The sequence below is a fragment of the Platalea leucorodia genome (genome assembly GCF_965183815.1).
Source record: "Platalea leucorodia genome assembly, chromosome: 10".
NCBI classification, from domain to species: domain Eukaryota; kingdom Metazoa; phylum Chordata; class Aves; order Pelecaniformes; family Threskiornithidae; genus Platalea; species Platalea leucorodia.
The window spans coordinates 10,454,869-10,526,957 of NC_138832.1; the positions used below are offsets into that span (position 1 = coordinate 10,454,869).

Genomic DNA, 72,089 nt, shown 5'->3' on the forward strand with positions numbered 1-72,089 from the left:
ATGGTGTTTTGAGTCCTCTGACAATTTGTCAGACCTATTTCTTACAAAGCGAGCTGAACCCCTTTCTCTGTCTAACATCGCAGAGATCAGTTAGGCTCTAAATAGCAAGCGGCTGTGTGATGTGGTTTAGAGGGAGGATAGAAAAGCTGCATCTCTGAGCTGGCCCTGCGCCAAGCCACCAGCTCTGCAAACTCAGAGCAACTATTTCTAACATTTAGTAACATTTAGTTACTGGGGCTGGTCCTGGCTGCTGCTCTGCTTCACTCCTGCCAGCTGCAGAGCTACTGTACCTCCCGCTCCACATCTGCAGGCAAAATCATCATACGCACTTGGCCCAACATCAGTCTGGGAGTTTATTCAACCTCCACCCTCTCTAGCTGGAAACTCGACCAAGGGTAGCAGTCAGCAGGGTTTATGCAGGTTTGTCTGATTTTCCTGCTGTGAATCCAGGGAACAATTAGCTTTTTCAGGGCAAGAGCAGAGGCTCTGGCCCAGGCAGACTGATCAGTAGATATTCATCTGTAAGCTTTAATCCCGCAGCCCTCAAAAGCATCCACAGCTATGGTTAAATGAAGCAGGCAGCCACAATATTTGCAGGTGACAATGGGAGCCCTTCCCCCACCACACATACATTTTGCACACAGGCCTCGTTTGCTGGAAAGCCAATCTATTTGCAATGGCACAGTGATCCCGAAGTCCATACAATACTGCACCAAAGGATTAAACCCTTCACTATTCGGTACCTTCTTACTGATCCTGGCTAATTTGGTTCTATTGAATTTCAGCCAGGTATCACCCACAGAATATTACAGAGCTGTTCCTCTTTTGACTAATGATGGCTCAGCTGTCTCTCACTGACATATTGCTGACTGAAGGCTAGCCTCTTCCATACTGCTAATAGAAGGAATTTCCCTTAGATCCCCAAATTAGTCATGATGCATGTATGCAAAAAAATTATCCATTTAAGGACCTTCAGGAGGATCAAAGCATAGAAGCAGATTCTGCTTATCAAACCCACAGCAATTGCATTAAAATGCGGGTCTATGAGCCTTTCTTTAGCATTTCCTAATTATGGCTCCAGAGTAATTTTTGACAGATAAATATGCAGCACCTAACGAGTACAGATTACACAGTAATAGAGGTAATTACTCATCCATACAGTATCCCAGCAATTGTGTAGCATTTTATTAATGTAACGGGGCCTCAGACATTGCAACCAGCTTCTGATTTATGCTTCACCACTCCCCTTTCACATTTTGAGTCAAGAGCATTAGTACCTTTGAGGCTTTTGTGAATGTTTCTTAACCCATTTTAGGGTGACAACCTTACTCCTGTTCCCCTTTGTTCTGCTATGGGAGATTCCTCACTGATTTCTTTTTTTTTTTTTTTTTCATGCCACTAACGAGGACCTGCAGTTATTGACAGGCACTACTCCCTATTAGCTTTCAACACAGAGGTGGTGCTCTGATGCATCTGGCTTAGGTGACTTTTTAACCTGAGGAGCAATCGATAATCTGCGTTGCCATAGATACGACAGTAAACCCGAACGGTGCCAAACGGCTCGCTGGAGTGAAAACGGCCTATTTGCCACGCCGCCGACAGGCGAGGCTGCTCCGCCAGCGGGAGGGGATGCCCGTCCGCCGGCGCTGCGGGTGCCGAGCGGTTGTTTCCGCGTCCCGCAGACGTCGCCCGTGTTGCGGGGCGGCCCCTGCCCCGAAGCCCCCCCGACCCGCGGGGCCCGCCCGGCCCCGCGCGCCACCTCGGCGGGACGTCCCGGGGCCGCTCATTGGCCAGCACCGCCTCGGGGAACCCCACCCCCTTGCCCCCCGCCGCCGCGGATTGGTGAGGGAGGCCGCCGGGGAGCGGCGGAGCCACGCCCCCCGGCTCCGCGCCGCCGCGGATTGGTGAGGGCGGCCGAGGGGCGCGCGGGAGCCACGCCCCCTCCGCCAGCGGCCCCGCCGCCTCGCTCCGCGGCCCCCCCCCCGCCCCCTGCGGGCCCGGCGGCGCCTGCGCAGTGGCGGCGGGGCGGCGGGGCGGCCCCGGCTGTTGTTATTGTGGGGCTGGTCTGCGCCGCGCGAAGATGGCGGCCGGGCAGGGGGGCGGTGGCGGCGGCAACGGCAACGGAGCGGGGGGGCTGGCGATCCCCGCTCACCTCACTCTCTCCTTCTCGGCCGGGCCGCACTGGGGCGCGGCGACTCTGCCGCAGCCGCACACGGTGCGCAGCCTGGACCGGGCCCTGGAGGAGGCGGGCAGCTCGGGCATCCTCTGCCTCAGCGGGAGGAAGCTGCGCGACTTCCCCGGCAGCGGCTACGACCTCAGCGACACCACGCAAGCAGGTGGGGGGGGCTCCGGCTGTGAGGGGTGACGGGGCCTCCGGCCGAGGGGGCCCGGCTGCGGGGGCAGTGCGGGGCGGGCGGGGGCCCGCTGTGGTGGTGGTTGGGGGCGAGCAGGGGGAAGGGGGGGCTGTGGTGGCGATGGGGGGTGCGGGGGCCCTGCTGCGGTGGCCGTGGAGGGGATGCAGCGAAGGGGTCTCCTGTGGGGACAGAGGAGGGCTGCGGGGGCCGGGGGCTGTGGTGGCGGCCGGGGGGGGTGGCATGGGAGCGGCCTGCTCTGGTGGCATTGGCGGGCCCGGGGGGGCAATGGAGAGGGTGCAGCGAGGGGATCCGCTGTGATTGGGGGGGGGCACATGCTGTAGTGGCAATGGGGAACGATGGGGGGCTGCTGTGGTGGCAGCGGGGAGAAGCACTAAGGAGCCCCCGCTGTGGCGGCAGTGGGGGTCTTGGAGTGGGGGGGGGCGGGCTGCCGTGGTGGCAGCGGGGAGGAGTGGAGGCCCTCGCTGCGTGAGGGCAGTGGGGGATAGTAGGGAGGCTCCACGTTTGGGGGGGGCCGGGACAATGAGGGGGCTGCCTCTGCTTTCAGTGGGACGGGGGGGCTGGAGGATCGGGGGGGCCCCCGCCTGCACTGGGGGGTCGCTTCTGCTGCGTGTGCTTACGGGGGGAGCGTTCCCGCTCTGTGGGTGTGCGGGGGCGGGCTGTGCACCGGGGGGGGACACCTTGTCTCTACCGTGTGCGTGCAACGGCGGGGTGCCCCTGCGGAGGTGGGGTGCAAGGGGCGAGGGTACCCCGGCAGCACGCGCCTGCGCGGAGCGCTGCCGCTGTGTGTGTGCAAAGGCAGGGCTCTGCGGGGAGAGGGGCTCCCGCTGAACCCCCTCCGTGCGTGGATGTGCGCGCACGCAGCGGGGTGGTGTGCCGAGCGCGTGTGTGCAGCGGGAGGGTTATTGTGCTCCCTCCGTGTGCGTGTGTGTGTGTGTCTGGGAGGGGAGGGGCGCCGGCGCCCTCCGTGTGCCCGCGCCTGTGCTGCGGGGGGAGCGGGGTTGCCGTGCGGGGAGGAGAGAGGTTCCCCTCTATGTGTGCTTGTGCAGCGAGGGAAAGATGGTGCTTTCTGTGCTTGTGCAAGGGGGGGGGGGGGGGCATTCACAGGGAATCAGGCGTTGTGTTCTGTGTGTCTGTCTATACGTGTCATAAGGATGAGGACTTGCAATTCGAGTGCATGCACACGGTGCCTGGAAGAGGGTGTGCAAGATGAGGGGAGCAATTTAGTTCGCGCTCTGGGGAATAAGAGCTCCATGCTGTGGTTGGTTTGTACCTTCAAGGGTGTCAGATCCCTTGCAGTGAAGCTTTATTACCTGGGGTATTCCAGTAGGTCCTTCTACCCAGCTCAGCAGTGCGGGTGAGAGGGATGTGTGCGCGTCTAGCAGAGTGCATGTCAGACCTTAATGCATTCACCGTGTTGGTAAATGCTTAGATATCATGAGTGTGAGTCTGGATTTACCCAGGCTTTTAGATGAAGTAAACTTGGAGAAATTTTTCTGTACAGTTCCCAGAAAACAAAACTACATTTTCCACGGGGGTTCTGTTATATTTTGGCTCATCTCTGATGTACTTCTGGATTTATTTACTGCTGGAGCAGCTGCTGAAAATGGATCATTTTGAGTAATGTGAACGAAATTTTAATGTGAGGTCTAGCATCTTTTGTTCACAAGTAGTAGTGGCTTTCCAAAATGTTGTTTGGGTGAATTAATTCCATGGGGTTTTGCCTTGTTTTGTTTTGGGGCTTTTCTTTCCCCATGGGTTATGAATAGCTAGCTTATTGTTTTGAATATGAGACTGCCCATTGTGGTACCTTATCCATCTCTGACAATCCTGTACTCCTGGTCTATCAAATAATCGTTCTGTTGCTCTTTGTTGTGGGCTGCATTTGTGCAGAGGGTTAAGTAATGATGTACTCATTCTTCTGTGATATATTAGGTTATGTAGGGTATAGAATTTGTGAAGGACTGATTTTAAAATCCAATTTCTGTATCCAGTACCAAGCCTGCTAATGATTTGTGGGTTATTAGCTTTTTTTTTCCCCTGACATGTGTGATGCATCCCTATGTGCAATGCAGAATAGGGATAGGTAGAAGTGTGCTATTTATTTCATAATGGAAGCACAAGATTAAAATAAAAACACGTTCCATGAAATAATAGCTCTTTTTCCTTCTAGTAGCATAAAACTGTATTCAGTAACATAGTAGGTCACTTCTGTGTATAAATATTCAATAACTAAAGCACTAAAAATGAAGCATTGTATCTAGGCAATCTATTATTAAAAAGACTTTTTCTGTTTCCTGAAGCAGGTGCATCAAGGATCCATATTTTGTGTTTGTTTCCATTGCATTTTGGGTTCAATCTTTTTGTTGTTTTATTTTGAATCTCAACACATTTGAGTAAAAGCTGTCTGCAGTGATCTTGTCTTTATCTTTTAAGATGTAGTAGAGCCCAGTCACTACCATCAGGATTGAATTTTCATCATGAAAGATTGTGTGAAAATGTTTAAGGGCAGTGTCTGACAAAAATAGCCATATTGCTTCCTGCTCTAAAAAAACTTGCTTAAACAGTTGATGTGGGTCTATGCAAGTACTGTCTTGTAACAAACCTGATTTAATGTAGCACTGATTTACAAATTAATCCTGTGAAATACAAATTTTAGATGTCTTTCAAAATACGCTTGTAAACAAAAGATTTGTAGTCTTTATTTTGGCTTAATCTGTAGAATTTTTGTGATAAGTAGGTAAATGGTATTCTGCTGGTGAATCACGGATATCCTTTAGAGAGTATCAGTATGGCATAGAGCTTGATGGAGGATCAGCAGCTGCCTCAGAGGCTATGGTCATTTACTGACTGGCATTTTTTGTAGCAGTTATCACTGTTTCACGTTACAGTATACCCATGAATTAGGTTATAGATTTAGGCTGAGGCATGGGAGATGGGGGAGTTGGGTCAAAAAGCTTTGCTGTGTTTCACTTTCTGTTCTAAGTCAGTGAGTCTCTGAAATTCAGTTCTGTCAGACTTGAAACAAACATTTAAAAAACCAGCCTCTAACAAATCTGGATGTAAATGATTTCTTTTCCATATCACAAACCCTTATGCAGTAGGATCTACAGTGTCACTGTAAGTCCAGAATATTCTGCCTTAACATCAATAAAATCAGCAACATAATATTATTTCTAGGATTGAAGTAAAACCACTACGGTTCTCGGTAAGGTTCAGATATGTATACATTAAAGCACAACTGCTGTCGATTTATCAAAAATACACTGGGATTTTTTGTTTAAGGTCTGGGCATATTTTACATCTAACTTATGTAATGGCTTGCCAGTACATAATTTGCAAATACTGTAGCATGTTTTGGGCATCTTAAATTATATGACAAAAATTGTTGCCGAGCTAAAAGCGTAATGATGGTATCTGGCTGTTTAGCTCTGACCTTGTTTGTCATATCTTTCTTTTTTTTTTTTTTAACCGTGAATTGTCATTGCAGCTCTTTGGCCAAAAAAACCTTATTTTATTATTTCCCTGAATTTGTCTTCTGGCTGTTCAACAGATCTTGTGCTGCTTTTAAATGAACTTCTGGAAAAAAAAATTGTAGGTCATGAGATATCAAGAGGTGCATCAAGAGGTATATTGAATATTCCAATCATTTTATTAATGTGTGTAATTTTGCTTCTCACCGCGTGAGCAACATTAGGCCCCCTGGCAGTTAAGTAATTGAGTATATCACATCAAATGTAATCACTGTCTGCTTAGCTGAAGAGTTGTATGTTTTCTGTTTTGTTTTTTTTAAAGATAGGTTCCTGTGCTGTATTGCCATGCTGAACTAAATCAATCTATGCCTTTAGCAATTTCCCATCTTTTTTGTGAATGCTTCTTAAAACATGAATTTAGTAAATATGAAAGGTACTATAGACTGACATCTCAAGAAACAATTTATTTGCTCTGGATAAATATAGTGGTGCCATCACGCTTACTTGTTTATGACTTCATCACAACAAACTTGATTCCCAACTTTTAATTCTGAGGGAACCTCCAAGCAATTGTAAGTAGGTGAATGATTGCCTGTAAATATATTGGCTTTGAAATTTCTCCTTTCTCACCACCTGCTACCTTCTTATATAGCTGAGAAGTAACACCAGTGTATTCCCAATGTGACTTCAGGATGAGCCCTCCTGTCATGGCCAGTAGCAATCTTGGCACCACAGGCAGAGTTCCCACATTGTGATTCCTGCATGTGTTGTCTGAGGGGACGGGAGGAGACATGCTTTGTTGATTTTTTTTTTTTTTTTTTTTTTACATCATATTTCTGGCCCTTTTAAGGTATTTAGTCATTCATGTGATCACAGATTAAACCCAACAAAACCTACAGCTTAATATTGAGTGTGAATTGCATGAGAATGTTAATTTATAATACTCTTCTTCTGCCTTTATAATATAGACATCTAAACAAATTATATTTTCATGTCTGAATAAGGTTGTTTTTGTTAGTGGTACTGACGTTGATTAAAGTGCTGGCGGATAGCTGAATAGCAACACCAAATCCAATTTTCAGCTTAAGAAAATAACATTCATAGATGATATATATCCTAAATCTAGATTACATTCTAGAAATCAAACGTTGAAAAACATGTGGTTCTTAAGTAACAGCTTCCTCAGATTTGAACAAAAAGAGAAACTCAGAAACTCAGATTATACGGGTTTTGGGGGGGGAGTAGTGTTTATGCTCAGAAATGCATCAGATGCAAAATCTGGAAGTGACACAGTTTATAAGCAAGTAATTGTGGAATTTCCTACAGTGGTTTCTTAGCATATCCAGTGTTTGGGCTAAGGGAAAATGAGTTGTGTATGTTGTCTGAGGCCTTCTTGCTGAAGGCCAGTAATAAGGGTACTTGTTAAGGATACTTGGTATTATAGACAAATTGGGAAAAGTCTCAGTTCAGTGAGTTGAAGTTAAAACAGCTGATTATGAGTTTACCTGCATGAAAGGATTGTATTATGAAGAATATTACTAATATCTTAATCTAATCTTAAAAAAAAAAAAATATCCATGTTACAGCCTTATCTGAAATACTGATCTACAAGAAATGTGCGATGTGTTTGACTTTTTGTATTCTCCATCCGTCAAAACTAAAGTTGCCATCATGTTGACTATTTTTGTGCTTTGGAATATCAAAAAGATTTAACCTCAGAGATATTTCTGCTTTTGATTGATCTAAAGAACTTTGTGATACATATTTCTGCTTTGTTACTTATTACTTGAGGAGGGGGAAAATGTATTTAGATCATGAATTGTGTTGCAACACCTTGTGCGATAAGAAAAATGGACTAGCCTTTGCTTTTTCAGATTTTTTTGTTTGTGAAAAGTATCTTCTCATTTGACTTGTGAAGCTTTGTTGGAGCTGATTCAAAAGTATATATTCGTTTTACTGGCAAGGCTGGCATTTAATGCCGAAACATGTCCTTAGCAAAAAGGTAACTGAGTCAGGACTGAAGGCTAGAATTCCACAGAAAATGCAAAGATACTTGCTAGATCTTTTTTGTGGTAGAAGTTCTACATGACAGTGTGGAGAGACTTCTGAATTCTCTCCTTTTCTGTGGCTGTCCAACAGTCCGATTTTCATCGTTCTTCCAACTAACCTGGGATTGTTTGCAGCTTGCTAGGAGAATCTACTACCAGGTCTGACAGATCTAGAGAAGGTATAGCATGTTAGGCGAGGGGGGGGGGGGGGGAGTCTTATTCCCTGTTATGGAACCAAAATATTTTTTGCTTGATAGACATGATTGTCACTAATGTGTTCCCAAATGTCAATGTACGATTTCTCAAAAAAGGTTTTTGTAGTTATAAGGCTTGAAGGAACCCTTCATCTCAGGCCTGTTTGTAGGCTGCTGACCAGCAGATGTAACTGCACAATGAGCAAATCCCTGACCATCTGTGTGTTAAAACAAACATCTACTTCAATTTGTCACTTTACCACTGTTTCAATAGGTGGAACCAGTATGTAGTGGACAAGAATTTGATATATTAAAGACTCACCTAGAACTAAAAAGTTTATGGAAGTGTTCACTTCAAATCATTACATGCAGTAATGAGTGATATTACATCCTTATTTTTAAGCTAATAGAAGTGGGTACAGCCATTCTTAAATGCTGCCATGAGGTCTGGCATGAGCAGGACAGAGTCAGCGGGAGGCACCAGCAAATAAGAACAGATGCTGAAGTTGCTACAGCAGCGGCCTTCGTGTCTCAAGAGAGCATGCTGTAGTTGTTGCTAGACCCTGTTCACTCTGTGCTCATGGACTGTTAGTTTACCCATTTTCTTCAGTTTTTTTCTGCTTCATTCTTACTTCACTTGCCTTGTTTTCCAGTGTTCTTTGTCTTCCAGCAGTCTAGCTTACTTTAAAAATGTTTCTGCTTAGTTTATCCAGCGTCAAGTAATTTTATCCATGCAAAAGATAAGTCATATAGTAAACACTGGTTACAGTTGATTGGTTGTAGCCTTTTGTCTCTGCCTCATGTCTATTTAGATTGTAAGCTCTTCAGGGCAAAGGCCTTGGATGTATACAACTGAGCATAGAGATGCTGACATAAGAAGCTTTTCTTGGGAGTTTTGTGTGCATTTTAGGTAACCCTTAACAAACCCTGACTTTGCTTCGTTTATGAATGATGATTACTTTCCCTTATATTACTTTTCTGTGAAAGAGTTAAAATAACTTGAAATTGAAACTTGGAATTTAAAAATTTCAAAACCAAAAAAGAAATTGGCATAATTAAACCAATAAGTAATGGCCAATTTAAGTGGGAAGAACGCTCCCTGTGCTATAATATACAAGCTTAAGTCTTGCTGACTTGTCAGGAAAACATGTTTCACTCTTTCTGGTAGTAAGCTGTTTTAAGAATTATAGTCTAGACTAAATACTAAAGTGCCATGTTGTTTACAGAAACAAATAAGATTCCTGTGGGATTTGCTGCTTACCATTTCAAACTACAAAAGATTTGTGGTAAGAAGATGCCTTCAGAAGTGGAGAAGAAGATAATCCTTGACTGTAGTAATGTCCTTTTGACTGTGTAGCCAACCGATGTGCCAATATGCCCCTTCATATGCCAATTTGAGGAGTAAATGATGTGCTCTTTATTTTTTGTTTTAATCATGCTATGCTAAAATAACTGAACACATATATTCAAGAGTTGGAGCAGTGTGCTGTCTTGTGTTGGAAATACCCAGATCCTCCTTCTGTGGTAACATGGTGAGGAATTCCCTGAATTCATCTGTTGGTTTCATCCCTGTATTGCTGTGCAGTGGGTCAGCACCGGCATGCCCCAGAGTCGTTCCAACCTTTAGATCAGAGCTTCTGGGTTTAGTTTTTTATGAGTGCAAATTTCAGGAAAAACCTCATGTACCTGAACCAACATGTGGCAAGTGGAGACGACTTACATGAAAAACAAGAATTTCTTGAACCGACCTGGCAATTTAGACATGTTCAGTGTAGATGTGTCCAGTGTAGACTAGGAGACTAGGTTCAATGAGGATGGGCCGGAATAGTGGGTTCCTCAAGGCTACCTTGATTTCAGAGCCAGTGTGCTGGATCTGAATCCTTCCTCCCTGAAGTCTGTGAGAGACACCTGTTGGTCTGTTCCAGTTGAAGAAACATGTGCTTCCCATGGAAGAGCTGTGGTTTGATCTGACGGGATGCTTTTTTTTGTTTGTCCCTAAAGTAATAAGAATTTTTTTTTTTTTTTTAAAAAAGGATTTTTTTCTGTAGTAGTGCTGTTTAGTTTGAAAAGCCAAGAACTTAGAATATGTAAAATACAGTTTCTGGATGCCTGTGCAAGCTTTCCTCTGTGCTTGATGAGAAACTTACTTACGTGGTTGTGCACACTTTCTTCGTTTGTCACTTTAACTGCACAGACTGCGTATGTAACTAAAATTAGTGACATGGATAACCATGAAGCAGGTATTTCCTAGCTCTTCAGTTGTTGGATTTAGAACCCAAACACCACTTTGTAATACCTCTTTGTAATATCTCTTTCACAAAAATAGAAGCTATTCTGTGCTCTGTCAAACATCCAGTAAAAAAAAAGTAAAAGCTGCTTGTAGCCACCTACAGTCTTGGGAGTGTTTTTCATTTTTTTAAACAGCTCGAAGAAGAAACACAAGCAGAGGAGTATGAAACTGAGAAGCAATGTGAAAAGATGGTTAGCTTCTCTCTAATATGGAGTAGGCCTGTGCTGAAATATTTGATGGTGTATTGCTGTGAGAAACGTGGTCACTCACATTAGCACAGTCCAGTACCCCATCTTTCACTTTAGTAGCATATAAGGAGACATTGCCTGTGTTAGAAGACTGAATAAATGATTGAACGTGCACTGGAAGCTGTTAAGCTGGCAAAAGTAATTAATTTTCCTGGAAGGTGGTTTCATCTCTCTCTAGCTATTAAACAGTGGTCATGTTGGTGGCAAAGAAACACCTGCTTTATACTTTTCCTGAACTTGCTCAGAAGTCCCAGGTTTCTTATCCATGAGTGTTTCAATTTTGTGACTGCATAAAAACTGCAACTGTGTATCAGTGCTCTTTCTCCTTTCAGTTTCAGAAACTTCTCCCTATTGTTTCCCTTACTGTCAAATTACTGTCACATCACTTGCAAAGGGTTCTTTTTATCTTTGCCACTGTCTCCTGCTATATTTGCTGGCCTTGTAGGTGCTTGGGAAGGGGTGCTGGTCCTTATTTATCTGCAGTGTCTCTGATCATGGTTATATGTAGAATTATATACTATGTCATCAGATAAAAATCATAGAAATTATATATATATACACACTATATATTAGAAAAATATTTTTCTAGTATATAAATTGGACATAACTGTATTGATACAAGAGGTGTATCTAGCTCAGGATGCTCTGTTAAAAACTGTTACCAATTGCTTTAACCTGTTACTTGATAACTTCCTTTGCAGCCCCATATTGTTGCTGAAAATAATGAAAATAGATTCTGTCCTCAGTTTTCTATTGCAGGCTGATGAAACCTGTTCTGTACAATCTCCTTTTAAGGTGAAAAATCCTCATGTGTGTGCACATGCTCTTTGTATATGTTGCACGGTATCTTTTTTGAGATAGGCCAGGAACTGTATGCAGTATCAAGATATGGGTATGCAATGAAATAACTCTCTATTCTCTGTTCCTAGCACTGTTTTGTGCCTTTGACTTGAGTTGCCATTATCAAAAAATCAAGAATTGAGTAATATGGCTGGATGAATCTCAGTTTTGAAACGTCAGCCTATTTGCTTATAAGTTACTAATTAAATACAATACATTAAAGCTAGAGAAGTATGTGAAAGTGAAATCATCACAAAATTGTGCCTAAGATAAATAGGAAGCAAAACTGGAAACACAGAAGTAGAACTAGCTGCACATGTAACATGGCTGAAAATGCAAAGTGTGTGTAAGACTTCTGCTTCAGTTTTTTTTTTTAGTCATAAGCTACTGCAATATTAATTGTCAAGTGAAGATGAAGTTCTGGTAACATCACTGAAGTTTATTTAAATGTGAAAATTCTAACCGTACAGTTTCTAAAGTAAGCCCTTCTGAGCAGGGGCACCAAAAAGCTTGTTTCTTAGAAGGATCTTTTGCTTCTGTAGAAATGTGAAGTGACTTGCTCTTTCTGCACATTGACTCCATGCTTAGATTAAAAAGTTTATGCTCTTCTAAAAGTTTCATTGGTTTGAGGGAGCTGTTCTAGCTATAGGTTTTACAGTTAATATTCCAGGTGATTTGGAATTAAATTTCAACTATGACAATGTTGTAATTTAAAAAAAAAAATATTTGGAGGATGATCTTTTACATGTCATTAAATACATTATGTATGAAATCTTATTTTTTACAAGTGCCTAATATTTTTTCAAAGTAAAACATCAGTGTTAAATGCTCAGGCGTAACTTTGTAACAAGTTGTGTCTGTGTCTTCTGTTAAAAAAGTTACTTCCCATTTGTGGGAAACCTGTGCTGCAGAGTGTGAATCCTGCTGTTTGTGATTCCATAATAAATGCTTATGGGGCTTATGAACCACTTCTGAGTTTTTTGTCTAATCTATGACATTTTGATATTTCAATTAAAATATATAGCAACCACAAGGATTAGATGAAGACAGACTACTATTTTACTTAGAGTATACACAACAGATAAAAATCAGTGTAAGTGTTACTACATAAACTTTTACCAATAGACTTTAAATGTATTTAACTTTCCTTGTGACAAGGAATGTACATTGGTCAGTTTAGTTTCCTGAGAGGTATAGGTGTCTGACAGGTATAGCAGAGTTTCCTTATTGTGCATAAGAGCTGATGAGTGCTCAGTTTGTTCTGTGTAGTCATCCACCGTAGCTTTTGTTGTTGGAGATCAAACATATATTTGATGTGAAATCGATAGTTACATGCAAAAATTATTTTGCTGTAATTCTTGAACAGTCTTTGCCAGTAAATTCTAAAGATTTTTTTGTCTGTTTTGCAGCTGAAGTGATTGCTATTTATATCAGTATGCACAATCATTCTACATCTGGACTTATTTTAATTGTTCAATGCATAATTTTGCAACCTAAGTAAATATTAAGAATTCTGATGTTACTTATTTAGTTAGCCAGGCTTCTTTTTTCCTTTTTCAAAGGAAAATTTAAAAACATTTCTATGTTTAACAACACTAGTCATGCATTAACATTAAGATTTGAACTCTGAACCTGCAAGTAGGATGTGTAGAGTTTGAGGGGAATGCTGGAGATGCTAGAGGACATCCCCTTTGACGTAAGCTTGGCAAGCTTAAGAATTCCTTTCTCCTGAGGTTCCTGAAAATCAGGATGAATCAGTAATTTCACAAACCTGCTTCTGTTTCAATTGTAATGGAAAGCACTAGGTAGCCTGTACAAAAGACTTGTGATGAGAATCTATGAGGAAAAAAAAATATCGAATAGTCTTCCTTCCTTGCACCAAATCTAGCTTTCAATTTTCTGGCTTAGTCTCTTGGTTTATTCCCCCCCCACCCCTCCCATGCCAGATAACAGCATAGGAGCAAGGTGCTTAAAACACACTGTAGTGTGGGTGCAAGGTACACAGTGGCTTTTTTTTTAGGTGAATGTAACTTGTTTGGGGAGGATTTTTGTGTGGTTCTCCCCCCTATAACTCTGTATTTGAAAGCTCCAAATGAAGATTTGTGTTTCATTAATACTGCCATCAAATTCATGGCTGGCAGAATTAAGACCCTTTATAGGAAGCAGATATGTATTTAGGCACACTTGGCTTTTTTCGGTGCATCTTTAGTTTTCCTCTTTACCATCAGAAGGAATTGGTAACTGAAATACCCAAACAGTGCTAAGATGATTATACTCCTGTAATACAACAAATTACGATTTTATATCCTATAATTACATAGGTTGAAAGATATCTTCATGGGTCATCTAGGACAATCTGCTGCTCAGAAGAGGTCCAGTTAGAGCAAGTTGCTCGGGGCCTTGTCGAGTTGAGTTTTGAGCATCTCCAGCGATATTTCTGTCTCTCTCTGAAATGTGTTTTCTGGATTCTCCTAGAGGCCTCAGTTAATTTCATTTTTCTGACTGAAGAAAGTATTGTTACATAAACAATGAAATTGGTTTGTTCCTGCTAAGTGCCATTTCTGTGGTTAGTAATGAAAGCCAGAGCTCTTATTTCCTTTCTTAGTTTCTTAACAAACTGGGCAAGGAACCTCAAGCTTTAGTAGACTTTGAAACATACCGTTTTCTTAATTTTTCTTTTTTTTTTTTTTAAATACATAATTTGTCACTTTAATGTTGGGTTTACAGACTTCAGCTTCAGATCAGTAAATTCAAATAGTACCTTTGAATACCTGCTGACTCATGAATCTATTTTCCCTGGTCTTAGAATGATCATGGCATTTGTATAGTACCTACGTGACACTTTTGAAGATTAAAGCAAGACAGAAAACAAGAATATTCTTAGTGATTACACTGAAGACCAATCATATTCTTAGATTACGTAGATATTCGCTGAATATTCACTGAAATATCACAACAGAAACTGGCGGCTTCAGTTTGCTAATAACTACTATATACTATTTCCATGGGTTTTGGTACTTTTTTACTTCTCAAAGCAGGATTGCTAAAACAAGGATGACAATGTAATACAAGTGGGTTTATTTTCTAAACTGTTTTGTTCAAACACTTGTAAGTTGTTAGCAGGTCTTCAAGGTCTTTGGAAGCTTGATACTGACAGAGTAGTAAAATGAAGGATGACGTTTTCAGATGTGGATAATTCAAGTTTAGTGTTAGCTCATCAGTGTTTCTTTTTAATAAAATTTCTGAGCGTCTATATTTAATTATTCCCAGTAAAGAAGATGTCAATACTAATGGTAATGCAAAAATACAGTTTTTGTAGCATTACAAACATACATGCTTGGAACATTCTCCTGAGGACTAAACTAGCATTTTTTCATGGTATGTCTATGCAGACTATGCTAGTATAACATAAAATAGGTTGGCAGCTAATGAACTTATGCAACTGCTGAGGAACTATTTGTTGAGCCACAATCACGAACAACTGAGAGATTTGGAGGGTCTTTTTCTACTTAGCTTTGAGTTTCTGTGACTCTAATTCTGCAGCCCTGTGTGTTGTTCATCTGCAGTAGGGGAGAGTTTCCCTCCGCTACATGTATTAAAGCTGTATAATAACATTGCAGAGCTCTGGAAGCTGACCCCAGCATGCCAGGAGTCCGGTGTGGGCATAGTGTAGATGAGGTGTTGGACTGCTTTGGCTGACCTGTTCTTAGTTTTGGATTAATGCTTTTCTTTCTGTGCTATGCTGGAATCTCCATTCCTGGTAGAAGGTGGGCAACTCATGCTCATAGGAGCTTAAGGTGTTAGACTTTTATAGTCTGACTTAGGTTTTTGTTTGCTTGTTTTTGTGTTTGTTTTTTTTTCTGAGACAAATTTCACTATATTTCATGCATGCATGTTTGCTTTATGGTTAATCTTAAATGCTTGGCAGCTTGGATTTAACTTTCCTTCCTCCTCCTTAGGGAGGTAGGGAAATGCATACATTTACTGGCTGATGCCTTAAGTTATTTTGATATTTCAGCATCTGGAATATCTTTGTGCTACAGAACTTAATTTCTTAAATTTTATATTCTGTCTCCTGTTCCTTGAATGCTGTGGTACAAATAATGCCCATCACTTACCATGGTCGATTGTGAAGTTAAGGGGTTTGAAGTCTAATGTCTTGTGGGAGAGGGTGGCACGTTAGTAAAGCCTTAGTCTTGTCTGCATTGCTGATATCAGTCTTCGAACTCCATCAGATAAAATGCAAATCTGATAATTTTCTCTTTATACGACCCTGCTCAAGGAGGGAGACTTGGCTTTCTGTTTGAGATGGGAGAAAAAGAAAGATGGGATATTTGTGTAACAGAAGATTAGTTGGTAGGACATGTGGTCATAAGGTGGTTTCGGAGGGTTACACTAAGTAAGAACATTTGCCTGCCTGTATTTCTTCAGTATCATCAGCCTGTCAAGTGAATTAATAATCACTGTGTGAATATAATTAAACTGAGGGGGTTTTTAATGCTATTATTGTTCAATATAAGTTTTAACCATCACAGGATTTGAATTATAAGGTGACTGAGTGTTTTGTGGACCTGGAAACCTTCTGCCTCCTGGAATCACCATATGCAGGTGTTTCTGCAGTGTTTGAGACTTTTTTTTTACTTCTCCAGAATCATCTTGCATCTGACAGACTAATAAATTTTACCTATGTTCTGTGTGTTGATCTCAGATTTGTGTTTAGATCAGCTAAAAATGTGTCTTTAGGGTCAGGTCTGAACAGTTTTAATTTTATACATTGATTGACTTCTGTAGGACTAATTATATAGTTACTTTTGTGCTTAGATGTTTTTTGGCTTAGACTTGTCTAAAGCATTACTAGAAAAACTGGCTAGGAAAATTATGTATTACGGGTTAGGAGAGCAGATCTGGGTTGGGGCGGCAGGTTGTTTTCTTTTTGATCTAGTTTCTAAATAAAATTTTTGAACGCTTTGAGCAAGCAAAAACCCAACACCAATATCATGGATCAGCGTATTTTTATGAAAAATGTTATAACATCAAGATGAGGTTCAAGTGTAAATTTCCCAATTAAGCCTTGTATTTCAAATTCAACATGTAGTGCCTGCAAATTGTGAATATAAAATGATTGTACTGGATCAAATAAAAGGCCGATCTGTTCTAGCAGCATGCCTCTGATAATAAGCAGTAATGAATGCTTAGGGGAAAGTGCAAAAACAAGGCAAACATGATGTTAATACTATTTGACTACCTTACTGCATACTGCTGTAACCTGACAGCTTGAGCTTTTTGTTTCTCCTTTTGATCGTGGTTTAAATGTATACAAGATACCTTCTCACTTCTAATAGCTTCCCCTCCAAACTCTGACTGATTTCCTAAAATTCCTTTTGAACTTTCAATATATTGTCTTTAATCGTTGTCTTACAGTCAGTAAAGACTTTACTCTTTCTGTTAAAAAGAAACTAAGCTGCAACCAACTTCATGCTTTTGTAGTTCCTCTTTTAAATTTAACCATAGTAATGGTGTACTTCTCACTTTTATTGTTTCTGCAGAGATAGTGAATTGGAAATCCCTGTGATTCATGAGCAGTCATGGATAGTGTCTTCTATTTAGTCTTCACATAACACCCCCAATTTAGGGTTTTCCAGTCTAAACTGGTTAAGCAAAGAATTCCTATAATCTCACTTCTAGAGGAGTTGTAATTTTAAATCATCTGTGGTTCTGCATTTAGCACTTTCCTTGCTTCTTCAGTCTATTAACCCTTACAAAACCATTCTTATTTTAAGTGTCAGCATTGTGCTTCCATTTTGATTGAGATGAAGTCTATCTTGTTTACAGAGGAACGCTCTATTCCAGAAGTTTCCTCCTGTTTTCTTACTTATTTCTCAGTCATACATTGCATTATTTGTCTTCAAAATGTACCTAAATTGCATAAGCTTCACATCTACATTTTATTTAGCATAATAGATGAACTCATAAAATTTTTTGCTTGTTGTGAAAACATTTCTGGAGTAGAAGTCATTTTTCAGTTTGGATAAATAGCATTACTTGTTTTTAAAAAGCTGTAAGTACATGTGATATTTGAATGTTGTAGAAAACCATATACACTTGAATCTTTCTCTTTAGAAAGATCTGGGGCTATTCTAGCTCTGGGGCTACTGTTTTGCAATGAATGAATGAAAAATTGCTTGGAAGAGAAGTCATGTTATCTTCCAACTATCTGTTTACCTTTTTATTTTATTATTGACAGATAATGGGTATCATTTCCTATTTTAAGAGGACTTCTAGCTTTCATAATGGAAAAGTGGAATCTTTGCCCCACAGTGTCTTAAGGCATTGTTTTCAGGGAAGTGTTTTCAACAGTAATATATACCAGTTTCACAATATTTGTGTATTTTCTTCTAATGTGAAATTGTATGGGTTTTGTACGAGGGTACACTAAGGGATTTCAACCAGACTGTGCTGATGTGATTTTTGTCAGGCCTGGCTAGAAACCACCGCTGGTTTTGTATTGCCTGTTGAGTACTGCCGTCCTGCTCCACTCATTGTCCAGAGCAGAGAGTTGGTGCACACTATAGTTTTCTGGCCCACCTTTGGGTTTTATTTCTGCGAAAGAAACGGCAAGGCTGTTTTTTAACCTGTGTCGTTCCAAGATGTGTGGTTGGGGTATGGCTGGGTGCGCACAGAGCTGCAGAATTTTCATGGTGCTCTTGAATCTTCCAGTTTAGATATAACCTGCAGTACTGCTCTTTGGATCAGTGGCAGTAGAGTGGAATTCCGTCATTTGTATTTTGTGGACTAGATCTTTGTACCGGTCTTAAGTTATCTTTCCAGCTGCTGATAAAACAAAATCAGGAAGAGCCCTAGAGCTGATTTCTTCAGAATGGGATTGTATCAAAGACTGACTGTTCATCACGTGGTGGAGGTTGTAGAACTGTGCCTGCCAGCAATAAAACTGTGTGCATCTTTCCTGCACACAGTTATCCCACTCTGCTGAATATTAGAATAAGAGAGCCTTTGTTTAACCTGAAAAGGGTTTTGCAGTAAATTCTTTCATGTGAAAGCTGCCATTTTTCTATGATGTTTTGAAAATTGATGTGGTGGAAAACAGAAAACAAACTTCATTATTGTGAAAACTCTCTCAAGCTATGCTATATTTTTAATAAGCTTTTTAATTTTAGTTGAGATGATTAGTTTTAGTGAATCTTATTCCATTTGTCATTCCCTTCATTAAGAATGCCAATCCTGCAACATAAACCTTTCTCTTTCTGCCTCTTGCAGCTAGTATTTGCAGAACTCTGTGTCAGCAGTGGATGCCCTGATCTAAAGGAAGACCTTGTGATACTTTAGCTTGAGAATGTTTCTTAGAAATGATGCAATGATGGAGTGACAGCCAATTAGCTCACAAATTTCACATAATCTAGACTTCAGGAAGCAAAGTTGAGGCTACTTCCAAAAATAATGCCACTGGAAGATGATGTTTCATTGTACCAGTCCATTTTATCTGATGGGCATCTGCAGCACATTGTGTGGATGGCCTTCCCCACTGCTGGGCACACTGGTGACTTGCATGCAGCCTGTTGTGTACCAGTGTCACATGGTGTTCTCTGCAAAGCTATCTTCCACCCTTTTGTCCTCCAGCCCACACTAGTGTGAGGAGGTATTCTGGCACAGGTGCAAGTCTTTGCATTTGCCTTTATTAAACTGGATGGGGCATCTGCCAGTTGAGGTCACTCTGCTGGCATCCCATCCCTCCAGCATGTGAGTTGCCTCTTCATTTCCTCCAGCTTGGTGTTGTCTATGCACTTTCTGAGGGCACATTCTATCCTGTTTTCCAGGTTGTTGATGAAGATACTAAACGATATTGAGTCCAGTGTTGACCCCGAAAAATGCCGCTCATAGCTGGTTTGCCAGTTATACTTCAGGCTGTTGAGCTCTCTTCTGAGCCTGACTTTGAACCACTGTTCCAGCCGCTTTCTAGTCTGTTTTTTCAGTCTAGTGTAGGACAAACTATATGTTTGTTCCAATGATAATGTGATAGGAGCTAAGCAGAAGCACAGTTATTTCATGCAAGTGTTAAAAACTGAGAACTAAAGCCTGAAATAGCAAGGAATCTGTATTGCTGCTCTGTTAAAAGAGTTTGTTCAGCATTTCTGAGAAACCACATCCTTTTGAAATATCTTGGGTTGGGAAGCAGAATTACTTTCAAAAAAGTAGACAGTTGTTCTCAAGTAAATATCTCTTTCTTCCAAGATAGTTTCATGGGCTTTCTATGACACAGGTTTTGGTAGTTAACTGATAATTTCCAGGATTCTTGGGTCACATCTCACTTAAATTTTCTGGTCTTTTTAAAGCTTTCATATAGTCGGAGATGGTATACGTTTTTGTAGCGCACTGTTTTCTCAAATCTTCTGCATGCAGGTTTGCATAATGCAGTCATGCATTGTCAAAATAACTCTAGTTCAAGTATTATGTTTCCATTGTCAAAGATACCTCCTCTTTCTGCTCTTAGGCTAGGCTAAATTGCATCCTTATTTTTATAGCATTCGGCGTTGGTTTTTGCAACTTTATTCTTTTTAGCTAAGTTATAAATGCGCAACTGGAGAATGTCTCAGTTACTGTGCTTGCAATAAAGAATATTTTTTAGATGAGAATTTTAGTTCTTTAGCAAAATAAACATAAGGTGTAGTTTTGCTTTTTTTTTCCCAAACTTGGCCTTAGCATTGCAGATATTTAGTACCATGAAATTAGATTCTAATGTGGCTGTCAAACAGGAAGAGTAATGTTTACTGAGTTTGTACCTTGACTTACTGTTGTGCCTAGAATTGGAGGAAAAAGCCCAAAGGTTGCACAGAACAAAGTCTGATAGGAGGGGCAATCATAATTGATATTCAGCTGCATTTTAAATGTTATTAATTACATAGTCGGTAATATATTTTTGAATTCCTGTCATTTTTCTATTTTCTCTTATAATGGCATATAAAACAATAATCTTTTAGTATTTTAAGTATTTCTTTGTGTATTAATTATATGCAGTAGCATCTGGTAAAACTGAATTATTTTACACTTCTTGCAACACCCTGATTTTTAGGAGCATGACAAGAATAACAGTGGGTACTTCTATCTCCTTTTACTGAAGGGAAATTTTTGACTAAAAAAAGATTTTTTTTTTTTTTCTTTTTTCTTTTTTCCTCCCTTTTGATTCTAGATCTTTCAAAGAACAGATTTACTGAAATTCCTCCTGATGTCTGGCTGTTTGCACCACTGGAAACTTTAAATTTGTATCACAACTGCATCAAATCCATTCCAGAATCTATTAAAAACCTGCAAATGCTTACCTACCTTAACATTAGGTGAGTAATGCTTGCTATTTTTGGTCTTTATATAACTTACCTCATTGGAGAGGTGGCATTCTACTTCGTCAGGTCATTGAGTGCCCTCGTTTTTGCCCAGATAGATAAAATTATTCTGTTGTTTGTTTGCCTTATCCTTGGTGTTTTAAGGCCAGTGGCTGTTGCTTCCTTTGTGGGCAGGAATTGACTGCATTACAAAATTTCAGTCAGTAAACTATGGTAGCTGAGGATAAGGAAAGTTTACAATTTTTCTTTGTTTTTAATGTTATGAAGACAGACAGTGTTTAGAAACTACATGTGTAAACATTTGCTGCTCTCAAGAGGGTAGATTACTCTGACCAGAAGGCCCTACTCATTTTTTCACATTATTTACATCCATTGCTGTATTGCTGTTCTTAAACTTGGAAAACATATGGTTCTCTGAGAAGAACAGAAGATTAATATGAGCTCTGGAAGGAGAGGGAATCTAGAAGAACGCTCCCATAAAGAGCCAGGACCCTGTTTTCCACAATATTCCTTGTTTCTTATATTGACTACATCAAGTCCAGAACAGTCTTCTTGGCTAAGAGCTATTTAACATTTGAGATTTGGTTCCACAATTTATATTGAAAAAACTTTGTGAAGTGATCCTTGGAAAAGAAAAAAAACCAAACAAACAAACAAAAAAACAAACAAAAAAAAACCCCAAAAAAACCAAACCAACCAAACCAAAAAACCCAAACCAAAACAAAAAAAACCCCAACCAACCCCAAACCAACAAAAACCCCCAAAATAAAAAAAAACCACAAACCAAACTATGTCTCAAAATCTGCAAATATCAGTACTTATAGTGATAATTAAAGAGTAGTTTGTCCTGTGGCAATTCTAAAGAGGATTAATGATATAAAGGTGTTTTCTGAAAGAAATTTGACCTTTCTTCACAGAGCAGCAACAGCCCATTTCTCTTTTGATGGTAATTGAGGTGCTGAATGCAATTCTTTACACAGAAATAAAGTAGCATGTAGTTCTAACTGGGCATTGCATGTTATTTCAAGAGTCGATTCTTCTAATCGTCATTTGCCTTACTGTGCTTGTCTTAATTTTTGTGCTAATGTCTGAGGACTATTGTCACAGTGCATGAACATGTGGACTACAGTAGTTGAAGAACAAGCTAAAATCCTAGCCTACTAGTTTCAATATTTTGTTACAGAAGAAAACCACATGATCTCAAATTCTAATTTTGGATTCAGACAATTGAAGAAATGTATTCTGCAATTCATAGTAAAATAGGCAGCTCTTTTTAAAGAAGAAGAAAAAAAAAAAACAACAGAGGAAATTTAAGTGATGCAGAGAATGACTGTTTCATTGCCACATATTAATATTCAATTTAAAAAAGTTTACTTGCACATTATATTTTTGCTTCTCATGCTCTCTAACCAAAAAAGCCTGTCATATCTGCCTGAAATATAACATTAAAAAGAGACTTACTGCGTACTCACATCCAAAACTTATTTGTATTATTCACTTAGAATTAACAGAATAAATACATTACTTTTATAAAGATACTGAAGCTTACTTTCATTTTCTGGTGTTAAAATTGCAGTACTTTGAAGCTGAAATGTTGCAAGGAAATTTGTCTTATTTATCACTTCACAAATTCATTTTTGTTGGGTTTGCAGCCCTATAAACTGTAGTCACGGAGAAAAATAATGTAAAAACCTTTGGTTTAAATATGAAAACAGTACTCTGATACATATCAATTAAACAGTAAAACTTCTGTGTTTTTCTTAATACAGTGTGAACACAAATGTCAACACTTAAAAGGGTTTTTTTTCAAAATAGAACTTCTCGCCTCTACACAGTTCTACTTAAAGCAACAGCAATTACTCAATTTTTTTTTACTTTTATGTATGAAAGGAATTGCTTTCATACCACGTCTGAACAAGCTGGTTTTCCAATGGCTTTTGTAAATGTACAAGTACCTTATTAGAAAAATTCTATGTATTTCTGGCAGTGGCAGTCTGCAGTTGGTAGTTTTTCCAATATGAATTTAAATCAAATTGTCAGTAACAGTATATTTCTTGTGTACAAAGCAGACATGTGCATGCAGTCGGAAAGTGATATACACAAAAGAAATCAATTTTAATTAAAACTTACCTTCCAGACTAATGCTCAGCAAAGTAATAAATGGATGTTCAGGGCTTTTTGTAATGGCTCGGGAGTGACGTGACCACATGACATGAGAAGCAATGGCCTTGTATAAAGTTCTGGTTTGCTGAGAACATTAACTTTATATTGGTAGACTGTCAGATCAGGTGGCCCTTCTGAAGGTGTCAGAAAGCAGAATAAAAGCAAGCATCAAACAGTCATGATGGAGATTGTCGCTTACGTTTAAATGAAATTGTAATAGGTGGAGAATATCTTCTGGAATAGGAGAAAAGTTGTACAATGTGCATCTCGGACTCCCTGTCAGGCTTAAAAAGAAGATTATAATCTAGCCTTGCTTGTTCATTTTTCTTTCAAGTCGAAATCTTTTATCAACGTTGCCAAAATACCTGTTTGATCTTCCACTTAAAGTTCTGGTTGTCAGTAATAATAAGCTGGTCTCCATTCCAGAAGAAATTGGAAAGTTGAGAGATCTAATGGAGTTGGTAAGTACAATTGTGCACCATTTTACTAAGTAAACTTAAACTATAAGCAGTTTATTTACAGCCTAAGAAAAATATAAATTAATAATTTTTAAACTATAGAACTACAAAATGTAAATTCAGTTACTGCTTTTTCTTAGTGTTTAAGCTCAAATTATGGGTGTAATATATCGTAGAGTTTCAAAAATGGGGTAAAACACAGATCAGTATGCTGTGTTAACTAAAGTTTAAGGGGTTTATAAACAAAATTGCTCTTCAGATTATTTCATTTGAGTCCCTCACTTGTATGTTGTTAAAAATGGTGAATTCTTCTGTTTACCTTCCATAGAATAATCATAATTCTATTTATTTTTCTTATATGTTATCAGGAATCTTCTTTCTAGCTGAAGAATTCAGCTCTCTTTACCCTGTACTCTTACACAAGTTACGCCATTCAATCATTGTTTTGTTCTGTGGTGGTGGTGTGGCCTGCCCCCGCCTTCTGCTGTTCCTTTATTTTGGTAGGGGTGAACAGAACGATGTGTGATATTCACAGTTTATGTCTCTCTGCAACAGGATTTCATCCTATGGCATACTGAAGTTTTGTGCCTTGTCAGCCATTACTTTCTCTATATTTCTTAATATTCTGGACTTTTCTGATCATTACTCCTTGTTAAGCTCATGTGTTTTGGAGAACTATGCACAATTATTCACTGACCTGGCACTTGGACTAGGTCTGATTTTTTTCAGTATGTATGGAGATTGTGTTTAATATGACCTAATTTCTGAGCTATAAATCAACATTCTTTTTTAATTTACAAGTAATATGAAACATTCTGAATGTTTGTGAGGCTTTTCTAGTGTCCGCTACTCTTTGGTGAGAAATTCTTTATGCTCACTTCAATGTCATAGGATTTCAAGGTGGAATCACTGCTATTGTTTACAGGAAGTGAATGTTTTTCAGAATTGCAATTGTGGTATTTTTGGCTTATTTTTCAAAATTGTCAGACCTCGAATGCATGCCTGATGACACAGATTAAGGACATACTAGAGAGTTTCATTCCAGTACCTCTGTTATACCTGTTTAGAACATACGTAATATATATACATTAAAAAAAATGTTGACAACTAAGCCACGTGCTAAAAAGATGCTTTTAGGAAGGGAATCCCATCTTAAATTTCATGACGTGGACAGAGAAGAACTTGCAATAGATACACAACAGTTGATCCCAAGCAGCCTGTGCTTTCCGAGACGTCCAGCTACGTGCAGACATTGTGGCTGCCAAAAGTAGCTGCACAGTGCCTAAGCTGAAGCTCTGGAAGCATGTAGTGGAGAAGGAGGCTGGATTCGTCTGGTTAAGGCCTGGCTTCTGGTTACAGACTCAGCTAGCCTTTAAAATCAGCTTCCAGTTTTTCATGAGATAGATAGGTATCTATCATTGTTATGTAGTCTAGAAAACTAGTCTCTGAAGTCAATTTTATTGAATCAGAAATAAACAAGGTTAGAAATGGTCATATCAATGTGATTGTTGACTCGGTCTGGGCTACATAAATAGATGTTAAATTAGTGGCAGAAATAGCTGTAGTCTCTGTTCACTTGGTGCAGCTTTGTCACCCTCTAGTGCTTGTATCCAAAAAGTTGGTGAGTCTGCTATTGCTCTTTGTAAATTTTTAGTTGCATGGATTGGTTCAAGGTTTTTTAAGGAAGAATGATTATAAAAGGAGCAGAATGCAAACCATTTGCCAGCAGTAGCACAAGTTTTTAACTGATATGGGAACTACACCAGGAAATCCCGATTCCTAGGCTACAGTTTTAATCTTAAAACCAGTCTTTCATCATTCATTGTTTTAACTTTTTGAATTGAATTTCTGAAACATGTATCACTAAATACTGAAGAAACAGTGAGATCTGTTACGGTACTTCTTTGTGGGAAAAACAAGAAAGATAGGATTTATTTCTTTTATATTATGCTTTATAGTAGTTTTGATAGCAGTTTAATATCATTTAAGATGTTCAGTTAATTTATTAATTATGTCTTTCTTAGGATATTAGCTGCAATGAACTTCAGGTTCTTCCCCAGCAGATAGGAAAATTGCAGTCACTTAGAGAATTAAATATAAGAAGAAATAATCTCCATATGTTGCCAGATGGTAAGATACTAGTCTTCATTTCTTTAATGTAGGTAAATTAGGTAAAGTGTTAAGAAGATACCTGATTATTTTTTTTTTTTCTGTTTGTTTCCCCGAATGCAGAATTAGGAGACCTTCCCTTGGTAAAGCTGGATTTTTCTTGTAATAAAATTACAGAAATTCCAATTTGTTACAGAAAGTTACGTCATTTACAAGTTATAGTTTTGGATAACAATCCAATGCAGATACCACCAGCACAGGTTAGTATTAGAGCATTCTAGTTCAGAAATTTGCATTAGGATCTTATGAGGAAGCTGTTCTAATTTATACAAATCAAGTTTTTGGTTTTTTTTAGCTGTGTTTCTCCTAGTGGGAAGTTGTGGGTACAAACTCAGTATAGAAAGTATTTGTTGGGGTGCATTTTCAAAAGACATGCTATGTAATTAAGATTTTTTTTTATTCATTTGTTTCCAACAGATATGTTTAAAGGGTAAAGTACATATATTTAAATTCCTCAGCATTCAGGCATGCCTCAGAATAGATAAAAAACCAGATTCTTTGGATCTTCCATCATTAGGTAAACGAATCCCCTCCCAACCACTCACAGACAGGTGAGTAGTGTTTTTTTTTTTTGTTTTATTTTACTTTAGTGTTGGCTATGAAGTGATCTGTTTATTACGGATAATAGCTGTAACTTCAATACTTTAATTGTTCTTTATTTAGGACTCATAGTATTTATTTTTTAAGGTTGTGTTACTGGAAGCTTAATTGGCTCATCTGAGTTCCTATGCAAAATTTTCATTGTACTCGCTAAAGATTTGGAAATCAGAACAGAGATGTATTTTAAATTAATTTATTGGAAAACTTAGCTATTTATTTCCCAAATAGATATGTCAAAACAGTAGATGAGAAGTTCCCATAAATGTTCTGAATATAGAGTTAGTCTGTTGGATGGAAAGTCTACCTCCCACATATGTATTAGGGGAACCTAACTTAAATGTCAGTGAAATACTGTGGATTTTTTTAATAGATTAGTCGAGGTCAAAAAGTGCAGAATCCTTTGTTGGATTTCTGTACCGAGTACCTCTTGAGTAATTAAATGGGAATGCTTTTGTATTTTCTGTTGTCAGTTGGCTTGCCATTGGAAACCATATGGAACAATACTCTCTTTTTGCCTATTTTCTTAAAATGTCGCATGGAGCTTGTGTCTCTCTGTGTTCAAGGCTGAAGAAAAGATGAAAGTTATGAATAAAGCTTACACAGAACCATCTGAACTATGAGATTCAGTCCATGGCCTTGGTCTCGGGCACCTGTGCCCTAGGGAATTAGTCCACAGTGTCTGTAGATCACTTCCAAAAACTGCGGCCCACAACTGCTCCCCAAAAGCCTCCACTGAACTTAAGGCCTACAGCTAAAATGTATTGCAAAGGAACAAAGTCATGGGTATCACTGCTGTACGTCATATTTGTAGCAGTGAGAACTTGTTTAATTAAACTTTCCAGATAATCTTATGACGTAAACCAAGCTTCAGTGCACAGGTGGAAAACATGTCCTGTTGATGCTGCCAATTTTATGTCTTTGAAAGGCATGAATTTGGAGGAAATATTTCACAGATATTCAGGCAGAGTTAAATCATTATAATATGACAGTCTATTAGGGAATGTATATTTGCTACTAGTAGAAAACCATGTCTGCCAATAAAATTCAAGGACTTGCGGTTTTTTCAGAGAAAGCCTTCTTTTCTGAAAACGGTATTTTTGAATGAAATAGAACAATTGTAAAATTGCATAGATACAGAGGGAGTACCATAATTGATCATTTCCACTTTTAACTTTGCTTTGATACTTTTTTCTTGAACAACTCTTGTAGGAGATTAAGAATTTGTTCTCTGCACATGGGGCATGGTGCAAAAATTCTGTATCAGCAACTGTAGATGAGTATAGAGAACATATTTTTAAAAGGATGTTTTATTTTCTTTTAGAAAAGTGAAACTACTGTTTCTTTCATTCCTGTGTGGTTTTTTGTGTGTTGTTTTTCTTAATGTAGCATGGAGGACTTTTATCCCAATAAAAATCATGGACCAGACTCTGGCATTGGAAGTGATAATGGGGATAAAAGGTTGTCCACAACAGAAGTGAGTATTTTTCGTTGTTGATTTTGCATAATTTCTGTTTTTAGAATTTTCCTTTGTATTTTGTGGCATTCGAGAAATACTTAACTAAGTTACATTTAACATTCTTTGAACATCTGTACAGTTGAGTTTAAATCATTAGACTGCCAGTGTCAGACACAAATTACTTATGTATCGCTTTGACTTTTCTGGTTAAGGTTCATTCCAGTCCAAATTTCGTACATTTTAAAACTGAATTCTGACCTAAGGAATTGTTTGGATCTTTTAATGTGTGAAATGCATAATCATTTTCTACACAAAGGACAAAATTTATTTGAAACTTTCTTTTGTTATTAATTAAATGAATGTACTTAAGAAAATGTAAGTTTATTTGGACTAAACTTGAGTGTTGTACATGTTAGTAATCCTCATTGTTGTTTAAACTTCTGGATGACCTGCTAGGTTTAAAGCGATGAACAAAAATCCCTACAAGTTATCTGTGTAGTTGTGGAAACCTAGATTAAGGAGCTGTAATTACTAACAGTGATGTCAAAGCTGAATAGTGTAGAACAAAAGATTTTTGAAACTTAAGAGAATTATTACAAATGCAGAGTGATGGTTAGTGGAAAAACTGTAGAACAAGGAGTATTACTAGTTGGGTTTTTTTAAAGAAAATTCCAAATTATTAGAAGTAAAGCTGTGTTGGGGTTTGTTTGGTTGGTTTGGGTTTTTTTTGTTTGTTTGTTTGTTTTTTGTGTTTTTTTTTTTTTTTTTTAATTCCAGTAGTCTAGCAAGGGTCAAAGTAGTTGGAGGCTTTAGATAAGAAGGTACCTAAGTTCAGTTTTCTTAGTCCACTGATTGGCACTGAACTGGACCTCTTTGAACAAAATACTGTATTTCAGTATTATATACTGAACAGTTGTCTGTCACTCCCTAAACTGTGATTCCCTTAAACCTCCATCCCACCTGCCCTAAAAAAATCCACCCCACCCACAAAAGAAACCTTCCTGACTTGATGTTATTTTCTCTGTCCTGGGAACCATCCCTCATGATAAGGTCAGTTGCACTATAATTTGTGAGTTCTTAGCAAATCATATAATAACGTAATTTATATGTAAGTTCTGTATTAAATGTGACTGTCTTTGCAGCCATCTGATGATGATACAATCAGCCTTCACTCCCAGGTATCAGAATCAACAAGGGAACAGACATTAAGGAATGACAATCATGTAATGGGAAGTAAACTTGATCCACAGAAAGGTAATATCTGTTGTGCATCTGTCATTTGCTTGGGTGATCTAAGAAAATTGCACAAAATGATATGATCACATGTTGGCATTGTATTTTCATCATTTCAGAAAACAATGTAATAATCACAAATAGACAAGGCCAGAAAGAAAGAAGAAAGATTATTTCTAGCTCAAGGAGACATGATTTCATTGTTTTATCTTTATCTGTCATTTTTCATAAGTACTTATCTCTCTCGGGAATAACATTTGGTTGAGAGAACTGTTTAATATCATCTTTTCCATTCTTCATCAATCCTCACTAGACCAGGAGGTGTATGATTACATTGATCCGAATGCAGAAGAGGGAGCTATTCCTGAGCAAGCAGATGTACAGATTGGACCATTGCTGTCTTATATCAAGGTAGCACAGCTTGACAAAGAAAAACTGTTCAGCAGGCTTGCTTTTTTTTAAATTAAGTCTAAGTTTAGTTTTCATTCTGTATAAGGAACGGGGAAAACATCCTGAGAAATCCCGGAAAATAGAACAGAGTGAGGACTGGGGAGATGAAAAAAGGTAAATTTTCTTGATGTTTTTTTGGGAAGGTTTTACTGACAGTGGGAGGTGAGGGTGGTTTTGTTTTAAGCTCCTTGCATATGGAGGAAGGAAATCTCATATTGATCACATAGAGTGCTCCTTCCTGGACAGAAAATAAACTTATAGGAAGCGCTTCTTAGTTATCGTCCAATAATGTGGCCTTGCTTTACTGTGTCTTGCTTTACTGAAGTCGGGCAAGTCACTAATGTTTAATTTTTCAGACTTCAGAAAGAACAGCTGCTGGCTGAAGATGATGATGAACTCAAAGAAGTGACTGACTTAAGAAAAATAGCAGCTCAGTTACTGCAGCAAGAACAAAAACACAGGTATTACAACATTAGTTAAGATAACTTGTGTTACAATTAATTCTTTAACCTGCCTTATACCCAAAAGCTCTTGACACATCATTTTGAGAACAGTTTTGTCCAGGTGTTAAACAGTTAAAGTTACAGACTCTTTCAAGGTAACCTATCCTGTGTTTGTTTTCCTAAAATTGGTGTCTAGGGAAGCAGTGATAACACCTCCCATAGAGAGGAGGAGGTGAATGTGGAAGTCTCTTGATTTCCTGGTTTGATGTATGTAAACTTTTTTTATACTTTTTTTTTTTCCCCAAAGCACTATACTGAAGTAGGCACGGTTAATGCTCATAAGTAGATTATGGGTAACATGTTAAAATGACTTTGTCTTAGTTTGCATGAGTTACGGAACCTGCATATAGTTTGTTTGTGACTGGTTATTTTTATTCAAAAAATGAGGTAATTTAGGTGGTACTTCCTCCGTTCAGTCTGATGAGAGATATAAATTTCCCATGGACTGAAGGGGAAATTCATTCAAACATTATTCTGTCAAATGACAGAGCATATATATTATAAATATATATAAAAATAAATAATTTGAACAGTGTTAAGTTCATCCTGATGAACTGCCTGACTTTCTCTACTTCGTGTTGGGCAACACAACAGAGTGATTCTTGAAAAGGAGACGTAGAACAAGCAGCAGATTAAAGGACTGTAATAGAACAAGTTATCAGCTGTGTAAAAGGAAGAGCAGGAAGGCATACCTGGAGCTGCATAGGACGCGGACAGGCTAGGGTAGGAACCGTGTTCTCTCTGGGTCCTTTACCAAGCAGGCAAAAAAACAGTGAGGTACTTGGTGAGAGTAAGCTCTTTCCTGAAAGGTAAAAGTTGTAGTTAATAGTAGTTCATGAACTAAAATAGTTCTTTACAGTCGTTCATTATCCCACAGTAATGGATTTAACTTCATACCAGCTTAAATAATATTTTTTGTTTCTTTTGAATTTCTGTGTAATGATGAGATTCTGCACTGCTGTTTTTCTTTTAAGATAGTTGAAATACAGGTGAAGCCCTTAGAGAAATTGATATCCTGCTACTATGAATTGCAGAGCTTTAAAAATTCACCATCATTTTATACTAGTTAAATATAATAGCATGGGGGGGGAGGAGGTAAAATAGGTTTTACTTGTAACTCCATGCAGTGTGTTTAAGAATTGGTTGTTCACATTGGTAAGGGGAAAAATAAGAATGAGATCTTAATGCTAATACATTCTTATTAGGAAAAGTATTGCAAAAAAGACTAAGAATGCTAAATTTTCTCATATTTATTAATAAAGACCGAATAAGTGTGGTTTTCTTATTAGGTTTTTATATGATGGTTATTTATATTGCATGTGGGTCTTGTTTGATTAGTTTTGATATTTCCTGGTTATCTAATCATTTGAAATACCAAGCCACTCCTCTTCTGAAGTACTGCAACTTAAATTTTACTCATCATATGCTGTTGTATCTTAATGCAGTGATCTTGCTAATGGTTCTGCTTTGCTCTTGAATTGTTCAGACATATGCAATCTTATTAGTTGTTAAGTTTTACTTCTTAGTTAAGCATTTATATTTTAAAGCTTAATTTAGCAATAATATTTAGATGTTTAGTGAAGATGTGTTTCAAGTTCTGTGTTTGTTTGTGGAAAATGTGTTCAATCTCAGTAAAAAGAATCCTCAGAAAAGTGAGCATCACAAAAGAATTTCTTACTAATCGTATTTCTGTTCGTTCAGTGTGGGTTATTTTTAAATATTATGCAGTTTCTTTTCTTTTTGCTTGCTATGCTAATGACTTCCCTGTCCTCTCCCATCAACCTGTCCTGCTTCCTTCTTCCGTCTTTGGCTTTGGTGTACATGAAATATGAATACAGACGAAGGCCATTAAGCTATAGAACTTCATTCAGTGAAAAACTCTTCCAGAGGACAAGGGCGGCAGGACGTGCATCAAGGTATAAAGTGTTTGTAGAGCTTCAGATTTCCAAAGTTAAAATGTGGACAAAAGAAACAGTTTTGGCCATTTCTCAAACAAAAACAGAATAAAGGGATTGGCTAAGTTAGCCTAAGAGATTTTGTTAACAAAAATAGATTGCAATGCATTTATTGTTCTTTAAGATGGAATACTATTTAAGGAAAATATTTAATTAGGCAACTCTCCAAAGAACATTTAAATGAGTCTAAACTTAGAAGCATAATTTCCTGTGCCTTTGGCATGCTTTCTCTTCAGTTTTTGCTTTTTAATATATAGTACTTCCAGTATAGAACCTCAGGCAAAAGTGGTTGTTTTTTTTTTTTTTTTAAGTTACGTTAATTTTTAAAGTGATCACTTTCAAATTGGCATGACGAGTGACAATTTGTTTTGCATTTGACAGCCATGAGGGAAGCATTTGCAGATACACAAACCTCAGAGGTAACAAGAAATCTGGAATGGGCTGTGTAGGCTATGCTCAGACACATAGGTGATGAATCAAGTAATTTCAGACTTTGTTACCTTATCAATTGAAACTCTGTAACTTACTCTGGATGCCCTTGTCTGTTAGTAGGGTAGCTTAGATGAAATAATCTTCGTTAGTACCAAATGAGCCCGTTTCAGTTTGCATCAAAGTATGGGTTCTTACCTGACAGCAGTGACTTCCTAAAACTGTCTAAATCCCTAAGAGCACATCTTATGATGACAAAGCAGAGCCATATATGAAGACAGTAGACTGCTCCTGAATGGGTTTAAAATGCATCATTTTTTTGTCTCACTGTAAAAGATTTCTAGTGTCTTTATACACTTTATAGATCATAGGTAGTGCTTGCTTGTTTAAACTTGGAAGATAGCTAACCTTAAAATAGCATTACCATCATTGACTTCATTTGTGTCCCTCAATCATGATGTTATGTTTGCTCAAAATATGAAAGTATAAGTGACTGAGAAGAGATTCCACTTTTTAAATTTTCAAACTTTAGAGAATGTTTTCCAGTATCATAATTGGTCTTACCATCACCTTTCTCTCCCATCTAGTCAGGAGTTTGGAGTAGATGTTATGCTTGCATGATACAAAACTAGAAAAATGAGTCATAATGTTATTTTTTTCAGTTTAATATATATAAATATGTCATTGTGTATGTGTTGTTGGGTAATTTACATTTCAAAATTTGTATGAGTTTTAGAACCCTTTCAAAGTAATAGTTTGTATGCTACCTCTGTAACAACAGAATTTGTGTGGTTAGTAGGAAACATAAGTAGGAAGTTAATCGCAGTAGTAGCACAAGTGTCCTATGCAAGTTCTTATTTAGCAATTCAGTATCACCATTAGTAAGTAATTGGCCTGATAATTATCTGTCTAATAAAAGAAGTTTTGGATTCAATGCACTGTAGTATGAATGGAAACAGTTGCTGGAATCTTTGCACCATTAACACCACACTTAAAAGAGCGTGACTTCTGAATATGAGCTACTTGTTCGTTCATTTCGAATACTCAGTTTTGCATTGTTGTTTCCTGGAAGACAGTTCTTAACATGACTACAGTGTTCCTCCCCCTCTCCCCCCCCTTCCAGCTGAACAAATTATTTTACCATTAATTCCGTAGTCTGAAATTTACTAAATTCAGATTAATTTTCATCACCATTTTCTTTAACTAAAAGCTTTCAAGTTCCTTATTCCACAGGAAAGTCAGATTTCTCTGACTGGACTAGTAACTGCTAACCTGACAGACACTGAACTTGCTATTACTTCCCCATCAATATTCTTCAGTTTTTAAACAGGAATTTTCAAAATGATTGTTTGTGGGTTTTTTGTTTTACGAAGTATAAAAATATACCTTGTTTTTAATAAACTTAGTTTATTATAAACTCAAACATTAATTATATACGTTTCATAGAAACAGTGTAGCTGAAAAGTGCATGTGTATATATGTTTGAATTAGCTTGACTAGTTATTCCTTACATTTCATATAATGAGTATAAGAAAGAAATGGCTTGTGTTATGCACAGTCATTGAATTTACACTGATAGTGTCAGTTTTGGTGCAAGTGTTGCATCAAACTGTTTAGGTGATTCAAATTTCTGTTGGTGTTTGTTTTTTTTTTTTTTTAATCTCCTATTGTAATGGTCACATCTTGCTACAGAGTCTCTCTGAATTTCTCATTGCTTTCAGTTGAAGACATAAGGCTAATTTAAATGGAAATTCTCTCTAAAACTAATGACCTTAAAATAGCATGTTTATATTATGGTTCGATAACCTGTGCTCTGAATATTAATTTTTTGTAACACGTTTTTCAGGCTATAGTACAATTTAATTCCGGAATGCACCCTCAAAATTAAGTTTCTGAAGACAAAATATAGGGAACAGATGTTGCAGACTGAATGCTGCAGTCTGTGTTGGTTTACAGGCTTAACTTCTCATAATCCCATTAAACTGAGGTTCTCACAGTGAGAGATTTAAACTACAAATGAGATTACTGGGCTCAAATTTATCACAATCAGAGAAGTCTGAAAATCATCAATCATTTAAAGTTAATGGTTGGACTGCCCTGTGTAATGATAATGAAATATAAAAAGGTGCCTACTGTTAACTTTCTTCCAGTGAATAGTTGGTGCTCTTCTAATTCTTTCTGATTCTTAATACATTCTAATTCTCTGTATAATTCAGCATAAGTATAATGTGATCACAGTTCTGCACATGAAGTCAGTGTCGAAGTGTAATATTACTGTCTCCAAGAATTCAGAATTATTCATTCTAGTTACTGTTCAACATGACACTTAAGAACATTTTATTTTAAGTGTTATTGATTGTTTTGTTATTTTTAGCTCTTTAAACATCCATAATAGCTCGTATCTTCTTCCTGTGTGTGTGCACATATCTGGTATATGTTTGTTCCAGATGAAAAAACATTTTTGAATCTCTGTGTAAGTTTAGGCTTTTTTGACTGTTTACCATTTAGAAAAATTAAATTTCTGTTGGTTCATTTCTGCGTTAGACTTTTCATTTAGTCCTTAGCCTGTGTTTCTCCATTTTCCACCTCTCCTTTTTCCCTACATTTCCTTTGCACTTGCAGTGTTTCTTACTCAGCTACCTTCTTTCCTGCTCCTACTGACTGACTTCTTGTGCTCAATCTGTGTATAATTTGTCTGCTTTAGGTTGACTATCTTCTGTTCTCTAATTTTAGTGAACAGTGGGGCCTTTTGTGTTGAGGGCATCATAACTTTACACAGGCGTGAGATCAGTTGAAATGGTATGTATTTAGGGAGAAAAATAAGAGGAGACTTCATTTTGGTTTGAATTACCATCAAGTTTTACTTCCTTAAAATTCAGAACTTGAAATATTTCAAGAGCTGGAAACAATATTGTTGATTTAAATGGAAGCAGGATTGGGCTTGGATTTCATATGTGTATACGCATACATATTCCAATTTTATGGAAAATGTCACCTTAATGTTCAAAACTTTCTATTTACAGGAAATATTACGCAGTGAAAGTAACATATGTTCTAAGAAAAAGGTTTAGCTACAAAGCTGTTGAATAAATGTGTATTTTTGTTTTTTCTTTCTAGGCTTCTTAATCATTCAGTTTCAGTAAGCACAAGGAACAGGCCAAAGCAACCAATGGAATCTGAAAAATGGTATTGATATACTTATGTATCATAGCTTTCAGTATTTTACTAGTTTAATTTTTATATTGTGTCCCTACTGCCATCTTCTGTCATAATGTTTTTAGCTCAAGATGAAATAGTAGCTACACAAATAATCTGTTCTTGAGCTTCTTTCTTTCGGATTAAAAAAATAATAAAAAAATCTGTTCTTTTGAGCCTTTAAGAAAGTTGATGTCATCCAGAAACTAATTTGTGGGTCTAATTATGGCAGCAATTCAGGTGGCTGAAGATAGGCATTCAGTGATGTTTTAGACATCCAGTTCCAGTCCAGAAGGTCATGTCTTCCATGGGTAACAGTCCTGTGTTACATAAACTGGCACTGTAGCTGTGCTTAGGCATCTAAAGTTTCCTCCCTAGCAGTCCTTTTGTGCTCTTAAGAGCTGTTGGAAAAGTGTTGCTGGGAGTTCAGCTTGCAAAACCTTTACCATTTGTGGAGATGTGTCAATGAGCATATCCATTGCCTACAGGAGATGTACTCTTACGCTGTTTCTTTGAATTAAACAAAAACACCACAAACCATCAGCAAACAAAAATACCCAGAGCCTTGTCTTTAGGAAATTGGGAAATCACAGCTTCCCATTTCTGACTGCATGGGTGAGAGAGAACTTAGCAAGTTTTCAGCCCTAGGATTAAGGAATCCTAGATCAGTTCTTCTAACCAGTTTGGTCAAGAAATAATCTATTTTAATTTTTAAGTTAAAGGGGAGAGCTTACTGGCAGCCTTCTAATGAGAACTCATTCAAACGGTGGTTTTTGTGATTTTTTGCCAGCCCCATAGTCTTCTAAAATTTATACCTTCAAAAGAATCTGTATCTGCTTGCGTCCAGGCCCTAGTTTGGCTGTGAATCTTGGAGGCAAAAGCCATAACTGCTTTTGGTGTTGCTGGAGAGCGCTGGGGGTGGTAACAGCTCTCTATAGTTCAGGTACACATCAGGAAAGCATTTACTGGAACAGAAAAGGGACACAGCGTAGATATTTCAATGTGCTACATACTATTTTGGCTATCCTCTCTCTCATTGATGTCTGCTGTTTTAAAGAGCTAGTTGCGCACATGTCCTGTGGTTATGTGAACCATGCTGCGACTATTTTTCATTTGCATTTAGAACTTCCCAGTCCTTGGTTACTTCACGTACAGTTTCTGTTCTTTGGGATGCTGTCGCCTGTTGTAGTGTACAGCTGTGTTAGGCCTTCATCTTATAGGCTAATCCAGGAAAGGTTAAATTTACCTTTCCCTGTTTTGTGAATGAAACAGAAACAGTTCTGAGACTTAAAAAGAAAACAAAACAAAACCCCCAAAAACAAACAAGAAAACACCCCCAAAAAACCGCCAACCACCCCCTTGTGTGAGGTGTGCACAGAAGATAAGGTAGATGTTGTTATTTTATTGTACTGTTTGTTGTTTTATTTGTTTTAACAACTATTTGTTGTTTTATTGCACTGATACATAAGAACCTAAATCACACTCTGCCTAAGGAACATACAAATAGAGCAGAAATACTGTCACATCCCTAAAGAATTTACACTTACAGCATGTCATAGTTAATAGATACATACGTATCAACAGCAAAACTCTATTATTTATTGCAGCAGTTCCTGCAATTCTCAACTGGATTGCTTATCAAGCTATTGGACATGATTCAGACAAATTTCCAATGCCTAACAGTGTTAAAAAGTAGCATTGTTGCTTTGAGGCAAAACAGGAAGGAAAAGGAATATGAAGTAGCAGAAGCTAAGTGCCTAGTTGCTTTGCCTTTAGGATTTGTTATAATTACTCCTGGTGTAACGTCCTTCCTGCATTCAATCCCCAGCTGTTAGCCTTCTGGTATACTGCACAGCTTCTAAGCCAGCTGTCAGACTGTGAATGAAGTGGTTGCTGGTAAGATGATAGAAGTTAATTTCACAGAAAGATTTAGAAAGAAAAATTTGAAGTGACACCATATCTAAACATTTTTATTTTCCTGAGAACTTTCAATAATCTCAGGCATCCATGTTCCAGAGTGTATTTTTTGAGATGTTGCCATTTCACTGTCCCATCTTAAAATGTTTTTCCCTTCCCTGTTAGTATAAGCTTCTACTTTACTATTTCGAGCTAACAGTGAAATGAAGCATGTGGGTCTTCCAAAGGTTTAAGAATAGATATTTTATCAGCTTTGAACAAAATGTTTCATTGGTTGCTTTGAGGAAAAAAAAAACAAAACAATGAAGGTGCATTAGTAATCTCTAAAGATCAACATGCTTAAGAAAAAACTTTATCTGAATAAAGTACTGTAGTGTGGAAGACCTGTTGTCAGCATGTGGTAAAGGAGACTGAAATATGATTTGAGATTTTAATCAAGTGGTCATACATTTTAGCCACATTGTGACATCCTTAGACAGCCAAAAAAAATACTGTGGTGCTGCAGAGAAGCTGCTTCTTAAGTGTTCACTTTTTTAATTTGTTTAAAGTAACTTGGTTTTAAAGTACACAAAAAAGTAGTCAACTTCATAATGCCTCTCGTCTTAATTTTCAGTGTGTCAACAGATGAAGTGAATTCCCCAGTGTCCCCATACAGCTGGCAGGTAAGTACTCAAATGTAAATGTGGTGGCTTCATATTCGAGTGGGGTTTTTTTGGTTTGTTTTTTTGCTTTGTATTTCTGGCAGAAAACTTTTATACATTCATATCATTGTTTACACACATAGTTATTGTATATATGTAATTGTGGTGGAAAATATAAAACCTTTGAAGAACTTATGCTTCACGATAATTTGACTTGTATGTAATGGAGGCCTTTTTAAGAGCATATGGTACTAGCTTTAAGATCTTGAAACTAATGAGACATAAGTTTTACTTTCTTGGTTTTAGTATTTCTTTACAGATAAATTTTATTGCCTTATCATAATCTTTTTTAATTTCTAAATGGTTTGAATTATATAGGCCTTCCATTCCCCGTACTTCACTGAGAAGCTTGGATGATATGATAAAATTGCAGTGAAACTGTGCAGAGTACTTTTTTATTATTTTAGATTTTAATCCATCAGGTATTTGCAATTGCTTTAAATGGCCTGATATTCTAATAGAAAGAAATAGTTGGAAATGTAGTTTTAGCCATATTATGAAATGGTCCGTTCCCATTGTCTACTTTCAGTTTTCATAAAATAGACATTCATACATATTCATTGTTATTTTAAGAATAAATCTACTTTAGCTGTCTCTTCAGAATACCTTGCATAATACAATACTTTGAAAGAGAGATTTCTTTTCCAGCTAGTTGATGTGTATAATCTTTTAGATAGGAACAGACAGATGCTTAAATTATCTTCTTGTAGCCATCCTTTTCCTGTGCATTGAGTATTCAGATTGAGAAATTAATATGCTAGTGGCTAACCACACTTCTGTTTTTTTGAAGTTATTTATGGCAGCCTTAGGTGGCTTCCTAACATATATGCGGAAATTGGGCTCAATGCAGAAAAGGGTGTTATTTTCTTAAGAAATATTTCATAGATTCTTTTTCTTCTATGGAATATGTTTTAGGGCTTGAAAGGAAATAAGTGATTTCTAGCAGAATCACTATTAAGACTGATAACACTTTCATGTCATAAAGCTAGATTATGAGAGAGGCAAACAATTCATAATTGCAGTTCATAATAATTTGTGTTAATGCACACGAGGTTTATTTACCTTTTACGTAAAAATATTTCTGAACCTTATAGCCACTGGAAAACCAGAAGGATTCAATGGATGAGCAGCGTTGGCCAGAAACACAGCCAGTGATTTGGCAGAATGAAGAAAGAAGGAGAAGTAAACAAATTAGAAAAGAGTATTTCAAGGTAATGGGGGGGAGTGTGGCTGGGTGACACTTTTTTTTAATGAGAGTAGAAGAAACTATGTAACTAAGTAAAGGTAAGAAAACCTCGAAGGTTGTCATGCTTTTAATTTTGCATGTAACCTGTAATTTATTTGTCTCTTTTGAGTTAAATAATATATATATTATATAATATATATATTAGGGTAATGTGAGAGTACAGGAAAATCAGGAGGAAAAAAAATCAGCTGAATACTTTGTTTATCCTTTAAATAAAGTAAGTAATTTACAGTTGTCTTCTGGTAAAGCCAGAAACTAATCTTTAGTTATTGGTCCTTGCCCAACCATTTTGAAGGTTTGGGGGTTTTTTGTTTTGTTTTGTGGGGGTTTTTTTGTAGTGCAAGGAAAACATACATTACGTTTTTGTGCAGCTTGGTTATAAGAATGATTTATGCATTTTGGTTCTCACTGCATTAGTTTGCATTTTAGAGAGGAAATCTTCTCTTATTACTTTGCTGCTGTAGTGTGTACCATTGGTCACCAGATGTCAGTGTCTGCTTATTGCAAAACAGGTATGAAGCCATAGCAGCATTAGATAACATTTGTTTTGGGGTATGGTAGAGAAATAGGAGAATTCTGACTAGTGCTAGGTTGACTTACAATTAAATTTGTCACTTCGGAAATTCATTTCTTGGGTCTTTTGCCATCAGACATCTTTATGAAATGCTAGGGAACTTCAAAGAAATTAAATTCTAGGAAAAACAAAGCATGCCATAGAGCTCAGATACGTTCTTGTGAGTATAGAAGCTATTAATTTTTTTCCTGAAGAGTATATGGAGTTGTATCCTAACTTGAATTCTACTGGCCTCTTTCCACGGTTTTCATCCCTAAATTAATTTTGCCTTGCAGCCTTTGAGGGGAAGGGGAGAAACTTCGGAGTAAAACAGAATTCAGTCATTTGACTCATTAAACAGCTGCACTATCAATATAGAAGACCTGCATTAGTGATTTTTCCATAACTAATTTAAAGGATGTCTTTAAATACTAATAGAGGTTTCAATTTTGAACTCTGTGATGGAAGCAGATACCTGAAATCACATTACATACAGCTATAGAAATGTCTCAAAAGTGAATTAAGCAGGCTGTACCAGTTACAAAAAATACTGTATCACTGATAGTTTCATTTGCATAAACAGGGCAATAAGCAAGTGAAATGAAGTCTGTCTTCCATGGCAAGCTGGGGGAAAAAAAACATAGGTACCACTGCTGTTCTAAGAAACCAGTGAAAATACAATTCGTATTGTCCATGGTTTTTTGGCAAAAAACTCATTGAATAATCATATCTGTACTGCCAAACATTAGTATCTCAAGAATACATGCCAAATTACTGCAATGGGCATCATTAAGAACAGGTAAAATTTACTTAGATCAGCATCCAGAAGTATTTCTAGAGCATCTTTATTGTACATATTATATATTTTTATTGTGCAATTGTACTGTGCAGCAGAAGGGTAGGAAAATGCCAGTGAGAATCAGAACTCCTTTTCTTGTGGCATTGCACTGAAGTCTCGCTGGAACCTGAAATCTTTGTTGCATTAAATATTTAAAAAGAATCTTATCATTGAACACAATTTTATCAACCCAAATGCATTTTTCTTTTCCTGGAATAGTTTGTAGTTGTTTCGGATCCTAGCTACATCCAAGCTGAAATTCTTGTTAGCGTATCCACAATGGAAAACAAATACTAGGTGCTATCTTTGATATGGTTAATTATGGTGGAAAAACGCGAATGCAGAACTGGCCCAAGGCCTGTATAAATAGAAGTTAGCAGCGGAGGTCTGCAGGGCATAGAAAATTAGGCTTTGTCTTATCAGCTCCCAAAGTAATATATTCCCTTGTACTGCAAACATACAGGAAATAAACCCAAGAAGAGAAATATCCAGTCATGGATATATGTAATAGGTCTCTCTCTGACCCCAGAACTACCTGTACTCTGTGCATAGTTTAAAAAAAACCCCAACAATAAAAAAAAAAAATCCACCCCACCCCCCTCCCCCAGACCCCTCAAAATAAACAAACAAAAAAACCAAAACCACCAAAAAAACCCAAGACAACAAAAGAATCCCGCAAACCAACAACAGACACTTGATTCAATCACTCTTCAAAAGACTTGTTTAATTTGCACAGAAAACAAACAGCAGGATAGCTGACAAAGGCTATGTTTGTCCTAGACTTTGATTTTTCGAGAGAGATGCTGTTCACCATTGTTGTCAGCATCATTCCGCATGTAGTTCAAAAGCTGTTGAAAATTTAACTCTATAAAGCTGTTCAGTTTTACGATCCTATGGTGCTCAGTTGTAACTTTGAAGAAGACAAACATCTCCTATGCATAATTAATAAGTACAACTTTCTATAACAGAGCTATGTAAGTTTGCATGATTATTAATATTAGAGAACACAGTTGCAAGTCAGGTTTTTCTTCCTTTTTAAGAAGTTCTTCTAACTAAAACCTGTATGTACCCCTAAAGGTCAGATCTTTGAAGGAGAGCCATCCTTCCAGTTCCAAAGTTAGTCTCTTAATTTAGCCTATGTTGCATGTTGTATCATAAAGATGGGTAGGCCGGCCATATACACACAACGCCCTTATCGGAGTTTTGTAGTGATGGATCTTTTTTCATTCTAGCTGCATGGTTTTTTCTATTTTTGTTGTACACTTGCTCTGCAGACAATGAAACACACTTATTTTCTTAAATACCGCTTTTGTAAGTGTCTTCATTCAATCCGTCCTTTATTTCCTACACTTTCAGGATAATCAGGAAGTGGGACAGTGATGAAGGCAGTGTGCAACAAATCAGAACTGTGGAAAAAGTGCTGGTCTTAAATAGCTAAAAGGATGTGATCAGGCTTTGAAGTTGTAAAGGAAATATTGATTTTGTTGTTGTTGTTGTTGTTAATTTGATTTTTTACAATATTACATCAATCTCGAGTGTAAGCAATCTTAAAGTTACATAACAAAACATTGTAAAAGTAACTTTCACAGGTTGCATATTTTTTTCTAACAAATAATGCTTCAGAGTAGCAGTTAAGGTCTTTTCGCTTCGATCAACTGTCATATGCACTCAGAGTTCACATTAGAAAAGTATTTAGTTTTAAAATGCTCTTATGCTCTCATCAACCTAACAAAGATCTTGACTAGCCTAGGAACTAGATGTTTCTTTCCTGTTTTGTTTCTTTTTTGCTCCTTTGATTCTGTAACATGTTTTTTTTCTTAGCAGCTTCACCAGTAATAAGTAACATCTGAGTGATATCAAGCCATTTAGTTCAAATGAAAACCATACTTCCATTTTTAAAGTAATAATTGTGTGTGTTTTGCAGTATAAGTCTTCCAGAAAGAATTCAAGTGGAAATGAAAATGATGAGGTGAGAGATAGTAATGGTGTAAAATATTTAAGAAAATGTTTTATTCATTTGTCTTTTATGGATACCTGTGAGCCACAGTCACAGAACAGAAGAACATTGGCTAGAGTCCACACAAACCAACTTTGCATTCCAAAGCCATAGCAGAAATAAGTATTATACTCCTTTATTTGAAAAAAGTTGTCAAGATTGTGTACTGGGGAAAAGTAGGACATTTGCTTGCTTTGGCAATAGGAAAGTTAATTCACCGATCAAGAGGAGGTAATGTAAAAGTAATATTCGACACAGAGTGTTTCCTTGACTTACATGTTTTTAAATTTAGTTGCTGCCAGTTTGTCGCATACTTGACAAATAATGTTTTGTGTCTCATGTATTATGTATTTCATAATTTCATGTTTCTTGTTAAATCATAATTTTCATTTTTATAATTTCATCTCTGATTTCTTTTTAGCAAGACAGTGATAATACTAATGTGTCCCCACAGTCTCCTGTGTCGTCTGAGGTACAAGTTTGTGGTTTTGTTTTTCATTCAGCAAACATTCTTTGTGCGCATTACTTGTCACCAGGTTTTCCATGCAGATATAAAGCTGTTAGTTTCCTTTGAAACTACAATTAGAAATATTTCATCATAATAAAAATTCAAAAATAGCTAGAAACTAGAGACAGATATTACAACTTGTTCTACCTTTTCAACTATCTGATCTCTCCTAGATGTTCTTTTTGACTGGTGCGTAGAAAGGTGCATTGTTTTGTTTCCATTATCTTTCCTAATGAAAATAGCTAATAAAACAAAAATCAAATTTGCAGTGTTTTATAGGTGTCCCCTATGCGCTAGCCATCCAGAGGATTTTAAGTAAAACTTATGGTTTAGTATTTTATGTATCACAGGGAACCCAAAGGTACTGACACTTCTTAGAGAGTTTCATCCTTTACAGTGCTGGCTGTCGCCTTTGTGGTGCAGCCTTGCAGCTTCATTCACTGGTTGCTTTCCTTTTTAAGGAATGTCCATGTAGTCTCACTGTGGCTGCACTACACTGCTGAGCACTGAATAAAGCATACCAAAGATTATTAGCATTTCCACCTCTTGTCAGTAAGGAACCTGAGGGAGCAGAATGAGAAGATCTCCCAGATACAGTGAAATGAGTTGAAATAAGGATATCTCATGTACATACCAAATTACTGAGTGCGTCTCTTTAGATGGTGAAATGAGATAAACCTGTTCTTCATAATTGACAGTAAACATTTCTTAAGAAATATTTTGATGCTAAGCGTTGGGATGGTATTTGCATTTGCTTACAGCTGGCTTAGAACTCTGTTCACAGAATGATTTACATAGTTTGAAATGGTTTAGAGTAGACTTTAGTTAATCTGGTGCTGCTTTTTTTCCTCAGTAAGATAATTTTATCTGCATGTAGTGAGGTTACTTTGATTCTATTTATTTTATACTGTCCCCTTCAAAAGAGTGTGTTACAGTTAAGCAGGACTCGCTTCTCAGGCAAGAATAATTTAAACACTATCTTGATGGGAACAAAAGTTAATTCTTTGAATGAATGGAAGAAAATTGACTTTATCTCTTTTAACAGGATTATGAAAGGACAGATAGTAACACTCATGGTCCATTTGGTCTCAAGCCAAGGTCAGGTAAGCTGCTGTTCTCTAACATAGCATGATAGAACAGATGTTTATTTCCCAGGCTGGAATAGATGGTAAGGATAGCAGATGTGTGAATTGGAATGAATATGAAGAGATGCCACAGTACAGCAATCCACTCAGTGTACTTATCACAAGCATAGTACTGGGAAAGACATAGACAGCTGCTTTGGCAAATGAATAATTGAAACTTCCACAAGTTGCACAGTGATTTTTTTTTTTTTAATTAATTTTTTTCCCCACTGATTTATTTTGTGCATATTTAGTCACTGTCAAAGAACAGGGAAACAGCATGCAGTTGTTCTAGAGACCTGATGGCTGAGGCAGGAGGGTTTCAAGAGAAGAAGATATTTGTAATTTGTCCTATGAAGGGATTCTTTGAGCAGAGCTTTGCCAGGAGTTTTATGGCTTAGTGCTTTCTTGCACCCTGACTCTTCCAAGACTCTGCCATACTCTCAGAGAAAGTTGTATTGTCTAAAGCAGACTTTCAGTCCTCTGAAATCTAGGTAGAAATAATACTTTTTTTTTTTTTCAGTTACAGTATTCTTTTGTTTGTAAGTGTCTATGTGAATATTGGATGTCAACAGTGTAAAACATAGGTTGGAAAAGCCACTGTGCAATCCTTTTTCCAGTTCATACCATTCTTCTGTGTTTTAAGGGAACAGCCTTTGTGTGCAAATTCATTAAGAAAGAATGATCTCAACTCTTCAGTTTAATTTCATTGTGTTTATGGTAGCAAAGCTTGACTTCCTTAATACTAGCTTGCGAGCCCTCGGTAGTAGAGTATGTCTGGCTGAGGTCATGCAAGTGGCTTCTTCAGGGCCCTTAAGTCACTTGAGATTTGTAAGCAGTTGCATGAAACTTCTGTGCCAGAGATGGGTTAGTTGCATGTACCAGGACATGCCTGGCTGTGATCATTTAGAGGCTTCTGAGTTATCTGCATCCTTGGCTGCAGGAAGGTGCAGGTTTGATAGGAGGAAGCAGGCTTGTTAGGACCTTTCAGCCCACCGTTTCTCAGTGCGGTAGTAGGCTTCCGAGCAGCCACTGCCAGCTCCTGTCTGTAACAGCAGCACCCCTTTCACTCAGTTCCAGGAAAGCGAATGGCATTTTGTTTCTTAGTTACAAGCCAAAATCTTTGTGGTTTTAGGTCAGTAACATCCAATTGTATTTTTCTGTATACAAACTGCATACTCTCATAATGTATAAAATCAGAGCAGTGATTTTAAGAGTATCTATAAAATTTCTGTTATTTTTGATTGTTACATCTCTTGCTAAAATCCAAACTATTAGAAAAAATATAGAAGGTTCTAAAGGTGTAAGTATTGTTTGTTGTTTGTTTGGTTTGGTTTTTTTTGCCAAAAGCATGGGGTAAAATACTTAAGGATACAGTGGTATTGCTACAGAATAGTTTGTATTTGGCAGTGTTATATAAAATAATAGAATTGTTATTTGAAGGCTTTCTGACCATGAAGAATAGTAAAGTGAATGTAATTATCTAACAGACCTCCTTTTTAAAGAAGAACTCTGAACTTTTAGATGAGACATTTCATATTTTTCAATTAGTTCTTTAATAAGCAATCACTGTGTCTCTGCATATGCACACCTAACAATTGCGTCTATGTGTATATATATATTTTTCAGTCTTTCATTGTAAGTCATATAGGGAGTTCTGTCTATTTTTTTTTAGTCTCCATAAAGACTTTATACTTGATTAAAAATAAAACACAATGAAAATACTTTCAAAGCTAGATTGCAAGATATGCTTGGAAAAGTGCAAATGGACTTGTATATTTCAAACAGATATTTGAATATTGAAGTCCGTTCTGTCTCCATATTTTCTAGTTATCCATCTGCACTTAAGTCAGATGATCTGTGTATGTTATTTGAAAGATAAGTTTCATAGACAGTATCTTTTACATTAGGATACTTACATATATTTGTTCTGAAAAGTTCTACAGCTTTTTTCCCATTTTATCCTTGGTGGTAGATTTTTAGTTATTGCATTTCTAATCTGAATTCTGCAAACTAACTTCACTTATGTTGAATAGCTTTCAGCCGTGCATCTCGCCAGGACTATGGTGCAGTGGATCCTGGATTTACAATGAGGAGGAAAATGGAACATTTAAGGGAAGAAAGGGAACAAATAAGACAGCTTCGCAATGTATGTACCATTATTTACTATATGGGTGCAGTGCATTTAGTTTGCTCTGTACCACAATTTAAACCTTTATAATAAAGGCCTGCTAATCGTTACAGTTGTACAAGGGCATCTCTGTAGTGATATCTCTTCCTAAGGAATTTCATGTAACAGGCTACACTGGTACTATTTTCGGTCCAACAAAAATACCAACCAGGAACTAAATGATGGGGTTTTTTAGCTGAAAAATGAAGTGAAATGAAAATGAAAATTTTTTTTAGGTTTCTGAGGTTTTAGGCTTTCCTAGGGAGACAATAAGTCTGCTTGTGTTTGCTGCTATTTGACGTGAGATTTGAAGAAAGATGGTCATAGTCTTCTGAATAGCCAAATGCTTTTTGAGTGTAGAAAGTTGCTAAAAGTTATACAATACTGAATGGGATCTAAATTTCAGACTTCTAGTAAGTTGTTTTCTGTATAGTACTGTTCTCAAGATATTTAACAGTTCTAGTTAACTGTAAATCATAGCAGCTCTGCTTTCCAGGGCAGTACTAATTTGGGGTGTGACTTCTACGAAGGCTGTTTCTGTCTTGTCTGGTTCACTTCCTGAGCAGTGAAGGCTTGCTGCTGGGGTGGGAAAAAACATTCCCTGCTTCCCTTCTCTGTTTTGCAACCCAAGTGTGGGCACTTCTTGGCTACCCTTTCCTCAGCTATTTAACCGTCATCTGCATGAATGAAATAGCCATACCCAAAGTGGTTGTGCTCCCCTCTTTTTTTTTTTCCTCCTTCTCCTAGTAAAACTGTGTATGATTTCAGCACACAAATTCTGCATACTCACAGCTAATGAAGTATTCAGCCTAACATTTCTGTCCTTAAATTCTGTGCTTTCTTATTATGAGTAATAAGTTCATTGTATGGCTTTGAGAGCTACATATCATGGTAGTTGTTGTCTGAATATCTTTCTCAATGTATGTAGTTGTATGATTAAAAACACACAAGCAAAGGGAATGTAAGGTTAATGATAAAGAAAAGGGTATTTGTACTCAGTAAAGTGTGAGTTGACTCCATTTACATCACTTTAGTATTAAAATGTCCCTTTTAAACTGAATGCTTTAAAATACCCTGGATTTAAAATTAAAAACTAGCTAATGTTGAAAGTAACTTACATATGGACTTTTTAATAGAATCTTGAATCAAGGTTAAAAGTAATTTTGCCAGATGACATTGGAGCAGCATTGATGGATGGAGTAGTTCTTTGCCATTTAGCCAATCACATAAGGCCACGTTCTGTTGCCAGCATTCACGTACCATCGCCAGCAGTGGTAAGTCATTTATCTTACTTTTGTTGCATGTTACATGAAAACAAGCTTTTGAAGTTCAATACTAAAACATCATGAATCATGTTTAACCATATTAATTGGCTACATTCCTCACTTCAGTTTTTCTGCAAGAAGCATTAAACAAGGCTCAGAAGTTTAAGAGCTATTTTCATATACTGAGCCTTCATAGAATTTGTTTTGTGTTTTAGCAACTGGTACTGAATTTGCATCAGAAATATACAATCCTTCACGAATGTATGATGAAGATCTAACATCCTGTCTTTACAGCCTAAACTCAGTATGGCAAAGTGCCGAAGAAATGTTGAAAACTTTCTTGATGCTTGTAAAAAATTGGGCGTTCCACAGGTATACTAATTGCTTTATTGACTTCTTATTAATAACCACAGAAAATGTCATCAAATACTGAAGTTGAGTTTTGGGGGGGGCTTAATTCAGGGAGCAATAGTGATTATAACACTGACCAGGGGACTTCAAGATATGAAAAGAAGTCCCATTTCTGGCCTGTGGCATGAACTTGAGGAAGCTACTTCATGGGTTTCTAGTCAGTTCCTTATAGTAAAAATAATATTGACCTCCTTGTAAAATAAATTATGATCTAAACAAAAGAACTGATGCGAGAGGATGATGTTGTAATATTTGAAAGTCTTGAGTTTAGGAACTCACTTTGGCATGAATTTCAGTGCCTGCCTAGGAAGAATCGTGCAGCTACAGAAATACGTAGCCTAACTGATTAGCTGTCGTCTTTAGCGCGGCCATAGTTGCAGCCCGTTATTCATGCTTCTGTTGCCCAAGTTCGTCCTCTTACTTCCCTGTATGAGGGGGGAAAAAACCTAAAGATCAAATCATTTCCTGCATATTATGAGAAACAAACTCCCTCGACCCTTTTTAGTGGAACAAGAAAATTAGTTCATGGATTTAGAAGTCTGGGTTACTGCTCTGCCACAGCTTCTATCTAGCGTGGAGCCACAAGCCATTCAGAAGTTAGAGATGCTAAGACTGACCTCCTGAAGTGCATGTAATACCAGCTAATAGTTGGGAAAATTGTCCAGCTTGTGCTGAATTTTGAAACTGAAAGATGACTTTCTTGGGGAATGGCTCATTACTGAGGACCCAGTCTATCAGCACTTCCAAGTTTTCCCAGGGGGAAAAAAGCCTACAAAACAAGGGAAGGGGGAAGTAGGCCACTGAGTCAGCAGTGCCCATCAGCCTGTTTTTCTTGCTCTGCTTATGAAAAAAACCAGTCTTTGCCTTTATGAAATTAGCAGTCTTTTATGTATCTTCTGATGTTGTCTTAGTTTAACACTTTAAACGGATCTAGATATAATTAGTTTCTGACCATTCTGTTACTGTAGAGAACCACATGCAAACTTAAAGCTAAAGACATTTTCTATGCAGGTGTCTTATATGTGTGACTTCAGAGAGAATGCATTTGTTACCCGCCTTGGGGGAAAAAACGAAAGAAGCTTGATACGCATACTGCTTTATTTTGCAGGAGAGACTTTGCTTGCCTCATCACATTCTGGAGGAAAGGGGTCTGGTGAAGGTTGGCCTCACGGTTCAAGCTCTGCTTGAATTGCCAGCGTTGAAAGTATCTCAGCTTTCCTCCATGTGACATCTAGACAACTTACTATTGGATCTGTTGATTTGGATTGCTCTGAGGCAGTTCAGCTTCCTGTGTAGGAACATCCAAGCCATCAAAAACTAGTATCTGTCCAGATGCTGTAGAGAGCCTTACTATGGAGTTGTACGTGAAAACCTTGGAGTCAGCTGACAGTTAAAAGAACATAATTATTCTTTTTTTCATCTGTAATTGGATGCACAAAGAGATTGTGGTAGCATCAGGTTCTCTTTCAAGTTAATTTAAGTTAAAAGCTGCCATTTAACATCTCACAGTTAAATGCTGGATTTCTTTTCCTACATTGAAAATGTTGTTTCAATTATTTTAGAAGTACAAAGCACGCCCCCCCCTCACTTTAATCTTTCAAGTCAATCATTTGATTTAAAGGTAAGACAAAAATGTAGTGATGGTATGATGGTAAAAATGCGAGCGACTGATCACTTATAATCCACTTTCACTCTCAGAAAGCTTAATATTTGTGTTCTTTATTTTTTGCACTCCTGATTGTAACTTACACACTTCTAACATTGCCAGTATTTAGTCTGAGTGTATGGTGATTACACAAAACAGGATACAATGGGAAAAGGACACATTTTATTGATTTTTTTTTTTTTCCAGTCTTCTAGGTTGGTGCCAAATATTTTTTTCAGTTGTACTGTAGATTGTTTACATGTGAAGTGCCTGTGTAATTGATAACTCTTAATAGTCTTAAACATTTTTGAAATTTCTTTGTTTAAAATAGATAAAATGGAAATTTTTAAATATTTTAATATTTTTTTGTAAAATCAGTATGTGAAGATTTAACTAATACTTCACATTTTTGATGTTGGGTGTTTTAAGTTTGCACAATTTAATTGGTTATTTTGTTGTCTAATGATTAGAAAATACTGTAAATACTTTTTATTTATGATATTTAATTTGATAATACCTAATCACTTTTGGTTTAATGTATTGTTGGACAAAAAACGGTGTCTACTTTTCTTTGTTTGGGACAAACAAATATACACAGTGAGACGTGAGGACTAGTGATGCATACAGAGTAATTTAGGACATTTTGATAAAACTGCCAAAATCTCAGGTTTACGCTGTGACTTTCAGGATTTTATGTAATATTGCTCCTGATCTCACATTACATTTTTACAACAGGTATATCTGTAATTTAGTTGAGAAATATCAGTGTTTATCTTTTTAGTGTTTACGGGATTTATTGTGTAATTTACACAATAATGGCATAGCACACAAATCAGTTTGTACAGATGTCATTGTGCTGGGACATTAGACTTTTCTGGATAAATGTGAAAAAAAAAAAAAAATTTTCCACTGTGGTGGTTTTTTGAAACTTCTGAGTTTATGTATTTGTTTGCTTCTGCACAAATTCTCGGTGTTTTGAGAACATTCTGAAACCATACACAGTTGAGTTGAGTTCTTCTCCAAACAAGTTGCAAATAATTTCATGATTTTAGTAATCTGTGTGCATTAGTTTGTTCTTCATGAATAGGTAGTTCAATTTAAAAAAAAGAAGTTGATTGTCACAGATTTTCTATTTCAGGCTAAGTTAATTTCGATTGAGGGATATGCTTGCCAAGGGTGTAACAAGATTTGATTCTGTTCTTTCCAGTTGATCAAGACCCCATGTAATATAATTCATAAAAGAATGAGGGAGGGGTATCATTTACTCCTTGCTTCATTTACTGTAGTCCTTAAAATCAATAGCTGAGAGGAAAAATAACCTTTTTCTGACTACATTTTTTTTAAAAGATACATTATATTTAAATCCATTGAAACAAGCTGATTCATATGTAATGGTTAAACCAATATTATTTATATAGTGTTTTCTTAAAATACAGCTCATGGAGAGGCTGGTGTAAAACCTAATTTGCAAAGTCCTAGATGTAAATCTTAGGTTACATAAATACTTGCTTAAGGAAACTGGATTGCTTTGACCTTTGAAATATGGTATTTAAAATCTCTCATTGTTTTTTAAATAATTCACATAATATTCATTTTAACAACTTCAATCTCTAGTCTTCATTAAAGGCAGTGTCTGAAAAGTCATGCTAAGACTAAAATGAAAAAGTAATATAATTCAGTAGGCAAAATGCTTGTCATCTGCTACTTTTGAAGATCACAGCCATTCAAAAAGAATAAGTCATTGTCTTTGAATTCCTTGCCATGGTATTTGACAACAACAACAAAGTTCTATTTCAGTATGTTAGCTATAGAATTGGTAACTGTAAATTGTCACTTTCAGTTATCTGGCTTAAACTGATCTACACTACTATTTCATTGTCACATTTAAATGTTTTCTGCTCTTAAAGTCACTTTTTTCTTACTAGAACTAAATTTATAAAGTTATATCACAGTGTAAACATTAAGAATTCCCTTGATGTAGCATGCCAGATGCTTACCAGGTTTTTTTAAGGTTTTTAAGTCATAAGTAACTTGAAAACTGGATATGAAATTAATGTACTCATTTTAAACTGTATTTCTGAAGCTGAAAACTACTAAAACAACCTTTTTTTTTTTTTTTTTTAAATACTCTGGAGTTCTTCCCCACAAACTTGCTAGAAACAATCTTGCTTTGCCATTCATTGGAAATGGTTATGGCCTCCTTCATGCTATGGGGAAGGATAATCATGATTCTTCCAGGGCTTCCTTTTTAGCATTGCAAAGATTAAGGCCTTCAGGTATCCTTAGGAGCAATCTGAGAAAAGGTCCACTGTGCCTGGATGAATCTTTTCTCGACTTTCTTTAGCTGCATTTACAAATAATAATAATAATTTAAAGCCTTGCTAAAATTGGCTGTTCTCATCGTGATTTTTTTTTTTTAGAAGCAGCTGCAAAATAGATACTAAAAAAGTTTAAGTTTTAATTTTAAAGCAGCCTGTGGAAATTGTTCCTGTCTTCCCTGTACAAGAATTTGCCTATTGTCCCCTTTCTCCCTTTCCATTTGATTCCCAGCATCTTCTTATTTATTTTTGTTTGATCACAGATCTATAACTTCACATTATTCATTACTGCATGCCACTTTCCTCCTTCCTCTTTACTTTTTTTTTTTAAAGAAATTGCTCCAGTGGCATTGGTGAACTACTGTAATTCCAGAATCCCTGCTCCCAACATTTAGTATGTTTGAGATATCCTTTTCCTATTTTGTTTAGGATGCAATGTCATTACATAATACTTGGTACAGCTGATAGGATGGTTAAAAACAGAGGCCTGCCCAATTTCTATTGTAGTCACTCAGTTTTTACTTTGGACATGAAGGAAAGTCAACATTAAAAGCTTTAGGAAACTGCATTAAGCCTTCCTAATAAATTTCAGAGTTAACTAGGGTGCTTTTGTTATTGTGAATGCCATACAAAGTTACTGCAATAATGTGGTATGAACTGTAAATTACAGAGTGAATCAACATACTGACAGGGCTTCTGGCCTTGTGTATTTTTTTTTCCGTTTTTTGTCATTGGATGCAGTATGTCGCACATGAATGATCTTTCATTTAAGCAATAATGTCCCAGATATTGTGAGATCTTAAAGCAGTAGCATTAAAATAATTGTTGTAAAGTGTGGTGACTTCCCACGCAGTATCTCAGAAATGCTTCGCATCTATTATATAATACTGCTAATCCGGTGTGCTAGCAGGGGCGCTGCTGGGGATGCAGAAAACCATCTATACCCATGTATCGGGAGGCCTTCCAAAACATAACCAAGAACTAAAATTATCATAAAATATGGAGGAATACATTTGAAAGAATAAATAACTATGACATTAATCATAAGAATTTCTGGGTAAAATCCTAGCTTCACTGAAGTCAATGCAAGTTTTGCTCTTGACTTCAGTAAAGATTTCACCTTTTTAATTTATGGAACACCTGAGCTGGAGACTGTGGGAAACATGGCCTAAACTTGTTTGACACTAGCAAAGCGTTAGTGTCAAATTCTTGACTAACAATAGTGGTCTCTGGTAAGTCAAAGAAAGCTGTAAAATATTACACTGATTCATTTAATAAAATTTTTCTGATATGCCATAGGCAGTATTAAGACGGTAGGAAAAATTACTTTGAAGCACAGCTTTCATATTATGGGAAGGTACGTCACCTCAGTAAAATTGCAGGTGAGGACTACCATCAGTTAGTTATTTACTACACTAAAAACTTTATTTCAAATATATTATCGTTTGGCAACAGTCTTCTCAGATTTTGACATAAATCTGTAGCCAAATTCAAACAAAAAATGAAAAGGCATCTGTTTTCACCAAAACCAAATTTCCATGTGTCTTCTCAGTATTGAAGAGAAGGGCAAAGGTCTGGCACTTCTCACTTCTGATTTCTTAAATGCTTGTGTGGAAGGTAGCTGTTGTATCTAACACAGCTGCAGTCTGCCTCTTTCGTCTCAGAATTGGTCTGTATACCAATGCAGAGAGAAAGCACGTTAATCAGCTGATTTCAACTGAAAGCAACTTGCAGGAGTTTTTAGCACTTTCTGCAGAAAGGAGATGATTTTGTATTGGTAAATCAAATTTCTTTTTCCTCAGTAAGTCAGGCTAATGTACATGTTTCTTTCAAGAGGTAAAACAAAAGCAAATAAAGAAAACAGCAACCCAACACAAACAAAACTGGTGAAATATTTCCTGTTTACAGGTGATTCTTTGGAAATAAAAAAAAAAAAAAAAAAATTTTAAATGTCATTAAGACCAGGAGTGGAAAAGGCAAATTATAGTTGTCCAAGGAGAGGGTGCTCTGAGTTGATTTCATATTGAATCACTTCACAATGAAAAACATTTAGATTTAGTAGAGAAAGAAGTAGGTGTTTTGTAGCTACTTCATGCTGAGGGAGGCGGATCCTTAAGTACAAGGAACTTTCTGCACAGGTTACAATAACAAGAAATTTGGTGTCCTTGTTTTTCCAAAGACTGTATATTTTGGATAGCTCTGTCCCAGTGTCGCAGAAAGCATTGTTGATTGTGTGGAGAACGTTGCCCGTTCCAAGCCCCGGGTAGGGTACGTAGCTGGTGCCATTTGCGCTACCCTCTGGCTTTGTAATGATGAGACTGGCCCGTGTGGTGCAACTTCTGAAGGATGCACCACCTTGCTTGGTGCTGCTGCCTCCTCCTGCATACCCTGCAGAATTCTTTTAAATAGATGTTTGCAATCTGAATAAAAACACTAAGGAAAGCGATAACTTTACTTGAGAGAAACAGATAAGTAGATGTTTACCAATATTTAACTTCCACCAGCAAAGAATGATGTAGTGAGACAGAGGAAGCCTGCTGTAGGAGCCACAGAACATCACTGATTTGAAAATTGCATCATGACTCTTAACAGGTTAGTGTGTCACTTGTCCTCTCATGTGAGTGAATCAAAACAGTAGTACTGTTTCTTGTTCCATACGCAACATGCTGTGGGATACACATAATTCATTTACAGGAGAAGACGAACTGTATTTTTTAATCGGGAATTTTATGGCACAGATCTTTTTGCTAAAATAAATATGAAGGTAAAAAATTATTCTCTTCCTGTGAAGAAAATTTCTGCTGATCTTGACTGTTAAAATAGAGAACATACGTGATTTACTCAACTTGAGTTTAAACTTGCCACTGCACAGGAGTAGTTCTGGCTCCTGTGTTTCTTACATAATGAAATGCCGCTTTGCTTTATTTGTCTTTTAAGTATTTCACATAGTACAATTCTGACAACGTACTACCTTAAAATTGCGTTTATATGCAGTATTTGTTCCCTCATTGTTTTTGATGGTTTTTGTCTTTTTTTAAAATGGGAGGCAAAGGGAGGCAAAATTGCTATAAGCTACTTGATTAATTTCTATGGAAGGAATACAAGTTATTATAGAAATGACATAATCAGTCATTTTTAGTTCAAATGTTTTATAGCCAACTACATTTTCAAAGAAGAATTTTTAATGTGGTTTTTCCATACACATTTGAGAATCCTAATCTTAAAACAAACAAAGCCAAAAAGTTTTTCCAGGACTGCTTTAGTATCTTAGCAAATATTAAAGGAGAATAGCTTAAATTGCCAGCAAATTTAATTGTTTTGGGAAACTTTCCATTTTGGCAGTGTTAGGTTTATGGTTGGACTCAATCTCAACAGTCTTTTCCATCCTAAATGATTCTATGATTGTATGACTTCAGTGAAACCAGAATTTCCCTCGATAGTTTAACTGAGCTACAACATGAAGTCAGTAATCTAAAATGAATTCTTGGCACTAATGAGGATTTCCTCACTTCTTTAAAAATTGTGTGAAATAGGGCAAATGCAACGTTTTTTTCACAATAGTGTTATGAAGACAGATTGTGAAATAGAGAATATTTGGAAATAATCACAGGGGTACTTTTTGTTTCATTTTTGAATATGAGTGACCCAGTGAAATCTTTCCAGAATTGCTATATTTGTTTAGGATTTGGTTGTGCCATTCCTGGCGTGGGAACTCCCGTTGTTCAGTATTAATACGCTTCCTGGAGCGTGTGCAAGATTGTGCTTTTCACATGCAGATGTTAATACAGTTGTGTTTACTGAACCCATGTGTTGCATCAAGCATTGCTGCAACTGGGAATTCCTGGCTGCAACTGGTCATGTCTGTTGCACCAGCAGGTAATGCAAGGCTTTGATTCCCATGAGGAGCGCACGCAGGCATTGCAAAAGAGTTGTTTGGTGGATTACGTTGGGAATAATGTGAATACTTTTTACTATTATGTAATGTGTAGAACAAGGCAAATGTGATTGCTTTACGATTATCATTCAGTTAGTATTCAGTTACTTTCTTTTGTAACTCGTGATTATAAAACTCAGAAAACACAATGTAACCAAATGATCAATATGTAAATGTGTGCAGGACATGACAGAAGTAGTTCTGAGGCACAGTTGGAGAGTGATCATTTAAAAATAGATGCTTAAATTGTGTATATACTTACAACATCTTTGATAGTGCATTTTAATTTTGCATTTCATGTTCTTGTAAAGTGCATCTTCCACACTTCTGAAGATTGTCTACTTGTACAATACTGTATTAAGTCTTTTTTCAGGACTTCCATTATTGCTGGAGCTTCCGACATATGTTTCTTTTGAAAAATGTTCCTACTGTTATTTTTTTGTAAATAGCTTTTTGTATTAAATTTGCATGGATAAAACCCACATTTCCAAAACCAGTGTACATACTCTGTGTATAAAATACAAACTGTTTCATAACTTTCACGTAGTCAAGTTATTCAATTGGATTTCAGTTCAGTTTTTATATATTCATAGTAAATAACGAGAATTTGTTGTGTCTTCTTTCAAATGTCTGTGTTGCCATTTTGATAGATAAGTGACCTGCCTCATTACATATCAGGAGATATGTTCTTTTATAGTGACAAACAGAAGAAATGTTCATTCTTATTCCAGGGAAATATAGGACACTTTTACATATGAGGTATGTTAGGACTTCGGTTTTGACCACCAGGGACATCAGTAGTGAGAATATGTGAAGATAAAGATGCCTTCACTTGTAGCAGGGTCTTTATACATTTGCACGCTTTCCTGTCTTACACAACATGAAAACCACCCAATGTCTTATAGCATATGTATTTGGAAGAACATAGTTTTTTTGAATCTTGCTAATAATAAACTTAATCCAGTATAGAAACTCCTACTGACAGAGGTGATCTGCTTCCCTTCCCTTCCCTGGGTTGGATCTGGCAATAGCACAGATTACCTTTTGCGTGGTTTGCAGTCATTAATTGCTGGATCCAGCATTAGGAAAATAGAACTGCCAGTTCTTGGAGCGGTAGTTAGGTTATTCAAATATAGGTTAAAATAGAATTCTGTATGACAAAATTGATTTTACCATATTTTATTTCTGTTTATTTAAAGATCTGGACAATTTTATTATTAGACCTGAATATTGAAAGTAAAAGATTCTCTTTCGAGAGATGTTTCTCCCTGTGAGACTTTCCATTCTGTGCCTGCATGTACCCAGCTGTTCTTTGTTTCCTGATGAAGCACAATTTGGGACTATAAAGCAGAAATTGAGGAACAGCATTACAAAGAAAATGAACGCCATCCCTTGACAAAGGCATCTAAACAGTTGGAACTTTTTTGCAGTTACTGATGAGGGGTTTGTGGTTGAAATGTTCTGTGAGTCTGTTGTTCAGTTTCCAGCTATGAGGAAAACTTTCCTCTTACGAAAAGGCCGCCTGGGTCTACAAGGGAATGATACCATGTGCAGAGGCCTCTGTCCAGGCTGGACTCCATGAGATTCCTGTCTGTCCTTGGTCATCTTCATGGGGAAGGTCACTGTTGAATAAGGAAAGTGTTGTAAGCAAAAAAAAAAAAAAAAAAAAAAAAAAATCTGATTTCCATGTGAGATGTATTGAGAGAAATGTAAAATTCATGAAGCTTTGCAATGTAACTTCTTTTTATTTGAGCTTGGTGCATTTGATCAGGGTGCCACAAACAAGTATGTTCCTGTAGATTATCAGCTGTCAATAATATGGCTCAGACATGGACTTTTTTCATGAAGTCATGAGGTGTTGTGTAAATGGCAAGCTCCAGCTATAAACAAAATGGAGATAGTTTACAACACCTGCCTTGGTGAAGGTGTCTGCTGCTGGTGGCAGGCTGCATTGATTCCAGCAGGGTTTGAGACCTGATGGCACTGAATATGTTTGATGGATCTTTATTGCAGTGCTTCCCCCACCCGGTGATTCTTCAGGAGTGGTTCTCCGGTCTGTATAGGTCTTGCTGACTGCAGCAACCTTTTCACATGTCACTGAGCTTATTCAGCTTCCATTGCCTAACTCAAAGATGGTGAACTACTGCGAAACAGAACTTTTTTGTTTTCTATTCAAACTTGAAATCTGCGTCTCCCTCCATAGTCTGTCAGATACCCGAGATGTGTGTTCTCATGCTGTGTCTGCTTTTACGGTCTCTCTTCAGTGTCCTGCTTACAGACCAGTCCTACATATTGCTGTCTTCAGCTGCTGGTTTGCCTTGGTTAAGTTTCATTGTTATGGCTGTAGCCTTTTAACTTCCCTCTCTGATTAAGAGATGTCTACACCAGCGATGGACATTAACTACAGTGCCCCAGACTAGCATCGCTGTTCTGATACTCTTAGTTTGTGGAAACTGTATGAGAGGTTTTATTTATTTATTTATTTATTTTTAAAATACAACTTCATACCCATGGCTTCACAGAATTCTCCTGTTTCTGGTTCTGTGTTCAAACACATTAATCGGTTACACTGAGTGGTTGCAAATATCACTCCAATGGCTGTTAGAACCCTTCCAAGAGTTTTTTTTTTTTAAAGTTTGAAGTTTAATGTTGCAATGATTCAGCAGATTAAACCTATTTGCAAAATGTGTATGTAATTATTTGTGGTTTTAATTAGTTAGGCCTCATTAATAATGGAAATCTCATGCTAATAATATGCTGATTTTATAGCCAAAGAGTAGATTATAATATGAATATCTAGTTTTCACAGCTATAACACATTGCCTTCAGAACTGAACGATGCATAACTCAGCACAATAGCTCATGGCTACTAGTAAGGGCAATATGAGAAGAATTAGAACATGTTAACTTCCCTGAAATTCACAGGTGATTGTTAAAGGTTTGACTTTGTATCATCTTACCATAGTTTTCATTATAGCGGGGAAGTGGAACAACGACTGTTGTGGAAATTCTGTAGGTTTTTTAGCTAACATTTAAATGTGACAAACACTGGAATACTTGTATTTTTCAGCAACTCAATAAACATCTATCTTTGGAGTATTATAATTGTGGCTTTATTATAATTATTTCATTACCAGCATTCATACAGCTTTTCTTATATACACACAGATAGATACAGTGTGTGTGTATGATCTCTAGATCAATGATCACAAGTTGGAGAAACGATAAATCATTTACCCAGAGAGAACTGTGTGTTCTGTGTGACCTGGTTCTGTTGCAATGTCCATGATAAAGAATCACCTCTGCTACTGTATCTATAGGAGGAAGAAAAACTAAGTTCCTATCTAAGAATGCATCTGTGGGACTATATGTTGTTGCCACCCCCCTAGCACACAACTAGGAAAGCTCACGTCAGCATGGGGACTGCAGGAGGCCGCTGCTTCTTGTATCTTCATCTTGATAGCTTTCCCTCCCGCTCGCACGTGGCCTTGCGTTCCTCTGTGTATAAGAAAGTCTATTGAAGCTGATTGGCGAGGCCTTGGGGCTCACTGCTCCCAGGAGGTTAAGGTGCGAACCTTCCAGAGGACCATTTTCTCCCTTACTTTCCTTTCACAGGAGATGGCCCTGGTGCCAGTGGTAAGTGATCTCATTAAATGGCATTCTACTAGTTCTATCTTCCACAAAACCGTTATACAGCTACAGCGCATTTCCTGCTCCTCAGCATTTCAAAGAGATTTGTTGCTTTTCCTTGTAATGCATTTACAGATACTTTTCTGCTCCAAGGTTAGTGGAGTTTTTTAAGTCCTTTTGCAGCTTGAGTGAGAAGTACTGATAGCTTAAGTGTAAATGTTAATTTATGTTAATAAGAATATGACATTCCAGATACAGGTATGAATTAATCGGCTGATGAGACACTGTTCATTTTAGCCAGTTCCTTTTGAGCTCCAGAATCTCCTGTTCTTCTATAATCAGAAGAAGAAGAAAAAAGCAAAGCAACAGCAAACACTGTGCTTCCTAGCATAAGCTTCCAAGTGCATGAACTTCTGAAAGATATTTGGTAAGTCAAACTATCCCACACCCCACGTATTCTCCAGCCCCTAAGAAACTCCAGCAATAGAAAGGAGGATTACGTCTGAAAACTTTGAGCGATGTTATTTAGAAATGGGTAAGTAGTATTGAATTTGGTCACAAATGTTTATGTTAAAGCTATTCTCCTCTGCTAGTCAGTGGGTGATGTGTCGAGCTTGCACATTCCGCTGTGTGCTGAAATGGTCAGTTCATTCTGTTCTTTCTCCAGTAAGACAATGATGTAATTGAGACACTTCTGCCAACAGTGATAATTTTGTGATTTTTGGCTCAAGCAACATAAACAACTGTTTCCCGGGAGTATCAGTTAAATGCTGATTATATTGTTTCTGGTGAAATGGCGGGGGAATTGTCAAACAGTTCCCTTCCTCCTGTCTTTGCAAACTAAGGATTGCAAAAGAAGAGAGGGGGTAGACAGAATTCTTACTCTTGGACCACCCCAATGAATCAAGCATCATTTGTTACTCAATTTTCTTGCCCTTCTGTGAGCAGTCCCATGCTTGCCTGTTTATCCGTTACTGTAGTATTGCCTGTGTATGGCATCATCGAGCCTTATTTGTGTGTTTGGGAACCTCAAAGCTCCCTTTGCCAGTTTGGAACTTTTGCTAGTGGCTTCGAAACAGCCTTATCATGCAGGCTCGGTTTGACACGTGCTCTTTTGATAACTTGCATTAGCGTTTGGTTAGGATTTCTCTCATTGCAAATTTAAGAGTTCTGTTTGATGCATAAATTGAAATGACAAGCCTTGTATTTTAGGAAGAAGTACTTGATTCTTTCAGGATTTACATGCCCCAAAACTGGGATTTCATTTCATTTGGTTAGGTTATTTGGCCTTTTAGATATCAACAAACATGAAATTCTGTTTTAACTAAAAGCAACCTCAGAGTTGCCATACCGTGCTTAGAAGGCATCTGCAAAACACAGCAGATCTTCTCACTCCTGTTCCTGCAAGTACAGATGGAGAAAGAAACCGCTCCCCTATCTGTTTTTTCTCACTTGGACTTTCACATAAACCAAGAAAGCCTTATGCACAGAAGGTTCAATTTAGTTTCTCTAAATAGGATTTTTTTAAACCTAAATTTATTGTTGTCTTTCTAAAAGCAGCAACAAATTCATGTCTGAATTGACAGGTTACTCTTAATGTCAGAATTGCTAGAAACATGCAGGTATTTTTAACCTTCTGATGGACCACATCTGTTTGACAATATTGTAACTCGAATTTTCCTGTGATCACTTCTGAGCGCAGGTCGTGCTCTGCCTACAGACGTTGACCTCCCTTTATTTCAGTAGTAGAGGACTGTTTCTGCACTCTGATCTCCAGGAGTAGAGAGCATTCTGCTGTTGGTCACTTTTCCAGCTTGTTTATACAAAATGCCTTTACTTGATGCCACTGAAGCTGTTACCCCTGTGCTTATAAACATGAAAAACAAGCAAAGGACGTGGAACCGACACGCAGTTAAAAATACGCATCTGGGTAGGGGCCAGGGCCGCCTAAAGGGGTTTCAGTTCTCCATCAGCTTCCAGCAGTGTCGCCGAGTGTCACTACAGCCTCACCATCCCTTCACTCCCTCTCCAAACTAGGTGAGCTCCATACCTGCCGCCTCTGTAACCCTTGCCTCAACAAAGTCTAGGGCTTGGTCTAGGGCTAAAACGTGTCTTGCTTCAATTTTAAACCGCTTGCCTGACTTAGCATGTTTGACCCATCCCTGCCCAGGAGGTTGACTAGATGATCTCTTGAGGTCCCTTCCAGCCTTGGCTCCACTCTGCTCAGGCTGGCAGGCATCTGCTTGCGCTGCGGCTGGGAGCATCCTCCTCCACAGGATCTGCAGTGTGCTGCCCTGCGTGCTGGCTCATGGGCTCCCGAGGGCGGTGCCGCGGGAAAAGCTGTCTGGCCAGCAGACTTCAGACAGCTGTGGAGGGTGGTTTGTGCCAAATCCAGTGGTTTTTCCTTTTTTTTCCCTTTTTTCTTTTTTTTGTTTAGGGAAATGGGATGGGGAGCACACAGGTGCTCCTGTCAGCTGGCAGAACAGAGGGTGGGATGCTTCTTCACAAGCAAGTATGCCCTGACATTTCCAAAATGAACAGCTGGATTGATATGAAAATATATCTCTATTGCTGGTTAATTTGTCAGGCATGCTGTGATTTTGATGGACCGAAGACATCCAAAGGCATTTTTGCCCTGCCCCACACCACACTGTTTAGTTAAGCTCACAGTTTTGAGTAGACAGCTCATGCGTTGTGGTGCCATGAAAAGCACCCACAAAAAGTGCTGCTGTGGGCCAGAAATTTTTTAAGCAGTGTAGGAGACAAATTGCAAACCAAAATAAGGCATTTGAAATTGGGCTGTCAAAAGTGATTAAGGGTGGGGAGCATATTTACTTGCTCTTTTTGGTTTTTTTTTTCCTCCCACATCAGGAAAACGACAGTGGCTAACTTGTATTTTGTTGAGCTGTCCTTCCCGGCGGGGAGGAATTTCTGACCTCTGATGAATGTTTTCTGTGCCAGATATTCACAGACGGAAAACCTAAAAGTATGTGGAAATTTGTTTTATGCTTGATATTCTCAGACTATAAAATAGGGAGGCAATGAGGGACAGATGGTGTGGGCGGGAAGATAAGCCAAAGCAGCTTCCCTTGTGACCTGTGGCTCATTGCCTTCCTCTGGAGCAACCTCCCTGTTGTGCTGGGCAGCCCCCTCTCTTTCCCCTCCAGCCCCTTCTCCACTCTTCCAGCACACACATGACCATTCCAGTATCCCCAGTGCTCTCCCCTTTCCCACAACCACCCCTCCGCCCAAGGCAGGGTGGGCACCAGGCTGAACTGGCAGCTCTTGGCCCAGCAGAGACAGCGATAACCTCTGCCCATTGCTACCTGCCACCCCAGCCTGTGTAATTAAAGGCAATCATCGAATCCTAGAATGGCTCGGGCTGGAAGGGAGCTTAAAGATCATCCAACTCCCGCCCCCCTGCCACGGGCAGGGATGCCACCCACTAGACCAGGTTGCTCAAAGCCCCATCCAACCTGGCCTTGAACACTGCCAGGGATGGGGCATCCACAACCTCTCTGGGCAACCTGTGCCAGTGCCTCGCCGTCCTCGGAGTAAAGAATTTTTTCCTAACTTATCATCTAAATCTCCCCTCTTTCAGTTTGAAACTGTTCCCCCTTGTCCTATCGCTATCTGCCCTTTATATAAAGAGTCTCTCCCCCTCTTTTATGTAAGCCCCCTTTAAATATTGGAAGGCCACTATAAGGTCTCCCCGGAGCCTTCTCTTCTCCAGGCTGAACAACCCCAACTCTTTCAGCCTATCTTCATAGCAGAGGTGCTCCAGCCCTCTGATCATCTTAGTGGCCCTCCTGGATCTGTTCTAAAAGGTCCACATCTATCTTGTGCGACCTTGTGCAATGTCCTGGAGCAGTGAAGCCATGACCATTTCAATGGTTGAATGTCTGTGAAGACCTTTCCTGCTTATCCTGTTCCTGACAATACATGGGGTTTCTTCAAACCCTGTTTATTTAAATACAGTTTAGTTTATAATGAGCCATATCATACAATTGTTTGGGCTGAGCCAATGCATGGATCAAAGGACTTTATGGCTGGAGGGACTTAGTGGGAAGTATGACTTCACTAAGAAAGCAGCAGAGAGCGCTTCTGTTCCCGCATCGTGTTCCCAGGGGCTTTCAGCAGAGACAGTTGGTGCAAGACTGGGAGATGTTTCAGAAGAAGGCAACTCTTCAAGATTAAGGGTTATAGTTAGATTAAAAGTGTATTGTAAAGTCACTGCTCAAGCAAGTTGTGAGGAATTTAGGAGAGTGTGATTATTTTTAGAAAAGTGCAGATCGCTGCACCGACAGGTTTAAGAGATGTCTTTTACAGAAGGGGGCAAACTGCTGAGATCCTTTCATTAACATAAATATTTCCTTTCCTCTGTTAAGAGAAATCTTCCTCTGCCAGCTGAAATCCATTTTGTAAGTGGAATTGATTAACATGTTGATGAAGGATTTATTAGTATGTTTAAGTAAAGCCTGTGAAATATTTTTTTCCTGTTGTACGTCTTTATAGTATTACTCAAATGTACAAAGTCAACTCATAGTAATGCAGTTGGGCAAGCCCCGACTACAGAGTGTAGCACCAGTGAAAGAAAAGGGAACAAGTAGGAAATAGCATGGTAATCTTTGGGCTTAATCCTGCACACCCACAAGCACCTGTACCCTCAGGAGTTCTGTATTTCTCAAGCATTAGACTTAAGATGTTAGGTGTTAGCCAATATTTTTGTGTGCAATGTGCCCAAGCAGTCTTTAAACAGGCTGAGCCCTGCCTGTGAGGTGTAACTGGGGCAAATGCTAGTTCTTTCTCACCAGTAACTGATCTGCTATTAAGCTATCCCAGCTTGGGTTTATTTTGGGAGGTGGCAGTGCCTCTAACAGTGCCCGAGTGGGAGAAATGCCGTAGAACTGTATTGTTTTGATTAAGAACCACTCTCCTATTTTTCCTCACTTTGCATGTGGGCATAACCTTTATCACAGCAAATGTGATAATCTACCACACGTAGGGTAAACCCTGAATTTGTTGCACAACCTGACAGGGTGAGAACAACTTGTGACGGGGAGGTGCCATGCTCTGGTCTCCTGCTGAGAGCTGGAAGGGGAGGGCGGTCCAAAGCCCTGGCTTGCAGCATCCCTGTAACCTGAAATTACACACCCGGGAGCTCAGGCGCTGACACCCAACAACTGTGTGCTTGAGGACCCAGACCTGCATCCAGCCATTACAGGGGTAGGGCCTTTATACAGGTTCACCATGGACACTGGGACACACTTGGCTTTCAGTTGCAGGAGTCCTTGGAAGAGGTGACTTCTTGGGTGTTACAAGCTCTGCACGCTCAGCAGTTGCTGAGTGGGAACCCAGGCATTTGTTTGCTTATAGGGCTTTGCACTAGTGTCTCTGCAAGGACTGAACCAATAAGTCATTGCTCTATAGCTCTTCAGTAGTGCCTCGATTAATCTTTTCACTGGGCTGCTAACTGCACATTCTCCATGATGTCAGATGATTGTTTTGGCTCCGGCACTTTTATTCATGGTGAATCAAACATTGTTGATTTATGTCAAAGATGATGTATTATTTCCTTAGATTTTTTTTTTTTTTTTTTACTCCAAGGTAAAAGGCTGTGGTTGGTGCAAATGCTGCTCTGTGAGCTTCTCCAAAGGGCAAACCCAACACAGCTCCTATTGAAAAGGATCATGAGGCGACTTGCATGGGAATGGCCCACCGAGGGCTCTGGCTTTGGAAATCTGCTGTGCTTTTGTAGATCTTTGAGCAGTGTCACCTTCAGGCCTGGTCACGTGGGCCCACTTCTTCATCAGTGTTATAAATTGTTGATAAATTATCTGGCAAAACCTTCTGTCCCCAGCATCCGAGGGACATCTCTGGCCAGAATCCATCTCTCCCACTACCAGGGCAGCAGGGGACAGTTTCAAAGCAGGGCTCTGCCTCTCCAAGCACAGCTGAGCTGGATTAGCCAGACCACCCTGTCAAGAGGCTCTATGTATCCTGTCTTTGCCCTCCTCGACAGCCCACAGTCCTGCAGCAGCTGCTGGAGGAAGGCGTCTTGCACAGCAATGCTTCACAGAGAGCAGAGCTGCAAATCAGCTCACCTGTCTCCCCTGGATTACTGTTCCTCTGCTTTTCTTTTCACCATTACCTAATGTGTGCATGCTCCTGAGCACATACAGGGATTTCAACCCTGCCAAAAGAGGCTGGTCTACTCTTTTTTTCCTAATCAAATTTCCTGTTGCAGAACAAACCTATGCAAGAGTGTCTGCAAGCCAAATTATACCGGTGAAAACTAATCTCTTCCTGATTTCACTGGCCAATAACCAAGAGATCCCAGTCGGTGCTGGGGAAGACCAACCACCTGTACCTGCACCTCCCTGGAGAGCAGTCCTGCCAGCAATTCCTCCTTCAGCACTGTCATTTATAGCTGAACTGCCAGCATCTTCTCAGGACATGAGGTCCAATCTCTCAGTGAATCAGCTCCATCCCACCAGTGTCACTTCTGCCTGTAACTACTTGGGGCAGTTTTTTTCCATCTGCTGTGTTCCTGCCTGAAAGCAGCAGTCATCTGATCAGGACCTTGGTCAAAACATATTTCATGGGAAATAACAATGGAGTGAAGCTATGAGAAGGAGCCTCATGCAGTTTGAAAGGACCCAGGGGCAGCAAAGACCAAAATTTCCCATTGGATAAAAAGTTAAAGTGTTTTACTTTCCTACACTTGGGGTTTTTTTGTTTTTCTTTTTTCCCATAAATGAAGTGGTCCAGCTGTCATCTGCCTGTGGAGACTTGCCTGCCCGTAGCTGGGATGCTGAGCATTAGTCCAGGATGCACAGAACTGCAGCAGTCACCACACTGCAGGTGATGGGAGCTGGGAGACCTGCCACCTCCGAGACCAGCCAAGATTTTTCAAGGTTTTCCCATCGGCTCGCCGCAAAACCCCTAGCCCAGACCTCAGACAATGGAGCCCGCAGTGAGCCACTTGCTCCCTGGCTGCAAGGGGTTTGCCTGCGATGCTGTCCCTGCGCTGGGATCGCTGTGTTACCAGTAGCCCTGCTGCGAGCTGGCCGGCAGCCAAGCAGGAGTCTGTCAGAAGTTAGCTGGAACCAGTGTGTTTCCACAAAACACTTCAGTTGACATTAATCAGGGTTTTCTGATCAAATTGCATCTCATGGCAGGAAAATCCCTCAAACGCTGGTGTGGGGCTGTTTACTATATCCCATGTGTGTAATGTGCTTACTTTGCTATCTGGGAGGGGATGTTAAGCCAGATGCCTGCTGTGGGTAGTGAGCAGTGGTTGTCTTCCCTTCCCTATTTCTTCATATGCATCCTATACACAAAACACTTTCAGGCTGGCTCTTCAGATGCAGCTGCTTGAAACTTGCTCTCTAGAAACAGGAACATATGCAGGACTTGTTCTTCCATTTTGCCGTTCCAGTTTTCTTTTTTTAAAGCTAGTAAATACTTTCATCTTGTGCATTACCTGGCTCAAAGGAAAATCCCGACGTGTTACGGTAAGCCATAAATATGTGATCAGCATTCAATCTCGGCAACTTACTCTCTGCTGCATTTAGCCAAATGGGGGTGGGAAAATTTGTCTGCTTTATATTATGATTTTATTTTGTTATTCTTTATTTTTTCCTTTGTTCTTGAAACTCAACATAGCTGTTCAGGTGTAATGCAGAATATGGATTTATGCATACCAACATTTCTATATAAATTTGAAAGAGTTTTCCAGTTCTTCTTTCTTTTTTTTAGTGGTACTGATGTTTGTGTTCTTGAAATAACTTTGGTTGCATCTGCTCAGAGTTCAAGGTGATGTTTGAATTGCAGATTTTCAGACAGGCACGTTTACACTTTTTTTTGTGTATGTGTTTACACCACTGTTGCTTGAACTGGTATGTGTCCCATCCCTTGCAAGCCGCATCCTGGCTGTTTTGAAATCCTTCCTGTGGTGTCTTCTCATAGTTTTCTTTTATGGGAAGATTTAAATAGCTTTTACTATAATTAACAGTAATTCGTCTTGTCCTATCAGCACTGACTGTTTAGAGCTGTCAGCAGATACCGTTGTGGGGCTGGCTGTTCCTGGGCAAGCAGTTATTCTGTGTGAATGCTTGCTCTCTTGGGGGAGGTGTCAAATGATTTGCATCTGAAAAGGACAAATCCATGCACAACTTTTGGGGTGTCTTTTTTTTTTTTTTTTAAAAAAAGAATTTCTTCTCAGTTTGTTCACCTTCAGGCCAAACTTTGTACCTTTAATAAAATATTTAACAAAGTGTCTTTCAACACCAGTAAGAAGTTTACATGAGATATAAACGCTTGGGCTGCTATTTGCACTGGTGATCCCTGGTGATCCCTGGCCACTGTACTGGACCTAGAAGGCACAGGAGAGCAGGCCAGCACTGCTATCCCCTCCAAAGGTTCCAGAAAAACCACCTGCCCCCAGGGCAAATGCTATTTTATATCTCTCATGGTTGCAGCTCAGGGTTCAAGGACCAGTCTGTGATAATGATCTGGACCTTACCCTTTCTCCTGCCTTTGCTAGCTGCCCTGCTCACACACAGACCCTGTGCTCGTCCCTCTGGAGCTGGCTGCCAGCTCCGGCTCGTGGCAGCAGAGGCAGGATCAGGCTCTGACTGCACAGCACCTCCAGGACTCACCAGCCGCATTGCTACGGGGGAAGGACCACTTCTCCTGGCCAGCCTCCCAGGGCTGCTTGGCCGTCCTGGGCTCCCTGCGGGATGCGCCTGCCCTGCGTGTGCCGGGGACCCAGCAGTGACTGAGGGGGTGACAGCTGCTCAGCCCCTGGCAGATCCTGCCCTGGCCAGGGCAGCGGCAGTACGGCAGCGCTGCAGCCCCACTGGAGACGGAGGCAGGAGGCAAAAACGAAGGGAGTAGGAATTGCCAGATCCCCTGGCACCCCAGGTGAGGGCGTTCAGCTGTACAGAATATCTGTCTTTTACACTTATTACTCCCATTGCACAGTGATCGTGCCACAAGGACCTCTGCCAACATCTCTGTAAACTCTCCAGTACGAGACATTGGATGGAGTTCAAAGGAGAAGGAAAGGGTACTTATTTTGCTTGTCCCAAAGGCTCGGAGGCTTGCAGAGGAAAATTCAGTTTTAAAAAATGATGCAGAGAGGCAAAAGCCATGAGGTTATCCTTATTTTAAGATGGCCTGAAAGCCGAGGTGCAGCACCAGCTCCTTTTGCTGTCGGTGCTGGTGCCGGCAGAGGCAGCTGGTCTCTGCACATCAGGCATGCTGCTTTGCCCACCACATGCCCATCCATGCTCTCGGGGCCGATCTGCAGTGTGCTGAGCTGCTGTCAGGTTTGTTTTCCCAGTTACCATGAGAGCACTTCATATGAAATGTTTCTGCTTTCATAACAACTCTCTAGACCTCTTTTTTATTTGTCTATTTAATTCTGGAGCAACCTGAAAACAATATTAGAAGTAGTATTACCACTGTCCTGAGAAACCTGGCGTGTTAAATTAGGAGGGTAAAGCCCACAGGCAGAACACAAATCTACTTTTGAGGGCAAACACTGCTGGGAAAAAAATCGGCAGAAGGCAGGGCAGGTGGCCGGTGGGGTGTGGGATGCTGGTGCGATACCTGCCAGCAGCGTCCTGCTGGAGGGAGGCTGGGCTGAGGCCTGGGCACTCGTCACAGGCGAAAGGCTGAGCGTGGCCCTGGCAGGAGAGCCCCGAGGATGCGGCAGGGTGAGATTTCCTGCGCCCCAGTATTTAGCACTGAAGTAGCTATTGAAAGCCTGCCTGCCGTCTGTCACATCTCTCTGGTGACAAAGCTGCTTTTATGGAAAGGCACCAGGCGCTCGGCATGGTGCTGCACTCTCAGGTTTTCAACAGCATGTTGGCAGCCAGCCTGGGAGCTTGCTCTGTTTGCTCCAGTAACTGCAACTCGAGCTGGGTTCAGGATTGCACAAAGATTTAAGACCTGTGCCATTCCAGGTAAGCTTATTTTTGCAGACAGGGCAAAGCCACATAGTGGGAAGACTTTGCTCTTTTCTAAGACAGCCTCTGGGCTGGCTGGGGGACCCACGTACCCACCTGTGGGAGCTGTTGGGTTTGGTGGGAGGAAGCAAATGGAGGTTGTTTTGTAACTCTTAATGAGCAGCTACATGGTCACAGCCTGGTGCCCAGGAGGCTGCGGTTGGCTACTGCCTGACCTGCGGGACAGGCAGGGGAGGACAGTGTGGATGGGAGCAATTTAACTTTGGACATTTTCAGGTTCTCTGCTCCAGACAGGCTCACAGTTCAGTCTGATGGGTACAAGGTATTATTTCTGTCTGCACTTGCCTGAGGAACAGAAAGCGGTCCTGGAACAGCCCTGGGCTCCACAGCCCAGCGCCAGCAGCAACCACCGCCTCTGGGCAGCACAGGTCTGCGTCTGCAGAAAGGGAGCAACAGGAGGAACAGGGGAAATGGCACCTTCCTGGGGACCAGGGATGCACAGATCTTCCCCATAAACCCTGCATCCCCTGGCAGAGCCTGCCATAGCCACAGGACCCGGCTGCACCGAGTGCTCATGGTGCTGGGACCAGCCAGGTCTGCCAAGGGCAGCCGTGTCTGCACGCATATGTAGGGTGGCTCTTTGTCCCCCCAGCTCCTGCTGGGACCTATGTCAGAGCCTTCCTGTTCTGGAGGTAATTTTTAGCTGCTTTTGCATTTCTGTCTAGATGTACTTGTGGCCTGTTCATTAGCAGTTGTTGCTCTTCCAGCTTTGTGTCTTCATTGCAGTTCTTCCTGTAACACCCTGCTGCATTTAGTGGCAGAATTTGGGCTCCAGCGTGCCAGGCTGTGCTCCTGATCCCCTTCCAGCTCGCTGGTCCCCAGCATCCCCGCAGCCCTCCCTGCACGTCCCCGGCCTCTGGAGCCCACCTTCGCCACAGGTTGGTTCCCAGACAGAGCTACACATCTGGGTCAATGCTGTCTAATTCCTCAGCCTGCCTTGTATTTTGTTTCTACAAAAATTTTATGTGCGCTGGTGTGCCAGGGTAGAACCTAGTCACCAAGTTGTTTATTAAAAGCTGCCACTGTGCCACAATAAGAATGAAATTATTCTCACAGGCTCTGCTAAACCCCCAGCCCAAGCCCAGCTGCATGGGAGGGAGAGTCAGAGCAAGCCCACGTGTGGGCAAAGGGCACTTGCAGGTTGTGGAATAAATTGCTCAAGGAGCAGAAGACGACGACTTGGTGCACTGTGAAGACAGGAGCCTGCAGGCTGTGAATGCTTTGGTCAGAGTGTGATCCCAAGTCAGGAGACATTCTCTGCACAGACACCGTTTCATTGGCAATTATAGGAAACCGAGATGATGGGGCTGAGCAAGGGCGGCCTCTTCTGCAGCAGGGAACCTGCGGCAGGGTAAGCTGAAAGGCAGAGTGAGTGCGTGATGTTTGGCTTTCGGCTGGATGGACCTTTCCGGGAATGGAGTCATTACGGAAAGCAAAGATTTCAGTAGCGCCAGCTCCACAGCAGCTGCCTTGCTGGCTTACATGATACAGGCACATTCAAACAACTGCCGTCCCTTCTTTGAGATGCTATCTAAGCCAGAATTAGTCCCCGACAGTAGTCATCAGCAAAGAGACAGGGAAACCTGAGGTGTCCACTCACCAAACAAATAAATATTGACACTGCACATTGCTAGAGAGTCTGGATTCCTTCCATCGTTTCCTGAAGTCCCATGGAAGCCATAAGTGTTTTATTTAGCAATGCAAAGACAGGATTTTTCTTGCAGCTATCAATCTGTCACCACTGCTCCTCTTCCTAGACCGTCTCCTCGTGGTGACACCCCCTTTTCGGTGCAAGTTGTATAAAAGAGACTGGCTTCCCTGAAACATGAGGCAGTTAAGAGGCTTTTATAAGTAAGTCATTGATTTTTCATGGCACTGGCAATTTCAAAACCATCCCTTTGGATCACATGAAACATGCTGTTCGATACCAAATGGCCTGTTCATAGCTGGAGCATTTATTTTTTATTTTGTCGAATAGGAAGCTACTTCTAAACATGGAGCTGAATTTCAAACTTGAAAGCTTTTATTCTGAACTATGAGATCCCAATATTTTAATATAGGAAGGCAACAGATTGCTTGATAGAACCAATTTAGCACGACTGGGATGAATGTATCAAATATGGCCCATTTTTTTAACTTAGGTCCAGCAATGATCTTTGCCAACTGCTTTGCCATTTGCAATGAGACTGTTCAGCAACAATGTTGCTCTTCCTTTATTTCCTTAAACAAAAGTGGATTTTTATGGAAGTGCTTTTTAATTTGTGCATGCACCTGCCCAGCATATCTGTCAGAGGCCAAGGACCCAGCTCAGGGCCTTCTCTGCTCTTTGAAATCTCTTATTCAGCCTGGAGGCACCTTTACAAGTTT

The 72,089-nt window shown here is 38.9% G+C and overlaps 2 protein-coding genes across 2 annotated transcripts in view; both read left to right on the forward strand.

Moving 5' to 3' along the window:
• The first annotated feature begins 2,035 nt into the window (after positions 1-2,035).
• On the forward strand, positions 2,036-56,601 carry LRCH2 (leucine rich repeats and calponin homology domain containing 2). The gene is made up of 21 exons (XM_082322924.1): positions 2,036-2,336; positions 20,668-20,812; positions 23,316-23,442; positions 25,464-25,569; positions 25,672-25,808; positions 26,026-26,159; positions 27,595-27,682; positions 28,807-28,918; positions 29,211-29,308; positions 29,394-29,461; positions 29,704-29,808; positions 35,352-35,420; positions 37,960-38,008; positions 39,142-39,258; positions 42,609-42,653; positions 43,102-43,152; positions 44,234-44,291; positions 46,349-46,461; positions 47,619-47,756; positions 48,042-48,119; positions 49,267-56,601. The coding sequence occupies exons 1-21, from the start codon at positions 2,081-2,083 to the stop codon at positions 49,384-49,386; spliced, it is 2,214 nt and encodes a 737-aa protein (XP_082179050.1). The 5' UTR covers positions 2,036-2,080; the 3' UTR covers positions 49,387-56,601.
• A 10,345-nt stretch (positions 56,602-66,946) lies between these two features.
• The window catches only part of IL13RA2 (interleukin 13 receptor subunit alpha 2), a gene marked incomplete at both ends in the record, with an annotated part of 23,355 nt that continues 18,212 nt past the window's right edge, over positions 66,947-72,089 (forward strand). The window contains 3 exon segments of the mRNA XM_082322962.1: positions 66,947-66,980; positions 66,983-67,039; positions 71,012-71,073. Coding sequence (XP_082179088.1) covers positions 66,947-66,980; positions 66,983-67,039; positions 71,012-71,073 — 153 coding nt within the window.

Coding starts and splice junctions, on each gene's coding strand:
- LRCH2 (XM_082322924.1), top strand. CDS start 2,081: ATGGCGGCCGGGCAGGGGGGCGGTGGCGGCGGCAACGGCAACGGAGCG. Junction 2,337..20,667: donor CAGCGACACCACGCAAGCAG/GTGGGGGGGGCT, acceptor TTTTGATTCTAG/ATCTTTCAAAGAACAGATTT. Junction 20,813..23,315: donor CTTACCTACCTTAACATTAG/GTGAGTAATGCT, acceptor TTTTCTTTCAAG/TCGAAATCTTTTATCAACGT.